Source organism: Esox lucius, chromosome 6, assembly GCF_011004845.1.
Source record: "Esox lucius isolate fEsoLuc1 chromosome 6, fEsoLuc1.pri, whole genome shotgun sequence".
NCBI classification, from domain to species: Eukaryota; Metazoa; Chordata; class Actinopteri; order Esociformes; family Esocidae; genus Esox; species Esox lucius.
The window spans coordinates 20,709,504-20,770,451 of record NC_047574.1 but is presented as its reverse complement, the minus strand read 5'-3'; the positions used below and the strand labels follow the sequence as shown (position 1 = coordinate 20,770,451).

Genomic DNA, 60,948 nt, shown 5'->3' with positions numbered 1-60,948 from the left:
TACTGAGTAAGCTGAGTGTATGCTGTGGTGATAACGATAGCAGAGGAAAACACTTACAGCTCAACTTGTTGATATAAAAGTAATTTCTCACACAAAGCAACGTGGCCTACAAAAACCCAACAGAGGCTTACTCAAATGCTTTTCCGATATGAGAGGCCAGTGTGATGGTTTACGGTAGAACAAACATTTGGAATACTAAAACAACAATATAGAATAGTTTAGAAGGCTAGGGCTCCATCATGTCAACACCATTCATTATAATATAATAATGCGTTGCGTGGTGAAGTATTCCCTATTGCAATTCTGACCGCATGGCTTTCCCAGATCGGGTGTTGTGTCCGCACGGGGGCGTAGTTACTGCGAGTTGCGCAAAACCAACAAGGGCCGGAGGAGGTACCCTGCATGAGAGTTTGTAGTGAGCTCGTAAGTTGAGCACGGTCCTCGGGCGCGCGGAGCAAGGAAGCCTCGTCCGTCTTTTCTTTCGAGGCAAACGCGTAGAGAGAGAAAGAGAGAAAGGAGAGAGAGGGGGACACTGAGATTTGATTGGGAGAGGAAGGTTGAGCCAAAAACACTGTGGCCAGGAAACGGCTCGAATTTCAGGGGGAGTGAAACCCGCTGGAGTGAGGGAGGAGGGGGTTGTGTGTTGGGACGTAAGGAGAAAATTCTAGTAAACCTGACAAAGCGTCTGAGTACTAGGATTGTTGGGGAAGAAGACGCTCTGCGTTGTGGGATCATATTGATGGATTCACATATTTATTTTGGAGAGTTTATATTATTTTTTTTACTCTCTAGTTCCTCATAAGTTGCAATTCTTCGTTGGATGAAGTGCGCTCGCTCTGTCTGGAACAGTGACATGTTTTGAGTTGAAGAAACTACAAACTTGGTGAAGAAGAAAAGTTTCGGGGACGCAGCGATGTTTTTAAGCTCTTTTTTAAGGATATGCCTTTCAAATCAGATTTTTTCAGTTGCAGTGGAACACCGATGTTTTCAGGATTTAAGAATACCTTTTCAGTGATTTAAGTGGTTGCTCCTCGGAGTGGGGATAGTAAAAAAAATCGCTGCTTGGCATTTTTGGTGCAGTGGGGAGAATTCGGTCCGTCGGGACTACGCTACACATTCCTCTCGATTCGACCCATGCACTAGCCTTCTGCCTCTTTCGTGCATGCGAATCGTAGGTCTTCCGGAATTTAGGTAGAAATTCGTGGTAAGTATTTTGTAATATCTGCATATTATCACCATGAATCTCATATAGTTATTGCTGTGTTTATTATTGAATAATAGAACATTAAATACTCTTCATGTTGGCTTTACGCATCTTTCACGACCAATGGTGGGAAGTAGCTGAGCTAGCATAGGTGGTTCCAAATGTTGGTAGCCTACTGTAAGACCGGTTTCTAACTTTTTATAATGTTTTGTGGGTTTTGAGAGAACATAGAACGAGTTTGCTACAAAAATTATCACTAGGCGCTTGCATCGTGATTTATGGTCAATAACCTTTTATATCCGCCAGATGAAGCCTAATTTTGCCAACTAAGAGTTGTGAAATTACAAATATATTTCAAATGCAAACCTGTCAAATACATGATTAATCTGACATTATGTAATATTGCAAATTGTATTTTTGCGCAAAGAGCTTGTTGAGCTTGTAGTAAAATATTGTTTTGCATTTAGCAATACTCTATATGGCAATTGGCTATGTTTACCATGTTTTCCCATTAGTTGATAAATAAAATGTGGGAAATGGCTGTCACACCCATGTAGGTTAATTAAGACCACTGTTTTGCTTATTTATTACTTCGCTTCATTTTCTACATTGCATTTATGGTGCCAATTATCCCGTGACCGCACTTTGTGTTTTTTTTTTACTGCTTTAAGATGGAACCCTAAATCACTGAGCGTTCTAAATAAGTCGTCCAATACTGCTTCATTGTGTAAAAGCCAAATGATTTGAATATCAATAGGAATTCAATCAGCGCCAAGAAATTTCATTCAGAAGCCCCGGTTTAAATGGGGGCCAGGGAAACCTGTGGATATGCATATGGAGAAAAGCCCTCAAGTGTCCGAACTTGTTGTTGGACGATTTTGTTGACAGCAGCAAATCAAAGGGCTTTTTGGACTACAGTCTCTAGGCTTAACATAGAAATAAGAAAGTTGCCACAGCAAAATTACCCAAAATTAGGGTGTACGCAGAAGAATATTGTTGGGGCTACATTTCTCCCGGTGAATTCTAGGTTAAATCTGCAGTGCTAGCGACCGCTATTAACAGTTGTTAAGGGGTCCGTTTTCATTTACCTTGTAAACCGGTTCTCCTTGCAATAGACTATAGAGAAACAAAGTACATTTATTTTAATTGGTAAAATTCGCTAAAACATGAGTAATCAAGGTTTCTTGCACACTCCATTCTCGTTTCGTTGCACGTGCGGGATGCGTCAAGGCGGCATCCCGTGATTGTCGGGTGCGGACGACGCGCGTCCTTTACACGTTTGCGGTGCGCGCACTCTCTCGCCTCTAGGGTAGTTACAGATGAACCAGCATCTCCCGACACCTTTCAAGTTGCTGTGTACATGTCAAATTACATGCATCTTCCTGGGTAAACCAATCAATACATCCCAGCTGGAGCAGAAGGCGCTCGCAGAAGCGTGACTAGGGGGCTCGATGCAGCCGCTTCCAAGCCTCCAGAGACTTTTAAATCTGATTGCACCGCAGATGTCTGGCCAATGGATTGCTGTGTCCTTGTGAATTGCGTTTCAATTATGTAACTCATAATTGTTGGGCTAGAATTAAGTGAATTGCTTTTTTTTCAACGGAAAAGTATGCATAATTACTGATCATCCGAACTCAAATGGAAAGCAACAGGTTTGGTTCATCTGTTGCACACAAGGATAAAACGCGTAGGTCAGGATAATTTGGATATTGATTGTTGCCTTTTCTCGGAGAAGAAGAGGGTGATGTTTGGTGGAATGTAATATTCTACAGCTGAGTTATTTCAATAATAATTACTATAATAATATGAACACTAATTGCTTTATTGAAATGGTCATAACAATAATGAACTACATGGTAATATTAAAGAAGTAAAGTAACCTAGTAATAAAGTTAGATTTTTCATAACTGACACAGAGTAAACATTTCAAAATTGTACACTGGACAGGGTTGATGTCAGCCCATAGGTGCAAACATCAAGTCCACGCAATAGAACTGTTGAACAGGCTATGGCAGCGTTCATTGTAATAGTGAACAGAAGGATTTGTTAAAACTGGAAACAAAGATAGAGGTGTTGTGTGGTTGTGTGCTACGCTGAATCAGAGCTTCGGTATTTCTGTGGCAAGGCTTGTTTGACAGCATTTTGTGAAACACACTCTCTCCCATTAACACACACCCACTCTTTCTACATGTGCCCTTGTAACTGAAATAAAATAAATCGTCAAGAAATTAGCACTTTTCAGCAGTGCTCGGCAGAGTACTGCGCAGTGTCAATGTAAAAAATTGCTTAATTTTCTACATCAAGCCAATGTTTTTTTTCTCTCCCTTCTTTCTTTCATCCTTACCCTTGTTTTCCACTGACGTACCACCCCTTTTCCACCTTGCCCCGACCCACTTGCCTATCCTTAGCCCAGGTGATTGGGGGTAATTTACGTTGAGTGACAGGCCAGACAGCCTGCAGTTGATGGTTGGGTGGAGCCCCTCAGATGGGATCAGTGTCCAGGGGGAGAAGGAGCCTAAGGAGGTGGGAATGGGGGGGGGGATTCGACCTCCTCTAACGGGATGGCCTCACGGGCCTGGCTCCTCGCTGCCGTCCTGCTGTCCCTAGCGACAGCTACCTTGGCCAGGCCACCGTTCACAGCCGCCGAGGAGGAGGCCACGCTCGAACCCGAAGGTACGTCCCAGGCTCATTACTGTCTGCGTTGTTTATTTCGTTGCCCCTAGATACTGATTCATGGTCAGTGAAGAGGTTTGACTTCTGTGACAAAGCAGAAAAAATACCACCACAAAAACGTATTTGGGGTTATTTGTTTCGTTAGTTCCTTTTTGATACTCTTTGAAGATGCTTTCAATGTCAGCAACCAATTTTTTCAAGATAAAGAACTTTGGAAAGACAGAAAGTATCCCAAGTTTGTAAGTGGTAAGACTGGCCTTTGGGATAGGTAAGTTGACCCTAGATCTGTGCCTAGGGGCAATGTGCAACCCGAGCGTGTTATAAAATGCTGATGCGTGAAAAAGTTAATGTGGCTGTAAGACTGTTCTTGGATCCATTAGTTGTATTGTATCCCTCATTGAACATCGTAAGGGAAGTAGTTGTGGTTAGGATGGGGGAGGAATGGCTTTTTACTCTCCATTTTCCCTTAACCGTGCCCTCACCCACACTAAACCACATCTCCACGCAATTAACAGATTTATTCAAAATGAAATGCGTCAAATTGAGAAATAAGCTTATGTAGTGAGCAAAACGGTGAAAGGTGGAAACTAGCCACAGGATGTGTGATGTTTTTTTACACCATGAAATAGTCAACACGTAGCTTCCTTTTTCACAGTCACTTTTTCCATGCCCCTAGCTGGGATTTTCTCTCAACACTGTTTTTGATTCACTTAAGAAAAACGATGTCAGGTTTGTCAGTTGGTGAGGTTTGAATATTCCACAGGCAAGTGTAGGTGTCAGCAACTTGGGACCTGGAGGGCCAAATTTCCGCTGGTATTTCTTTGTACCTGGTAGTTAATTGCACTCGCCTGGTTTCCCAGGTCCGAACGAGTCCCTGTTTAGACGGAGGGGATGAAACCAAGGAGTGTTTCAGCCCTCCAGAACCTGAGTAGCCTTGTTATCTAGCGTGTGAAATAACAGTCCCTAGTCCTGGAAGGGAGGATGAAGGAGTGTAAAGATGAGTGCCCTGCTTCCCCACAGAGAGAGTGACAGAGAGAAGAAAATAGAGAGAGCTCTTTTCTCATATTCAGTTGCACTGCAGTAGGTTGCTTCCCGACATACACAACACTGGGAGATGTTGCTGAGGGAAGCTACTTTTCAACTGCATTTTTCTTTGCATTTTCTCTCTCGCTCTCTTTCTCTCATACTGATTTGAAGTGAGGAGTGAGGACCACACACTATATGTCTGTATATTTTTCTTTTGGTTTGGGGTGGGGGGGTGGGGGTGGGTACGGTGTGAATGTGAAAAGGACACTTTCAAGTTCTGGGGGATTACTTCGACCAGGGGATGTGGTTTGCCTTTAAAAACAGTCCTATATCCAAATACCCTCTCCTCCTTTGGCTTGTACTTGGCCAAATAACCTTCCTTGGCCATTTTGAAAACATACATAGTTCTGGGCTACTAAAATGGTGGCAGAGATTGTAGGATTTCTTTGAGAAACTGTAACTTTTTGAAAGATTGTTTGTGTTGGTGTTTTATAGTACCTTGTGTTTTGCGTCTTCAATTATAAGACTGGTCATTCTGAGAAGTAACCCCAATTAGAGTTGTTTTGGTGGCTAGTCTGTCAGTAAGTCAAATGTAAAGGCTTTTGTTTGTAGACTCTAAACAGCTTGCTAATTGGATGTTGGGCCAACAGTGCATCCCTTTCCAAGCCCTCTTCACTGTTCACAAACACTTAGCCCACCCTCTTTTGTCCTCTGGCCTACAGGTCAGGGGTGGCCCACACTTGTCCGGACAAGGGTTAAGCTCACTACCTCCGATTGTCGAAGTTTCATATTATAGCAGATTTGGTCGCTTATTGTAGTTAAAATGTTTGTGTAGTTAACTCCCTAACTATGCAGTTTGTTGCAAAAAGTAACTCAAATATAAACAGAAAGAGAGAGAATACACTTAATTTTTTCTTACGTTTTAGCTCAGAACAGCTTGATTGGAGAGACAGATTTCTTGGACATGTGAGAGACGGTGGTATAGTTTCCCATGTAATACAATACACATAGATAGGATTTTTTCCCTCCGTTTATTTAGGATGTGTACATGCATTTCCGGACTTTTCCTTCAGATTTGGTGGGGGGAGATGTTGCATTCAAGAGAAACTCATGTGATGAGGGATTAAGCTTGCCGAAGTTGGGGGGGGGGTCACATGATGAGGGATCAACGTGGCAGGGGTCAGGGGCTTATTAAGAAAAATCTGAGTTTTTGTTAGCTGGTACGTGAGTATGTGAGGACCAGCACATACGTGAACTTTGTTTGTCTCTCTGTGTGTGTGTGTGTGTGTGAATTATGTGAACCAGTATGTTAATGAGTTGCTGTTTTTGGCCCATCACATGCATGGACAGAAAATGAGGGACAATGGGGAGAGAGTCTGTCTGTCTGTCTGTCCCCACTCCCATCTAATTACCTCCCAGGGTGTCTCATGGCCCCACCTCCTGTCTTAATGCCAGAGTGCCCCAGGCAGACAAGCGCATGCACTGTGGGTCTGCCTCTGGCAGGGGAGCGGTAATTGTCACAGATTGCGTATCTGCTTGCTTTGAACAGAGAGTTAAGCTCAGATAGTTCTGCTTCTGGTGTGTTGACCTGGCCACGAAAGGCAGTTCAACTGAATCACCTTTGTCATCCGTTAGTGTGCAGTTACAGTAGCCATTCATAGTCTAACCTTGATATACAGTATCTCACCAAAGTGAGTACACCCCTCACATTTCTGTAAATATTTGATTATATATTTTCATGTGACAACACTGAAGAAATGAGTAGTAAAGTAGTGAGTGTACAGCTTCTATAACAGTGTAAATTTGCTGTCCCCTCAAAATAACACAACATACAGCCATTAATGTCTAAATCGCTGGCAACAAGAGTGAGTACACCCCTAAGTGAAAATGTCCAAATTGGGCCCAAAGTGTCAATATTTTGTGTGGCCACCATCCTTTTCCAGCACTGCCTTAATCCTCTTGGGCATGGAGTTCACCATAGCATCACAGGTTGCCACTGGAGTCCTCTTCCTCTCCTCCATGACAACATCACAGAGCTGGTGGATGTTAGAGACCTTGCGCTCCTCCACCTTCCGTATGAGGATGCCCCACAGATGCTCAATAGGGTTTAGGTCTGGAGACATGCTTGGCCAGTCCATCAGCTTTACCCCTTGCTTCTTTAGCAAGGCAGTGGTCGTCTTGGAGCTGTGTTTGGGGTCGTTATCATGTTGGAATACTGCCCTGCGGCCCAGTTTCCGAAGGGAAGGGATCATGCTCTGCTTCAGTATGTCACAGTACATGTTGGCATTCATTGTTCCCTCAATGAACTGTAGCTCCCCAGTGCCGGCAGCACTCATGCAGCCCCAGACCATGACACTCCCACCACCATGCTTGACTGTAGGCAAGACACAGTTGTCTTTGTACTCCTCACCTGGTTGCCGCCACACAAGCTTGACACCATCTGAACCAAATACGTTTATCTTGGTCTCATCATAGCACAGGACATGGTTCCAGTAATTCATGTCCTTAGGCTGCTTGTCTTCAGCAAACTGTTTGCAGGCTTTCTTGTGCATCATCTTTAGAAGAGGCTTCCTTCTGGGACGATAGCCAAGCAGACCAATTTAATACAGTGTGCGGTGTATGGTCTGAGCACTGACAGGCTGACCCCCCACCCCTTCAACCTCTGCAGCAATGCTGGCAGCACTCATACGTCTATTTCCCAAAGACAACCTCGGGATATGATGCTGAGCACGTGCACTCAACTTCTTTGGTCGACCATAGCAAGGCCTGTTCTGAGAGGAACCTGTCCTGTTAAACCGCTGTATGGTCTTGGCCACAGTGCTGCAGCTCAGTTTCCAGGTCTTGGCAATCTTTATATAGAGCAACAATTATTCTTTTTTAGATCCTCAGAGAGTTCTTTGCCATGATGTGCCATGTTGAACTTCCAGTGACCAGTATGAGGGAGTGTGAGAGCGATGACACCAAATTTAACACACCTGCTCCCCATTCACACCTGAGACCTTGTAACACTAACAAGTCACATGACACCGGGGAGGGAAAATTGCTAATTGGGCCCAATTTGCACATTTTCACTTAGGGGTGTACTCACTTTTGTTGCCAGCGGTTTAGACATTAATGTATGTGTGTTGAGTTATTTTGAGGGGACAACAAATGTACACTGTTATACAAGCTGTACACTCAGTACTTTACATTGTAGCAAAGTGTAATTTCTTCAGTGTTGTCACATGAAAAGATATACTCAAATATTTACAGAAATGTGAGGGATGTACTCACTTTTGTGAGATACTGTACATTTTATTTTCTTCATCTGTAAAGCTTACAGATAAGGAGATCAATAGAAACCAGATTCTATCTACTTCAGACTTATTTCCCTGTTGTTGCACAGAGATGTATAGAGACTGCAATGCTGTATCTGTCTCTGTGACGCTGCCTCTTGCCCATACCACGTCGTACGTGACGCATGACCATTCTTCTCATGTAGTTTGTTTACCTCTGCATGTGGAACCTGAAGAAGCAGCTTGAAGCTCACGTAGTGAAAAATCTATATAGTTCAGTGATTGTCATGGTCTATACCCCGTTGTTTGATATCTTCACAATGGGTTTCAATGAATTTGCTGAGCAGAAAAGCAATAGTGTGTGTGTGCAGTGTGTAAATCTTTGGGACATGCGGATTGATTAAATAAATCAGAAGTGTTCTGATCCAGGTGGTGGACAAAGACGTTGTCGCAATAGCAATATAATCTTTTTGTTGTTGTTGATTTCTATGGTCTTTTACATCTCTAGGGTCTGTTACATCTCTGTGGTCTGTTACTTCTCTGTGGTCTGTTACATCTCTATTGTTTGTTACATCTCTATGGTCTTTTACATCTCTATGTTCTGTTACATCTTTGTGGTCTGTTACATCTCTGTGGTCTGTTACATCTCTATGGTTTGTTACATCTCTATAGTCTGTTACATCTTTATGTTCTGTTACATCTCTGTGGTCTGTTAAATCTTTATGCTCTGTACCATCTCTATGGTCTGTTACATCTCTGTGGCCTGTTACTTCTCTATGGTCTGTTACATCTCTATAGTCTGTAGGTGTGTATTTACTGGACAAATAAAGCCTATTCTGATTTTGATCCTCTTGATACCCCAGCGGCACCAGTTTAAGTGGGCTGAGGAATAGTCAGAATAAATCAATGTCAATATTCAATAGCATGGTGGCCCATAGTAATGGAACACCACTGAGATTCCTAATTACTGCTACTTGATGATGATGTCAAAGAAACCCGTCTATTATTGATCCTGGTAGGACAGCGTAAGATATGTTGATTAACATGCCGCTCTTGTCAGGAAGGGACCACCACTACTGCTAATGAAATACAATCTAGTACTTATATATGTATTTGTTTTTGTCTTTTCTTGGTTCAGGTATGGGCAATTCATAACCACTCATGCGTAGCACCAGCCAGTTTGTGTAAGAAGCACCAGATTATATTGCGTGTGTGTGTGTGTGTGTGTGTGTGTGTGCGTGTGGGGCTGGTATGACATGATAGTAGGACCTATCTCAAACAGTGATATCTGATCAACAACAGGATCCAGGCTGTAAACGTATAAAAGTGTCAGCCTACAACCGAGCCTGTTAATGACGTCTTATGTGTGCGTTTGGGTATTCATGTGGTGTGTGTATGTTTTTGTTGTATTGTGTGTGTGTGTGTGTGTGTGTGTGCGTGCGTGTGCGTGTGGCAGTGGAGCTGAACTCTCTCACTAAACAAACTGTCCTGAGTTGTTGCGCCAGTCAGGTAAGGAAGTAAGCCTGATCGGTCCTTCAGTACCATAAACTTCCAAGGCCCATGTCTGCCGTTACGGCCAGTTACTGTTGAAGTCTACAGGCATTCAGTGGTACGTTGTTTGTTTAGGCCGGAGCTGCAGAAAACGCCCGGTCGTCACCTCTCTGTGACCTCGCACCTGGCTGATAAGAGGGTGATAGAACTGAGTTAGATCCAATATGTGACCTAGTGACGCCACAACTTGACCGCAAGGCTCAGGATGGAACACCAAAAATGATGGACCCTGAGTGCTGCGCGGGCCTTTCGCTTATATCGTTCATTACAATGACTAGCCTGTGTCAGAGATGTTTGATATGAAATACATTCGCTAATAGGGGGGATGGTCAATGGGACAACTGATGGCATACAAAGAAACATTGGCACACATTGATTTCATATATTAGCATCGTTACCCGTGACAATTCAGACAGTTTATCACGATATGGAGATATGTCCTTATCGCCTAGTCCTAGTCTGGTTCCAGATTGGTTTGGACAGTCGTGCCAGTTCCTGTGGAGTGTGCAGTTTGAGCCTCCCTGAGGGGCTGAGTGCTAGGGCGGATTCTGGCCTCAGACGGTCCTGCTCTGCTTTGATGTCATTAGGGTTGAACTCTAGGTCCCACCAGAAGTGGTGTGTGTGCGCGCGTGTGTGTGTCTGACAGGACCTGAATGCTTGGCCGGAGGGCCGTTGCCATGGACGCGACCGGGAGGCAGTTGGCGCAGCACTGCATTGTGATGACAATAAAGCTTAATGGAATTTGAATTTGAAAGGAAAGAACGAAGAATTGGAAAGCAGGGGGAAAGGAATAGTCGGTTCTCACCGTGTGAGGAGTAGGGAAGGCTGAGAATACGAAGAAAAGGACAGAGTATGCAACCTATATTATGGCTTATGAAGTCAGGCTGTCACTGTGGGTCTGCTTTTTGTCTCTGTCAAATGAAAACCTTGTAACTCAGTGTTTATTTTTTTTTTGCATTGAAATCATAAAATGTCCTGAATGTGCTTTGAACATTTCTTGACTCCCAAGTTTCACAGTAAATAATAATTGTACCACTTGTTCGCTGTGACTGTCGGTCCACCTATCTGATTATCCACAACAGGGGAGAAAAATTAAAGAGAAAAGGCTGAGGTGAAATGGTCTCCATCGGCTGGGTCCATGCTCACTCCTCTTGTAGAACCTGACACTTCCCTCAGTGTTTCCAGTGCCTTGGATTTCTGTGGCGTTTCGTTCTCTCTCAGACACAGAGTTAGTAGGATGGAGACAGGTAGATAGATGGGTGTATCCCGGCGTGTCAATGGCCTTCCTCTGCTCGCTCACTCAGGGACCACTGCCGCTGCTTGCCAGGATGGTGTAAATGAAGTGAGGGAGGGTGAGGAGAGAGAGGTGAGAGACTGTCTACCACGCCTGATAGACACCATGGTAATTACTGTCAGAGAGAGAAAGAGGGAGGCAGAAAGGGGGTCGGAGACAGAGAGAGATGGAGTGAGAGGGACATAGATGGACAGAGGTGAAGAGAAAGGGAGAGGGGAAAAGGTGGGGGAGACAGAGTACCGCTGCGAGATTTGAGGCAGAGGGATACAGAGAGATGCTGTGAGGGGAAAGAGGCAGGTTGTCTAGTAGCGAAATGACATCATATCAGGACTCTTTGTCCTGCGGTTCTACTGTCTTTAGCCAGGGTTTCTTTGTTTCCACATGGACTGTAAGTATACATTTGTTCTGGCACGATAGAAAGCTATTATCATCATTTATTAGTAATTGAGGAAATACATTTTTACAGTTCTTGGGGTTAGGGGTAAGGAATCCGTAGTTGGTGTTTGTTTTCACAGTGTGAGATGGGGTTGTTGTCATGGTTCCCATGAACAATTAGGAATTCTGAGTGCCAACCTGTTTAGGGACGGGTCAGGGTCAGGTCAAAGGTGTCACGGGGAGAGGGAGCCGAGAGGGAAAGGTTACACCGAAGAAAGAGGGAGCAGAGGTATTGACAGACAGGCACAGATGTATAATCAGTGCCACCATTTTAGAGCCCCCCAGGATAGTCCTGTTTTCCCACCATTTCTCCTTTTGTTTTGCCAGCATGACTTCCTTTAACATGCCCCGCGCGTCAACCATTGCAGGTGTGTGCTATGCGTGGTGCCCGTCACAGCTTACGTCTGGCCCTCTTTGGTTTTGTGCGTATCACCTTTCTGTCAGTGCATTTCGTTTTTCTCGCTTGCGTTGACAGACAGATGGGCCAAACGGGGAGGCCTAGAACGTCAATAATGATTGAAGATTAAAGGGTGAAACCACTTCCCCCGTGCGCTATGGTAACCCGTGTAAGAAAAGGGTGGTGAAAATAGCCCCCTGTTAATCAAGAACAACACACCTACCTCCGCGGCCACCCACTGGCTGGTGGTGGGCAGAGAGGGAGGGGTTAATTATTTCCGGAGTGAAGAAAGGAGAAATATATGACGGTGCCGGAACTGTACCTGTGTGGGGCACTGTGCCCCGGGGGAGTGTTTACAGCCTTGCACACGTTCTAGCCCAGCCAGCTGCCTCCCAGGGGAATGAACTTTCTCTTCCTGCCGAGGGGTGGGGGTTAATGCAACACACACAAGGAGTGCGGAATGTACGCTACTTAGGGAAGGCGCGCTGAGGTACAGGAAAAGCTGCGACTGCATCTTGTGCCCCTAATTATGTGTGTGGAGTCAGCCAAGTGCAGGCTGTCTTGTCGGAGTCCAGAACGCGCACGGCAGGGTTTTACAGTATCGGACTTGTTGCTTTTCGTGCGTTTTTCCCCCCAGCACACCTAAAGTCAACACGTTGAAATGACGAGAGGATACGTATGCGATTTGTCAGCAAGGTGCACGACCATCTCTGGGACCCTCTCTGTGGACCATTCTCTGGGACCCTCTCTGAGAACATCTCTGGGACCCTCTCTGTGGACCATCTCTAGGACCCTCCCTGGGACCATCTCTGGGACCCTCTCTGGGACCCTCTCTGTGGACCATTCTCTTGGACCATCTCTAGGACCCTCTCTGGGACCATCTCAGGGACCCTCTCTGTGACCATCTCTGTGGACCATTGATGTGGACCATCTCTGGGACCATCTCTGTGGACCATTCTCTGGGACCTTCTATGTGGACCGTCGCTGAGACCATCTCTGTGGACCATCTCTGGGACCATCTCTGTGGACCATCTCTGGGACCATCTCTGTGGACCATCGATGTGGACTGTGATCAAGGATTGAGATGTGTTTTTGACACAAACACAACAGAATGTTTCCACACATCTCCATTGTTGTCGGGAGTTTATTTTCCATCAAATGGAAATGAATAACTAAACAGAGTGTGTGGGAGCTCTACAGTCCACAATGAGGCTAATTCCTATGTAATACGCAACTTTTTGACCTACTCTTGTCCCACAAAATGGTGCAATATATTTAAAATAAATGAACGCCACTGTGTGGGCTTCAGAGTTGGCTTATTGGATGTATTCACCTCAAGTGGACCTAAACACGATTCTGCACGGTAACTTACAAGGCAGAGAACACTTTTTACACAGAACTGCTTACTGCAGGAGTTGGAGCACCTCCCAGAAACCTCTGGGTTTTTATGTTTTTTGCCTTCCTTGGCTTAGTGAATTGCGTGCTGTTGGAGACCCAAGTTAACATGGTTCTGAAGAGAGAAATACTAGGATATAAAACAGAGTACTTAGGCCCACAAAAAAAAAATGCTTTCACTCTTTAACCCTTTCCTATCTGGTCTTGCTTCCTGTTGGGGGCTTATGAAATATATATAGTCATTTTGGGGGGGGGGGTATCTGCTTTTTCACATTGGCTGCCTGGTGTTTCTGCTGAAAGCGGGGGGAGGGGGTCTGTGCCGTGTGTTGGGTCACAGTGGTTGGTCGTCATTCTCACAGGCTCCACCTCCATGCTGCTGTCCACTCACCGCTGCTTCGGGCCATAGCTGCATGCTTCACACAAGGAAACGCAACCTAGCACCATGGATAATGTCCAGGGTGTGGCTGACTGAGGGATCCACAACAGGTGTTGCTCTCCTAATTCAAGGTTTTAGGATTCAAGAATTTGGGCCCTTCTCCCTCTCTGTCTCTCTGTTTCGCTCCTCTTGGCATAACGTTGATTCAAGTGCATCCATGGGAGTTATGTGGTGTTTTTTTTTTTTTTTTTAAATTTTTTTTAGTCCTTACACTATTGCTTGTGTCTTCCTCTCCCTCTTTTCTCCCTTTCCTTCCTCCCTCGCTTCTGTGCACACCCCTCCTCGCCCTCCCCCCTCCTTCCTTCGCTCTCGCAGAGCCTCCGACCAAATACCAAATCTCTAAGCCCATCGTGTGCTCGGTGCACCCGGGGGAACTGCTCAAGCTCAGCTGCCCTCTGCCCGACGAGGCGGGCGCCATCACCTGGACTAAGGACGGTTCCTTTCTGGGGGCCAACAACCGTACGCTGATAGAACAGGACGGGCTGCAGATCCGAGACGCCACGCCCAAGGACTCGGGCCTGTACGCGTGCAGCGCCGCGGGCCCTCAGGGCAGCGACACTCTCTGCTTCATAGTGAACGTTACAGGTGAGTCAGTCAGGACAGTTAACGATCAGCCTGTCAGAGCAGGGAGCTCCCAATGAACCTTCGGGGGCGGGACATAAACAGGAAGTGCTTAGTCACAGTGTTGAAACTGGAAGTTTAGACAGACTACGACGTGTCTTCAGTAACACCTTTAATCACAAAGCAAACGTACGTACTCTCGGGATGTGAAGTTGCTAGTGGTAGGCGACGTTTAGAGACCGGACACACAAAGTCAATTCAAAGTTGTTATAGCATTATACACACTGAGTGATGCACATCGAAGGTAATGGTTTCGGTAGCTCATTTCTAGGGTTAAAGAAACCGCATCTTTGTCACGTTTCAAAACACAGCAAACAAACATGGAAATGATTACTTCACGTACAAGGATGTTGCACCTATACATTTCTGTCCATTGCCTTCGTAGTAGTAGTGCTGTTGGCGTTGATTGGCCGTGGAAGGCCTGAGGACTGGGTAGGTGTTTTGGTTTATGCAGCTGTAGATTCTTTCCTACATTCCCAAGACAGTCACTCTCAGATGACTATTAGTTACACGGAAGAGCGAGAACGTCAGCATGGCGTCACCCAATGGCGCCGCCCCACCTCAGCGTGCTACGGCCTGCGTGAGAGCACAAGTGCAATGCACGCTCTGGACTTGTGCGTTTCGGGCCATGTGTGGGGTGTGCGTGGGGTGCGTGTGGGGTGCGTGTGGGGTGCGTGTGGGGTGTGTGTGGGGTGCGTGTGGGGTGCGTTTGGGGTGCGTGTGGGGTGCGTGTGGGGTGCGTGTGGGGTGCGTGTGGGGTGTGTGTGGGGTGCGTGTGGGGTGTGTGTGGGGTGTGTGTGGGGTGTTGGTGAAACTGACTGCATGGCTGGAGCTATCCGGTGAGGTGGCAGAGATGCCAATGAGTAACCGTGGTGATCTCTACAGATGCCATCTCGTCGGGGGACGACGAGGACGACACCGAGCGATCGGAGGATGTGGGGGCCGACGGCGAGCAGATAAGTGAGTACGGGCAGAGCATTGTGGGAAAAGTGTATGAATAGGCCATGACGGTGTTTTTTTCCCCAGTGTGGCAATGGGGGAAATAAATGTAAATACCCGTTTTCATTTTGGGTGGGTTCGGGTTGGTTGCATGGTTAGACCAATGGCATCATAAATGATCCTTTTTTGTGATCAACATTTTTTTTTATTTAATGAATCTGACAAGATGGTCACTAACACCAGATACTGTAAAACGGTCGACCCCCAAGACTATACGAATAAATTACCCACCTAAGCAGCATTATAAATTATCCTTAATGATATTTTATTCTTAAATTTTTTTCTGCCTGGAAAGGAAAAAGACCCTTGTGAGCAGTTTGTTATTAAATTTCATCAGTTCAAATCATTGGTGAGGTCTCAGCTGTAGTGTGTGTGTGTGTTTTGAGTCTAAGAGTGTGTGGGTGTACTGGGAACGTGTGTCTTGAGAAGGGGGTGTTTTTGGGCAGCTGAGGCAGGATCTCCTCCGGGCCTTCTGGGAGCTCCAGGGAAGAGGAATTCCTAAAATTCTTGCTGGTGTCTCTCAGGTAGTCTGTCTCCCAAGTAGTGAATCAGCTGGACTCATCCATTATGCAGGTCCCCATCTGGACCAGTTTAGGTACCTGGTGGGAAATGGATTCTGCGTGTGTGTGTGTGTCTGGGTGTGTGTGTGTGCGTTCTAAAGGAAGATGAGGGTTTCCACATATTGTTAAAATTCTCCACACGCACCACGACTCACTGCAGGCTGAAGTCCCCCCCACATTGGGATGACTGTAATTGCTTGAAATCCATTATGGTAGTGAAGAACACAGCAAAGAGGGTAACGCAGAAAGAAACGGAGAAGAAAAAATTGTTTCTGGCGGCAGAAAGCTGTTTGGAAATAAAGTAAAAGCTGTTCTGGCATCTCTGCCTCAATTTCTCCTGGGTGTTTTTCTGTTGAAGAATTCAAAAGCCAGAATATTAAAAAACGAAATGGGGACGAAAGAAAGTGTAAAACAGAGGCCTTTTATCTAGAGCGTTCTGGTTTGGATCAGCACCAGCTCTGTGTGTATGCTGTGGAGATTTGTCCACAGACCCACTTCTGGTGGTGGGGGGTGTGGTGTTCTGAGCATTGCACTTGGGGCTGTTTTAAGGTTTCTGAGCTTGCCTTAGGTGTTTCTCAGAACTATTTTATTCCACAAAATCTCCCCTCCAGAAAAAGAACAAAAACGCTGTCACAAACTGCATGGCCAGTCGAAGTTACTTTTGATTGGTTTGGTGGCTCCAACTTGTTCTCTGACCTGTCAAGGACATAAATCGTAACTGTTCCACAATATACTTTGACCAATCGGTACCAGCGTTTGCCACTTAGATTTGTGCATCATGCTGAACATACAGCCAATTCTATATGTGAATCTGGAGTTAACATAGATCAGAGGATGGAGTTGTCTTGTCCCCAAGGGGGTCACCCAGGGTCTTAGGGGTCACAGTTGGTCAGTGGGAGTTCAACCTCATCTGGGCAGGGGTTGGGTGTCACACCCTTTGAAGTCTCCACCTCCACACCAGGGGAGTAAGGGAGCATGGGAAACGGAGCTCGTCGCCATTTCCCATCATGTCCCGTGCTCACCCTCAGACGCAGCTGCTGCCAGTCCGGGGTCAGAGTTTAACCCAGGAGAGATGAGCTCCCAACGGGGGCAGTCGCCACCTTAATCTGCCTGTCTATACAGAAATTGCTTAAGAGAGCCTAACCAGCCCAACATTCAGTTGTTGCCCACCCCAAATAATGAACATGGTTTACTCTTCTATGTCAAAACTATGTGCAAACTGTCCGGTCTGCTGGCGAGGGAATATGATAGGCCGGTTGTCTGATAGTACTGCCATCCGGAGGGCGGAAATGACAAGAGAGAGGATCTGAAAAAGAGAGTTTGGGAGAGAAATAAAGCGACAGAGGTGAAAATGGAAGGGCAGAGGCCTGAGAACAAGAAGGAGCTAAAGATTGGCTCGAGGCTAGAGTGACCCCGGAATGTTCCCTCTGTTCTAGAGATACAGGAAGGGATGGACGCCGATTGCGTCGTGGTTTTGCTCACGATTTCCCTTCCTGTTCGAGTCCATCTGCTTATGCAATCACTCTCCCAGGTGCTACAAGAGCGGGAGAGAAAAGGGGGGCTGGAGTTTCTGTGTGTGAGAGAGAGAAAGCGGAGGCTGCCGGTAACTACAGATGGCCGAAAGACAGTCAGAGAGGGGTAGTGGAACTGGAAGGATGGGTGGTGGTGTAGAGGAAGGAGGGGTGGTGGTGTAGAGGAAGGAGGGGTGGTGGTGTGGAACTGGAAGGATGGGTGGTGGTGTAGTGGAACTGGAAGGAGGGGTGGTGGTGGGGTAGAGAAACTGGAAGGATGGGTGGTGGTGGGGTAGAGGAACTGGAAGGATGGGTGGTGGTGGGGTAGAGGAACTGGAAGGATGGGTGGTGGTGGGGTAGAGAAACTGGAAGGATGGGTGGTGGTGGGGTAGAGGAACTGGAAGGATGGGTGGTGGTGTGGTGGAACTGGAAGGAGGGGTGGTGGGGTAGTGGAACTGGAAGGAGGGGTGGTGGTGTGGTGGAACTGGAAGGAGGGGTGGTGGTGTGGTGGAACTGGAAGGAGGGGTGGTGGGGTAGTGGAACTGGAAGGAGGGGTGGTGGTGGGGTAGAGAAACTGGAAGGATGGGTGGTGGTGGGGTAGAGGAACTGGAAGGATGGGTGGTGGTGGGGTAGAGGAACTGAAAGGATGGGTGGTGGTAGGGTAGAGGAACTGGAAGGATGGGTGGTGGTGGGGTAGAGGAACTGGAAGGAGGGGTGGTGGTGTGGTGGAACTGGAAGGAGGGGTGGTGGTGGGGTAGAGGAAGGGGTGGTGGTGTGGAACTGGAAGGATGGGTGGTGGTGTAGTGGAACTGGAAGGAGGGGTGGTGGTGGGGTAGAGGAACTGGAAGGATGGGTGGTGGTGTGGTGGAACTGGAAGGAGGGGTGGTGGTGTGGTGGAACTGGAAGGAGGGGTGGTGGTGTGGTGGAACTGGAAGGAGGGGTGGTGGTGTGGTAGAGGAAGGGGTGGTGGGGTAGAGGAAGGAGGGGTGGTGGTGTGGTGGAACTGGAAGGAGGGGTGGTGGTGTGGTGGAACTGGAAGGAGGGGTGGTGGTGGGATAGAGGAAGGGGTGGTGGACAGACAGGGTGAATGAGCTGCAGTTATTTAGGCCATGGTTTAAATGAGGAAGGGTGCACAGTGTGTGGCAAAACCTGCCGAAAGACAGTCAGAGAGGGGTAGTGGAACTGGAAGGATGGGTGGTGGTGTAGAGGAAGGAGGGGTGGTGGTGTAGAGGAAGGAGGGGTGGTGGTGTGGAACTGGAAGGATGGGTGGTGGTGTAGTGGAACTGGAAGGAGGGGTGGTGGTGGGGTAGAGAAACTGGAAGGATGGGTGGTGGTGGGGTAGAGGAACTGGAAGGATGGGTGGTGGTGGGGTAGAGGAACTGGAAGGATGGGTGGTGGTGGGGTAGAGAAACTGGAAGGATGGGTGGTGGTGGGGTAGAGGAACTGGAAGGATGGGTGGTGGTGTGGTGGAACTGGAAGGAGGGGTGGTGGGGTAGTGGAACTGGAAGGAGGGGTGGTGGTGTGGTGGAACTGGAAGGAGGGGTGGTGGTGTGGTGGAACTGGAAGGAGGGGTGGTGGGGTAGTGGAACTGGAAGGAGGGGTGGTGGTGGGGTAGAGAAACTGGAAGGATGGGTGGTGGTGGGGTAGAGGAACTGGAAGGATGGGTGGTGGTGGGGTAGAGGAACTGAAAGGATGGGTGGTGGTAGGGTAGAGGAACTGGAAGGATGGGTGGTGGTGGGGTAGAGGAACTGGAAGGAGGGGTGGTGGTGTGGTGGAACTGGAAGGAGGGGTGGTGGTGGGGTAGAGGAAGGGGTGGTGGTGTGGAACTGGAAGGATGGGTGGTGGTGTAGTGGAACTGGAAGGAGGGGTGGTGGTGGGGTAGAGGAACTGGAAGGATGGGTGGTGGTGTGGTGGAACTGGAAGGAGGGGTGGTGGTGTGGTGGAACTGGAAGGAGGGGTGGTGGTGTGGTGGAACTGGAAGGAGGGGTGGTGGTGTGGTAGAGGAAGGGGTGGTGGGGTAGAGGAAGGAGGGGTGGTGGTGTGGTGGAACTGGAAGGAGGGGTGGTGGTGTGGTGGAACTGGAAGGAGGGGTGGTGGTGGGATAGAGGAAGGGGTGGTGGACAGACAGGGTGAATGAGCTGCAGTTATTTAGGCCATGGTTTAAATGAGGAAGGGTGCACAGTGTGTGGCAAAACCTGCCCTACACAACACAAACATCTCTTGCTCGCTTCCAACGCCACATTATTTTTCTTCAAGAACATAATTATTGTTTAAATGTGATACACACCTCCCCCCCCCCCCCCCACACACACACACACTCACACACACCATCCATATCTTTTGTGCTGACAGGAGGATAAATATTGTAATTTGAGGAAGTAGTTAACAAAACGCTTGAAAAAAATACCCGGCAACTTCAGATAGATGAAATGGAATGTGATGGTCTAGTTACCCTCTTGGCAACGCCCTGTACATTCTCCCCGGAGAGCTCGTGTTTTTTTTCCCCCCTCTACGTCCTGTAACGCTTAAAAGAGCCCAAAAACGATTTGAATTTTACATGTTTTCAAGTGTGAACTGTGGGCATGTCCCAATTGGCAGCCTATTCACATTTTATTTTGCACTCCTTTTGACCAATTCACATATAGCTTGAGTCAGAAGTAGTGAAATGTGTAGGGTATAGGGTGCCATTGAGATTCAGCCTTGGAAACCATGGCTGGATTGTATTATCCTGACAGTTCAGTGTTGTGAAGGGTGCGAGGGGAGCGTGAATAACAGTTTGGGCCTGGCCACTCCCCCGGTCATGCCTTCCTCACTCTCTCGCAACTCCACAACTTTAGCTAGTGCTGAAGCTAGCCGTGTTATGTTATTTCCAGGTTTTATACTGAATTTTACCCAAAGGAGCTACGATGCTCGGCAGTGTTTCTCGCACAGGTCTGTTGTGAGTAGAGATCAAATGAATCTCGCTGTATCATATCTGATATTTCAATCAAAGATGTTGGTAGGAGCAAGAAGATGTGGCTATTCAAAGAAGTGAATGACGCATATTAGAGATTCTTATAAATTAATTCCACTTTAATATTAACATAAAATAGTTGTAAGATAAAGAAAAATGTATTCTTTGTAAGATAAGAGAAAAGAGCCTTTTGGCTCCACTGTGTCTAAGCAGTCTGTCTCTCTTTCCCACCCTTTCTGTGGCCCCCACACCATGCCCCCAACCCCCGTAGCACATTCCTCACACCGTCGCTTCTTCCGGTTGAAAGAGGAATGGACTCAATTTGCCAGGATTTTAGTTGGCAAAATAAACATTTGTGATATTGATGTATCTTTGGTGATTGGAAGAGCTGTTATCTCTTCACTGATTGTTTTGAGCACACCCAATATCAGTTCAATGTAGACATATAGACTAGAGCAATCATGAAGTATTTTTACTTTGGATTCGAGCGTAGGTGACAGTATGCATTATTCTGTGTTTAGTCCGAGTTTTCTCTTCTGTTTATTTGCCCCCCCCCCCCCCCCCCCCCGGTGCCTTCTGTTGGGCTGAAGTGCGTTTGAAAATTCCTGTTTGGCTCCAACAAATAAACCCTGAATGTGTTGTTTTTCAGGAGCACCCTTTTGGACCATGCTGGAGAAGATGGAGAAGAGGCTGCATGCAGTGCCCGCTGCAAACACCGTCAAGTTCCGCTGCGCTGCTGGGGGAAACCCACGGCCTAAGATGCGTTGGCTGAAGAACAGCCGGCCATTCCGACAGGAAGACCGCATGGGCGGGTACAAGGTACGACCCCTCTTCTGCTTCTTCACTGGCCAGGTCTTGATGCAGACTGTTGTCCTTCCGTTTGGTTCGATCCGTACGTCCATCACCAAAGCCATCGATGGAGGCAGAGGAGTGACAAACAAGGCTGCTGATGCCAAATTGGATTCAGTCACCTGTTTGTGTGGTCTTGAAGTGACACTTAACTTCTCTCTCTCTTAGGTTTTAACACCAGTTAGAAAGCCCTGTGGTTTTCTAACTTTTTGTGGAGACACCCAGGCATTTCTGCTTGGTGATGGAGAAAGTGTTTGAGCTGGATTTGAACCCATGCTATAGCTGTATATTTGCAGAGGCAGCTGCTTAGACTGCTTGACCTCCCTAGGCCAATCTTTTAAACTTATACCACAAATCCCTTAAACAAAATCTTGTACGAGTCCCCAGTCCTCAGTTTGAGAACCACTGACACCGACAATACAATACTGGAATGCGGACCAAATTAAAAGAACAATTGGTATATGGAATTGCTATAAGCAATTGATATTCATGGAAAACAGGTCACACTGATAGAGAGTACTGTGCCTATCCATTGTTATAAGTTGTGTTTGAAGCTATGCATTGATTTACATTAATACTTCTACTACCATTCAACAGCCCAACCTAGTTAAAGTTTAACAGAAGGGGCCGGTCTATGTTCTGCTAACCCATGCACCTCGCCCAACTGCTGTTTGCACATTCTGCAAATTCAGACGATGAACACACCAAGAAGTGACCTCAGATTCAACTTCCAACCAAAAACACATACTTTGCCTGGGAAAGTAGTCCACATGTTACAAACTACAAAAAAAAGAAAGATACAGGAATTTTTGGAAAACTCTTAATGTACAATTGGATGTTTTTTTAATACTTTAAATTTATATTTTCTTTTCCAACATTTGGGCTGGGTATCGGCACTGATATCCCGATTCGATTGCGATTCACACTGTCCCGATTCTACTCCGATTCAGTCTTGATTTCATTTGGGTATAGTGATCATTTCAATACCATTATTTCTTACAAGAGAGTCTTTGAGAATGACGGCTATGAACTGCGCAGGGAACCCTCTAGCATGACGACCAAGCCCGAAACATTACATTGAATGGATTTAAAAAAAATTTTTTTTAAGAAAAACATAAACAATCAAAATCAATTGCTTTTTTTTGTTACTCGATACTCCTGAGTCAGTTCAGATTCCTTCAAAAAGAAGGAATTGTTTGCGAACTGCAGAGCTACGGAGATTGCTGGCTGCTGCTCCAGGAACCTTTATATGATCTCCAGTGTACTGTTCCACTGGGTCACCACGTCAATCAGCAGCTTGTGTAACGGCACGTCCAGTAAATTCTGCTTCTCTTTTAACTCATGACTGACCATAGCGCTACGGTGATAAAAGGTAGCAATGTGCCTCCCCCAACCAAGCAAGCTTACGATTGCTGGAAGTTTGAGAGCTGCCTGAGTGGCTAAGTTTAGTGTGCGAAACGGCCGACGCAAAGCAGCTCCATCAATGACAAAACTTGTATTATATTGGCAGAATTGTCCGTCACAATAGCTGGTTCTTTCTCTCCAACCTCTCACTCATGTAACACCTCCAAATGTTAAAATGCATAGATTTATAAAATCGATTTTCTTAAGAATCGATTTCAGATTGTCCAAACAGGAATCCTGATGAATCTGAACATTTCTTTTTTTACTCAGCACTATCCAACACAGGATGTCTGCAGAGAGGGTTTCAGAAGTATTTCAATATCAGTATCTATTTATTTATCTTGAAAATACCTGAGGTCACACATCGTGGGAAATAGTAGTCAAACTAGCCAGTAATGTTTTATTTTCTCTCAGCATTGAAGGGTTGTTGAGAGCAACATTTGTCTTAACAACCTGAATTCCTCCACACTGACATAGTCTATTTGGATTGGAGTCAAACATGGCGCTCGGGTCAAAAAGAATGCACTTCACATATATAAAGATACGTCTGCTGATTAAAATCATATTGAACCTTATTAAAATCACAACACTTTCCAGTCAATTAATTTGTAGTTTGAATATCAAGAGTTTGAATATGTACACACACACACACACCTGCTGACCAACGTATGCTACAATAGAGGAGTATTGTGGTCAGAGGAGTGGTCTGAGGTGTGGTAATGTTTTCATGGTTTTGCCTACTGGGGGAGATGTAGTGTAGTCACGACTGTTTGAAGTTGGGAAAAGTGTAATATTTAGTGTCAACAGGGTTTTTGCTATTGTTCTGAGCCATGGAAAAGGTAGCTCTGGGAGAAAGCTTCCCTCCACTGTGCAAAACGGTCAAATTCCTTGGGTGGGGGTGCCAGCTCGCCGTAGGACCAGTCTGTCACCGTCCGCAATATTGTTTTTCATCACGATGCTGTGGTGGGAACAGAACTGGCTGACAGTCCCTCACCAAGCCTCCTCACTCACTCTCTCATTCCCATAAAGTACTCCACAATCGTCTCTTTTTCCCATCCATCAGCAGTGTTTCTGAACAAAGAAACAAACAAAAAACGGTCTAAGACATCCTATGGACTCGGCATTCCCGCGGGACACCAATGCGATCGCTGGCTGGCTCAGGTCTACTTGCCTTATTGAGTTCTGTTGAAACAGATGAGATGAGTTTGTAGAAGTAGTAGAAATGAGTGGAACCAAAGTGGGAGGCCTCTCTTCCTTTTCCCGACTCAGTTTTTTGACATTCATGCCTTTTCCCCCGTACTTCACAGGTGCGACATCAGCACTGGACACTGATCATGGAGAGTGTGGTGCCGTCAGACAAGGGCAACTACACCTGCCTGGTGGAGAACGCATACGGCTCCATCAATCACACCTACACCCTGGATGTTGTCGGTGAGTACTGTACTGGGCTTTCCCGGGAAGGGTTTCCACCACATTCCAAAGCCGCAGGGTCATATTTCGCAGGCGCGGAAATGGAAAACTGGCATCATTTATTCTTAAAAACAAACATAGCAGAAATAGGGTTCATGCGTAAGCTATGACGACCGTCAGTGTCTTGCTGTCCCTGAGGCATAAGGGCTTACTTGCCTTGCTCAAGGGCACAACAACCGATATGTGACCTCGTCAGATCTGGGATTTAAACCTGGTGTCACCCCCCCGAGTTAATATTACCATTTCAAGAAGGCGGAAGGGCTTCTCACGGAGGGGGTTGGGTGTGTTTGGGTGAAAGGTTATCGCTGGCTAATTTCATCCCACAGGTGTTGTGGACTAAACCCTATTCAGGTGCAGAGAAGGAATGCTCCCTAAGTGTGCCAGGTTTTTCTCTATGGTCGGTATTGATGCATGCGCTTTGTGTAATGGGTCACAAAAGCCTTCGAGACAAGCTGAGCTGGACTGGGACTTTTCTTGTTAAATATCAGTTCTAGCTGTGTGGCGGTGGCGCTAGGTTCAGATGGTTGGATTGGCATGCTGCCGTTGGGAGCAAACAGAACCAGATCAGCACTTTTACAAGGGGACACAGTGAGTTTAAATCCAACTCACTCAACTCCTTTACTTTGACCTTTGGAGCAAACATGAGTGTGTGTCTTTGTGCGTGTGCGTGCGTGCGTGTGTGTGTGTGTTTATGGTGACCATTAATCATTGGTTTAATGGGTATCTGGCTCCCTATTGGCTTTCCTGTGCCATATGACAAACAGCCAATGGCATGGAAACACATTTCCGGCCTTTAGGGTTCATCAATTTCTGGGGATTCTGGGGCAGTTTCCATCAGGTACAGATCTGTGTTTAGCTTCCTTTTCCCAAACCTAATCGTAAATATTAGCCGGAGGAAATAGACACCAGACCAGCCTCTACGATATTTGGTCAGTAGTTAGGGGTGGAATTCCCAGAGATAACTGCTATTACAAATGTCAGCTTTTCCTCCCCGGAGAGATGACCACCTGTGTTCATTTGCACCAGCCTTCCGTCAAGGACATTCTTGATAAATGGCAGCTGGATCTGTCAGAGTGTCTATGTGTGTGCCCTGGAATACCCGCCATGCTGCTGTAGCCTCCAGACGCCCGCGCAGCCCTGTGATCTCTCCCTCCATCAGTCCCCTGCCTCCCTGGCTGAAGCTTTCCTTCAGATTCTCTTTAGTGTGTTTTCTTTCTGTTTTTATTGCTCAGCAGTAAACCAGTTTTTTTTTTGTCTGGCTCCAGACAAACTTACCTCCAGAATGGCCTGTTTCTTCATTCTGCTCCATTTTCCTGTTTGAGAGAGGCACGCAGGGGGCGGAGACAGTGTGAGAGGGAGCGGTGTGAGAGTCTGGAAGGAAGTTGTTATCGTGCTTTTGGGCCAAAATGATCAGCCTTTATAAACAGCTACAACAGCCTGTAACTGGCCACAGGATGGGGAGGGGCCCCCCCGGACCAACGGACAGTCTGACTGCAGCGTACGCACACAAATGCGGCTCGACCCGTGTGTCTTCAGCCCTCCGACCGCCCTGCCAACCCGACGGGCACCGAAACCAAACACCCGATGGCTGAGTTCGTTCATACTCAACCACCGCCACCTTTTCGTCCCCCCTCCCTCTCCTCACCCCCGGTCCCGGGCCTGGCCTGACCCTATCCCCCCTCCTATCAGCGACCCTTCCCTGATCCCCAGGGACCAGCGTGCCAAGCCAATGGGTTACCCAGAGTTCAGCGGTCCCGCTTGGGACGTCGCTGAAATTTTCGTCCCTCTCCCCTGACTGCCGACCACCAGCTACCCGCCAACGGGAAATACTTCACTAATGACTTCATTGATAGATTGATTTGGATTTTATTCGGATGAGTGGACCGGGATAATGAAAGGGTAAGACGCGGGTGTGTTTTTACGGGATTGTAGTGTTTTGTGGGGTCGTGTGTAACACAGTAGTTATATCCATGCGTTTAGGTAGAGACCTGACCCGTTCTTTGAGAACAGTTGTCTCCAGTATCCATCTGGTAAGTCAGCAATTGCAACCCAGTTAGCGCTTATGGATGGAACCTAAATTTGCGTGTGCGTGCTCCTGTTGACTTATTTACCAGACGGACTGCTGACCACACTGTTTGAATGCGGAATGTAGCCGTTGCGGCTGTCTTTTAAGTGCATGGCGTGCGCGGGCGTGTGTGTATGCGTATGTGGCAATCTGAACTCCCAGTGTTCTGACTGGTTGCCTCCGCGGGCCTTTCAAAAGCAGCGTCGGAAAAGGGATCTGAGCTTTTTACACGCTTCTGGCCCCCCTCTCATTTCTCATCTTTTTCTCCCTCTTTTTTCTCCCTCGTTCCCTTTCTCTCTGTCTGTGTCACTGTTCATTCAGAGCCTGTAGGTCAGCGTCTGTTGATGGCCAATTGGCCTTTGGGATTCCATTTTGTATTTAAAATGCATGTGGATTTACGCCCAGATGCGTTTTAATGAATTTTGCCGCGTTCACTAGCGGTGAAGGAATGCATTGTGTAGCATTGTCTTTCTCAAGCGCCTGTCCTGCTCGTGTCTGAAGAGAGACACAGAGAGGCCCACTCAGATACCTCTCACATCCACTTTAGGGGGCTCTGTTTTTTGAAAGGCAGCCCGAGTGACGTCACAGTGTGCATTTGTGTGTGTGTGTGTGTGTGTGTGGGGGGGGGGGGGGGTACTAGTGTGTGAAAGGGGGGCATTGTTTGTCAGGTTTTGCTCTGTTCAGATTCGACGTCCAAATGTTTGCCTGCAAAATAATGTTTTTTAAGAGGAAATATAGGTGTTTTTTTTCACTCAAGACATTTGCAACTTTTGCAGGCGCTATAAATTGACCTTCTCATGTTTAGTTACTTCAGATAGTTAAGTTGCATGCACCGAATTTTGCAGAAGTGCTGAGTTCCTGGCTTCTTCTCATATTACCAGTTTGTTTAGCGCTTATCAGTTAGAGATAACTTGCCTCTTTGTTTTGTGGGTAGAATTGAAGCAGAGTGTTGATAAGAGGTTATCATTATTCGTCTCCTGCTCATCTCCCAGTTCTGGAATATTCTCCCATGCGTATCCACTATTTCCCCTAATGCCCAGAGCTGGCCACCCACAGAACCTCAAAATGTTCAAACACAAGCATATAGTTAAAAACTGTTTTGTTTTTTGACATAATATTTCGAGGCCTGTGCTTCAGGCTTTTGGCTAGTATTATGTGCTTGTTTTATATTATTTGCATATGAAGTAGGTTAGACCCTGCTAAGGAGCTCAGTGGTGGTCTTAAGGAACTCGGAGGCTGGATACAGGCTGGATGCAATCAATAAAGGACAGTTTTAAATCACTGCGGATAGGAGCATCTGCTAAATCACTCAAATGCGGGTGTGACCTGTTGCCTGATGTTTAAAATTGTGTTTTCTGGACAAAAATATCACGACACACCTTTTCTCTCCAACTCAGAACGGTCCCCCCATCGGCCCATTCTCCAGGCAGGGTTGCCTGCCAACACCAGTGTCCATGTGGGCGAAGATGCACGTTTTGTGTGTAAGGTGTACAGCGACGCTCAGCCCCACATCCAGTGGCTGCAGCACATCCAGAAAAATGGTAGTCGCACTGGTCCAGATGGACACCCCCACGTCCGCGTCTTGAAGGTACGTTCCGGCCCGGCCCCTCGTTGTCTGTTTTAAGCCTGCTCCGTGAATATGTTTGGTTCCTTCTTCCCTAGAAACATGACTGCCGCTGTTTCTTCACCTTAAGTGTAGGCTAATCATTCTATTGTTGTCAAGTTTCTTTTCAGCAATTTATAACAGAAGCCGTTTTGCTAGTATGCAGTCACATTTTTCATGTCACTTATTTTTTCCTTTTGAGGCATAGATCAACTTCATCATTGATGAAGCTTTTAGTTTCGATTTTTTTTTTCTCATACTCCCCATAAAAATTAACATCTAACCTGTCCCTCTATAAGAGCGAGAAACCAATAAAATATATATTTCTTCTCCCTCCTTTCAAAGAGTGATAAATGAGCCCTTTATTATTAGTGCTGGGATGCGCCAGCTGTTCCTGTCTGAGTGGCGGCTTCTCTTTCCTCCCTGCGCCAAGGTTGCAGATGTGATAGTTAACAGGCTTCCCTGTGTTTTGTTTTGTCCCCTTTTGCTGCCGTGTGTGTGTGGTGTTTGTTTGTGTGTGTGTGTGTATGGGTGTGTGTTTGTGTGGCTCAACACCCCAGCGCTCGGGCATCAATAGCTCGGACGTGGAGGTGCTCACGTTAACCAACGTGACGGAGGAAGACGCCGGGCAGTACACCTGTAAAGTCTCCAATTATATAGGGGAGGTCAACCAGTCGGGCTGGCTGACGGTCGTCCCAGGTAACCCCTGACCTCTGCCGGCCCCGTGCGGTGTCTTTGGGCCGGTCACTGAGCCGGGTTCCTTGTGGTGGTGTGGTGGTTCCTGCGGGGGTCGTATGGACTAAATGGAGTGTCTTCGACTGCCCTCCTGTCTGTACGGACGACCATGGAAAAGCCCTGTGAACCTGCGCTCCCACTCACTAACCTGGCCTGGCCATCACACGATTTCTCATCAAACCCCCCCCCCCCCCCCCCAATCCCCCCACATCCACCCTCCCCACACCCTTTCTCGCTCTGCCAGTTGATGAGGTGTGATGGCCATACGCCGGTGCTGGGTGCTGCAGTGGGTTGATCTCCATGTCATCCTCTTCTGTGGTTCTGTGGTTCTGTGGACTGTGCATGCCCATGATGTGGACTTACAACTGGGTTCTGGTGTTGTGGGTGAAGGGTCCTTTTTTTTTTTTTTTAAACGTGTTGTTGTATTTTTTTTTATTATTTTGTTTACCTATTTCCTCTGGTGCAAGGTGTTCTCCCTGTTTGTTTTGAAGCTCCTGCCTCCTGGGAAGCCCCTCCCCTTTCACGGAAGCTCCTCCTATCTAGGAAGTTTCTTAGATGGGGCGATAGTTTTCCTGCTAGCAATGGGACGCCATCAGGCTCCGGGTGTTCTGGGTCTAACTGTTTCCTTTTATTCCTTTTCTTCCTCCTTTACCTCCTTCTTCCCTTCTTCAATTTTTTCAACTTCCTGTCTCCTCGAATGTCCCGCCATCCTCTCCCCTCTCCCCCTCTTCATTGTCCCTCCTCCTCCTGCTCCTCCTCACCCAGACCGCAGGTGTTAACACCACAGACAAGGAGATCGAAGTCCTCTACCTCCCCAATGTCACTTTCGAGGACGCGGGGGAGTATACGTGCTTGGCGGGTAATTCTATTGGGATCTCGTTTCACACTGCTTGGTTGACGGTGCTTCCAGGTATAAACACCACTCTACTGCCCTCCCCTTCCTTCTGTTGTTCACTTATGGTTCAATGTTCGCTCAGTGAAGTTATTTCCATGATTTTAACGGGAGGAGAATGGGAGTGGTGAAAAGCCCCTCCGGAGGGAAGAATACCCACACTCGACCAAATAGCAAACTCTCCGATAACTGTGACGAACTCACACAGTAAATTGACATAATACTGTAGTGGAAATATGTATTCCAAATATTTCGTTATCTCGATTGGTGACGTGTTGAAAGGCTACGGACTGATAAAGGACCATTTGCTTGAGGCTCATTATAACGCCGTAGCGGAAGTCGACTTCCCAGAAGAGGCTCGAGTGTTGCTCCTTACTCAGGAGGGCTTTCACCCCCCCAGCTCCTCCCTGGTTCGTTCTCTATTTCACATCGGATCTGTCTCTCCTGGTTCTCTGGGAAAGTCTGTCGGTGCTACGTCCATTTTAGATTGGACTGCATGTTTTTACTTTTATAGGGTGTCTGTCTAGATGATAATGTCTTTCTGTCTGTCGGTGTAACCGGCTTCATTATCATCGGTCGAGAGTGGGAGAAACCCCCTGCATGGCTCAACCTCTGGCCGGGCCCTGATAATTGATATTTTTTTTGTTATTTCTCCGCAAATTACAAAAAAAGAATGTTACAGCTTGAATACTCAAAGCTTAACTTTCTCAATTATCAGGGTCAGTTATTTTCAATGTGTTCACCGTGTTTCATTCAGGGTGTGATTGTGTCTGTGTGTTAAATGTGTGTGTCTATGCGTGTCTCTTACTATAATATTTGTAGCACACTCATTCCATGGATAGACATACACTCAAGGCAACCTCTGGGTACATTTACACAGGAAGACCAGTTGTGATCTTTGGACCAATCGCGTTAGTTTCACATCTGAGCTTTATCAAAGCTGACATGGTTGTTAAAAAGTCTATTTTGTGAGTAGGATAACTGATCAGAATTGAGTTGTAAAACCCGCCATATTCATCCAACATTATTCAATCTGCACCCATGTTGGGTGAACAGGATATCTGGATATCTGGACATTAAATGAGATGGATGATAGGTCTCGTTCACTTTTATTCCACTGCCTAAACGGACGGCCGATTAAACAAAACCCCCATCAACATCGTCCCAGATAATAGCCTTGTTTTGTCTCTAAACAGCATAAAACTATCACAGGCAGTCAAATAGTTTTTCCTTGGGGGATAATATCTTTAATTTATTGCCCGTTCCGTGTATCTGTTCCAGTGGCGCCTGCCTGGCTCTGCCGTCTGGGTTGCTGCTGTGGTTTTTGGACCACAGGATACAAATCTGACGGGACAAAGGTTTCTACGTGTGATTATTTCCCCTCTGGATGAACATTACGAGGACTGTTTGTGGCTGTGGGTGGATGGCATGCATTATGGAACAGGCTGTGGTCCGAAAGCAGCTCAGAGAAAGCCCCAGACCAGTCAGCTTCAGATGTGCCCCCTCAAGTTTGAAGTGACGCATGCAGCTTTGTGTGAAGGCGGGAGAATGTCTTTTTTCTCGCGCTGTGTGTGTACGCACCTCGCGATGGTTGTGTTTGTTTCGTAGCCGTGAATGTAGCGACATCTGCCGTACTTTCATTTGAACTAGTTTGCTACAGCAATTGTTTATTGGGGGCCGATTTGTTGTTCTTAGGGGGCAAAATCGAGTCAGGGAGGGATAAACGCAGTGTCTTTTCCTCATGACGTCTTGTTTATCTACCCAAAAGTCGCGCGGGCGTCTCAGCAGCTCCGGATGTCCACGTCTTAACCAGCGCGTGTCCTGCTCCTGTGTTCGTCCGTCTGTCCCCGTGTCTGTGTGCGCACGTGTCAAGAAGAGGGTGTTCACCTCTGCGTCTTGTCACTCCCCGATCCCCCCCACCCCACACTCCCCAATCAGCCAATAAGGAAGAGACAGTGACGGGCATGACGTCACCCGACTACGTGGAGATCGCCATCTACTGCGTGGGGGTGTTCCTGATTGCCTGTATGGTGGTCATCGTGGTGGTGTGCCGGATGAGGAACACGGCGAAGAAGCCCGACTTCGGGAACCAGCCGGCGGTTCACAAGCTCAGCAAGCAGATCCCTCTGCGCCGCCAGGTAACAGAAAGTAGATAAGGGGTTTCCAAGGCATTTAACACCCATAGAAAGACAGACTTCACACACACGCGCATCCCTGCACAACGCTTTTCACACTATCGAGCCGACTCCAACCAAACTGCACTGGGTTCAGCAACTGCGCCGGGTGTGTGAAACCGGTCCAATTCAGTACAGCCGGGTTCGGCTCGACTCGGTTCGGGTTCAGCAGTGTGAAAAGCCTATAACACAATAAGATTATTGTAAAACAGAATCATCTAGGTTAACCTACCAAGAACGGACGACGAACGCAGGTCTTATTCAACTGGTGTACTTCCACATTCATTTGAGAGCCTAGCAAACGTAGGTGTTCAGGTAAAGGCGGTTTCCATAACAGCCCTGTAACTAACACGTCGCACTGCTTGAAGCTGCTGAGCCAACTTAACTACTCAGAAGGACAGCTAGTGTGGCGTCTGAGCATGTCAGAACTGCTCTCCAGTGTTTTTAGCTCCTCTGTGTTTCTGTGAGTAAGGCATCTCCCTCAAGGGGGAGAACACAAAAGGCCCCAAAAAAGTGTTGGGTTACGGCTGGTTCCAGTGTCAAGGTAAGGTTAGGGTGGAAAGGAGAGACGAGCCCCTAAGGACAGTGACGACAGCATCATAAACCAACACATTCATCAGACTGAACGTTGCTCTCCGCTGAGCTCCGGCTCAGCCAGTGACTTGCATTCACTCAGAAATCATTCAGAAAGGGGAAAGCGAAGACGCCGATTTGCTGATCGATATCGTACAAAAGTCCCTTTCTGTGAGATTTTTGTACCAGATTTCTCTCCACCCCACACACTCCTTGGTCCTCACACCCATAGTCTTCCAAAAAACAAACACAAATAAATGCCTAGCCCCAGCCTTTTTTTGTAATTAGGCGTGTGAGTGACAAGGTGATCAGCCAATCCGTCCGCTCCTACAGGTCTCCAATGACTCGAGCTCCTCGATGAACTCCAGCACGCCGTTGGTGCGCATCACTACGCGACGCAGCTCGGCTGGCCACGACGACCCCATCCCGGAATATGACCTCCCCGAGGACCCCCGCTGGGAGTTCTCCCGAGACAGGTGAGGAGTCGTCCTTAACCACACCACAGTCTTACTCAGTGTTAGACAGGACCTCAGGAAATGTATCTTTCAGTCATTGCTTGATTTGGGTCAAGCAACGGTCGCAAGGCATGCCGCAGCCACCCAGTTTTTTCCTCTGGAATGTGTTTTTGCTTAACTTCAAACGACGCCCGGAAAGAATCCAGTCCAGAGTCCCGTTTCTAAGTGGCCTTTAGCGATTTGACATTGGGGAAGTGTAAATTGTTGCTAATTACTTCACTGTCTTCTCAAGTAGCAGATCACTTCCTCATCGCGGTAGAACAATGAGGTTAGTCAGCGCTAAGCTAACGGATTGCATCTGCAGGCTCTAACATGAGGCGCTGTTGTTGTCCGGGGGGTTTGTACTGTTACGCACCAATGAACATGGTCTTTGAGCTGTAATGATAAACCTATGAGGAATGACTGTGAATGGGATGAAGAACGCTACCGGGCACCGTTCATTAGGGTCTGAACAACAGAAACGGGACTGAAACAACAGGGAGAGGACAATTTGGATGTGTCCAATAAGAAATGCTTGTTTTTGTTTTTCATTGTCCGAGTTACTGTTTTGAGACAGGATTAAAACTGCGGAATGGATATCTTAAAATAGGTTGATAAAGTGGTAAAAATGTCACCTTATGAACCGGACAGAAATTAAACAAACTAAAAGTTATCATATGTTTAAATAAAAACATTTGTAGACTAACATTGAAATGCTTCCTAATGGGCCCATTTCCAAAAATCCAGATTTGACTGAAGAAAGCATATTCTAGATAGACAATAGTAACACAGGGAATGTATGGACAGCGATAAGATAACTTTGTGTTTGTGTGCATGTGAGTCAAAGCATGCCTCATACTACACAAGACAAACCTTTGGCCTGGGTCAGCTTCAGTGGAAAGTGTCAGGCCACCTCAACACAGTAATACATAGTGATTTAGCTGCGGTAAAGGCTCTTGCTGTTAAACAATGGGGACAACCCAGACAGTTGAACACACCGTGCCTCTCAGCATACCTTCCCCTTTGTTGTTTTGCCACGCCGTGTTTGTGTGAAGATTTAGCAGTAGGGGATCAAAAGCATTCCCGAAAAGCACCAGGAAAACATTCCCAAGAGAATTCCACCCGCATTTCTGAAAATTATTAGTGATGTTTTTTTCTTCTCTCAAATAGGGATCTTTATGTTTGGGGCAAGACAGAATTACTTATTTATTTAATGTGCCCATGAAAGGAATTGTGTTGTGTGAGTTGAATAGATTCTTGAAGTATAAGAACTGACTAAATGGTCTCCTTTTCTCAATTGAGCTGTCTGTCTGTCTCTTTCTCTCTTTTATACATTTTCCCCCCTATTTTTCACACTCTTTCTCCCTTGTTCTTTTTTTCTCTCATATATATATGTCCCCTCTCTCTTCTCCATCACTCCTCATCTGTCATACGCAAGTGCCTCAGGGGCCCGGGTGGGAAAGCGGAACATTCTGGAATGCTAACGTTTGTGGTGGCGTGAAAGACAAAAAATAACATTGATTATGTGTGGTGGGCTGGGGCAGAAAGGCTGCCATTGAGTTAGGGTTGGTGGGGTGTGCGAGCAAACAAGCGCGTGTATGGACAGACCAGGGATTGTGTTTCTGTGACAGCTTGCTGGCCTCAGGCCCCAGAACCAGTGTGAATGTTTACACAGCCCCGAGACTAGGCAGCAAGGGCGGGGGTGCCACATGCCAATCAAACTATGACCAGAGGGTCAATCTACGACCAAAGGTCAAAGAAGTGTCAATGATCATAATTGATAATAATGTGGGTTATGTATGATTCTAGTTGTGTGTGTGTGTATGTGTGTGTATGCAGATCCCTATGGGAGTGTATATGGACAACATTATGTGTGTAGCAATAAAGACGTTTCCGTTACAAAGGGTGTCAGAATACACTTAGGGATGGACTCACTTTGGTTGCCTGCGGTTTAGACATTAATGGATGTGTTGTGTAATTTTGAGGGGACAGCAAATTTACACTGTTATACAAGTGGTACACTCAGTACTTTACATTTTTGCAAAGTGTCATTTCTTCAGTGTTGTCACATGAAAAGATATACTCAAATATTTACTAAAATGTGAGGGCTGTACTCACTTTTGTGAGATAATGTAGAAGCAATTCAATGTGCTTTCAAAAGAAAAAGTGAAATATATAATATATAATAAAACATTATGGAATAAAAACAATAAACCACACTAAAACATAATAATAATAATAAAACATTGAATAAGCTATAAAAGCTGTAAGGCTAAACAGTGTGGTTAAGTTGAAGCGCTCAGGCATAGGCGCATGAAAAGAGAAGTGTTTGTAACCTGGATTTAAAAATGTATACTTTTGGGGCACATCTAAGATCTTCTGGTAGTTTATTCCAGTTGTGTGCAGCATAACTGCTAAATGCAGCTTCGCCATGTTTAGTTTGGACTCTGGGCTCTTCTAGCTGACCTGAGTTCATGGATCTAAGAAACCTGCTCGGTTTATACTCTTCAAACATATCAGAAATGTATTTGGGGGCCTAAACCATTGAGTAATTTATAAACTATAAGCACCACATTAAAATCTATTCTGTAACTGACTGGAAGCCAGTGCAAAGATTTAAGAACTGGATTGATGTGCTCTGTTCTCTTGGTCCTGGTTAACGTTCTAGCAGCAGGATTCTGAATGAGCTGCAGCTGTTTAACAGTCTTTTTGGGGAGTCCTGTTAAGAGCCCATTACAGTAGTCAACCCTGCTAGATATAAAAGCATGTATAAGCTTCTCTTGGTCTTTTTGGGACACCAAGCTCTTGATTCTGGCTACATTTTCCAGATGATAGAATGTTGTTTTGGTGACCGCTTTGATATGACTGAGGTCAGAGACAATCAGAACACCAAGATTACCCTATTGGTCCCTGGTTTCTAGGGCCCGAGAATCCAACTCTTTACTAATACTAGTTATCTTATTAGAGCACGTGTTGACCAACATCTTCAGAAGTGATTTCATAGACTTATGTCTGCCCTAATAACTATTATACCTATATAACTGTCATACACAATACCTTATCTAATGTAGCATACTCTGCTGAGTTGAAAGTTAAGTTTTAAGGCAAATATGTGTTGCAACATTTCTGTTGAGTAATAACCCTAAAAAGGGATTTTTTAGGCCTTTGCCTGCCATAATAACAGTTGTTAAGAGAAAATAATAAACAAAAACATTGTTAAAGTTAACTAAGTTCAATTATGAAAACGGTGTTGCATGGAATATAAATATACATAAATATAAGATGCAAGTTAACAGAGTTAGCTTTGTTGTGTGTTTTTTAGGCATGTTGGTTAAAAAAGTAATCTGGCCCACGATGCTCTCTGGCATTTTCAGTGCGGCCCCCCAGTGAAAAATATTGCACACCCCTGGTCTAGAGTATAGGGTGACATTTGGGCCGCATTGGAGCTGTTAGTATCGGGCCATTATCATCCCTGCCCCCCGGCACTGACCACAGGCACAACACCGGCAGCAGTCAAGCACTCCCACACTATCTGACAGAAACACTGAGAAAGTGGTGGAGAGAGCGTGGGAAATGTTGGCATGATACATGTTCACACTAACTCTATCATTATCTCTCAATTCAGTTTGAAGGGACTAATTGGCATGGCACTGATTTACAGAGTAACAGGAAATGAATAAAGATTTGAACATAAATATTAGTATTTAATACTATTGAAAATATAGACAACATTACCGGATGACATTGATAAGCCAAGCGGGTCCTGAACTGACGTTTGTATTCCGATTGCTAACTGCTGCACCCAATCGGTGTAGTCTGTCACATGGACCCATTGAAAGAAGACAAACACCGAGAGGGGGTTACCTGAACCACATTCGATACGAAACACCCTCTCTAATGCTTCCTTCCCGTCATCTGCAGGTTGACCCTGGGCAAACCGCTGGGCGAAGGCTGCTTTGGCCAGGTGGTCATGGCTGAAGCTCTGGGCATCGATAAAGACAAGCCCAAGGACGCCGTCACGGTGGCCGTGAAGATGCTGAAAGGTACATGTGAGTGTGTCCCTCTGTTAGCATGCGTCGATGTGTGAGCGGTGTGTGTGTGTATTTCTCAGCCGCCTGCGGGATACTAGTGTCTTAGTAACGTTAGACCTGCCTGGCTAGCTGTAAGCCCGGGACTGATCCTCCGTCCCATTTTAAATATAGGCCACTGCCGCCGGCCCAGGATTGTGCCTGTCTGTGCGTTGGTGTCCCTGGGCTTGTTTAGATGTGTCCGGCTTATGTTCACCAGATAGGCTGCACATCTCACGTGTCGTGTGCGTGTGTGAGCCGCTATACCTCTGTCAGAATCTGCCGTGTGGGGTTCGACAGGTTGCGGCAGGCGGGATCTGGGGGCTGATGTGTTTCCCTGACGCTGATCGGCGGCTGTAGGGGTGGGGTCAAATTCCTGCCCCCCCCACCTCCACCGAAGCACCAGATGCCCAGGTTGCCCAGGTTGCTCCTGACTGAGCCATCCAAACTCAGAGATGGCTCAGTCACAGGATGGAGCGCCCGCTATTAACCTTCCCCTAATAACGTGCCTGGAGATAATGGTTCCAGATTGACCGAAATGGCTTTTAATTCCCCGGCAGAAAGACAAGTGGTCTGTTTTTAGTCTGTTTATCGGCTGTCACCGTGAAGCTTGTCAGTGGCACAGCTATGCTTCAGAGAGACACTTCTGACTGCACCGTCGGACAGACAGACGGTGGCGAGAGCAGGGGAACTGTGTGTGTGTGTTTGTTAAGCATGGACGTGTATGTGGCATTTCTTAAATGTGTGTCTCTGCTTTATCTTCCAGATGACGCTACGGAGAAGGACCTGTCTGACCTGGTGTCAGAGATGGAGATGATGAAGATGATCGGGAAACACAAGAACATCATCAACCTACTAGGGGCCTGCACGCAAGAAGGTGAGAAGTTCTTTCCCACTCCTCTACCAGGAAGTGTGGTCTTGGACATCACACATTCATTTAATCCAGTTTAAACTAGTTTTATTGACATTTAAAATCATATCTGTGAAATAAAACAGTATGGTATGGAGGGGTGGGTTGTATGTCCAATATACTATTGCTAAGAGTTGTTCATAAGCATGACACAACTCAGAGTGCCTTTGCTGTGGTGTATTGACCATATACCAAAAACCTCCCATGGTGCCTTATTGCTACTAAATCAGTTACCAATCCAATCAGTAATTCAGCCAATTAGCATTCAGAATGAGAACCATCCGGTTTATAATTGCTTTCAGACAAAATGTGTCTACTTTTATTTATTTTAAACATTTTCTTCATGTCATTCTTTCCTTCTTTCTTTCTTCCTTTCTGTCTCTCTCTACCCTTTTTCTGTGGCAGGGCCTCTGTATGTGATAGTGGAGTATGCCTCTAAAGGGAACCTGAGGGAGTACCTACGAGCCCGCCGTCCCCCTGGCATGGAGTACTCTTATGACATTGCCCGCTGCTCCGACGAACAGCTCACCTTCAAGGACTTGGTGTCCTGTACCTACCAGGTGGCCCGGGGCATGGAGTATCTGGCCTCTCAGAAGGTACACCCAAAATACATACTTCAGGAATCTATATACTTCTGCGGACAGAAAAAAGTAATCCTCATTTAAAATCTTGCTGCCTTTAACCGTAACCCCAAAAATCTAACCCTAATCCTAATCCCAATTAGAACTTTTACCGTAAACATTAACCTGAAGCCGGGAATAGAAGCGTTCCCAGTGGGAACTGGCAAGATGATCGCAAGAATGAATGTTTCTTGTTTTTACTAGCCTTGAAAGGGTTTTGGTCCCCACCAGGATAGTAAAATCTGTGTTTACACACACATAGACACACACGCCATGCTTTCTCACCATTGTGCTAAATAGAAACACTTCTGTGTCATTGCACTGGGTCTTGGTGATTAGGGTGGCTGTGTAGAACGTGTGTGTTTATCGTTGTGGGAATATCGTCTGCTAAAATCCCATCCCCAGCCCACTGTCCAGAGATCTGCATTGTCTTTCTCCATCGCACAAAGCCTCTCTGTGCGAGAAAACCAAAGAATTGCTTTTTTGCAACGCATTCACAACGGGGAGAATGGGCACGTTAGCCAAACACTCACGCTCCCTATCACCAAAGGAATGTGATTGACACTAGAGAACACAAGCGCACAATATGCTAACACGCACACAACACACACTCAATCACACCGACATGTGGGAATAAAACACCTTAGAAACAGAAACAAGTTGAATTGAATGAATTAGAAAAAATGAATTTGACAAAGTATGTCAGGAATCTTATTCAAATTCAGACTTGTTTCATGTTTCTGAGTCTTAAAGATGTATTGGGTAGTGTTACTTCAGTTCCATTTCTGGGCCATTACACTTGGTAGAAACAGTAAGCCTTTATTAGCATAGCTTGAACCTGTTTGGGTATTTCTCTCTGTATTTATTTTCACAATGTTGAAACTCTATCACGCTTTCTCACCTTTCCTCTCAATCTTAGCACTGTTTTTTGCTCTCTTTTCAGTGCATCCACAGAGATCTGGCAGCGAGGAACGTCCTGGTCACAGAGAGCAACTTCATGAAGATCGCAGACTTCGGACTGGCCCGGGACGTCCACAACATCGATTACTATAAGAAGACCACCAACGTGAGTGAAGCATATCCTGCCGTGTCCAGGCTTCGGGCTCGGTTCCATTTCAATTCAGATACCTCTGGCTGTATACCGAGCGATAGTTAAGGCTTGACTAAATTGAGATGGAATTGGACCTGACCATTATGCATGGCGTGGTGTGAGATTACTCCCTCCCTCCCTGCATTGGCAGAGGCAGAAGGTTCCCATGCCACTGGTGAATGCTGCGCTTCCAGAAAATCTCTGCTGGTTTGGTTCCTTTCTGTTTTTATTCCATCACGTCCCTAGTCCAAACGCACCGGGAGAGAGCGTAGCGGAGGGCTTGACATCTCCATAGCGGACCCCCAGTAGCATTCATCCCACTCCCCGTGTGGAGCGTAGAGCAGCTTGCCCGACCTCGTTTAGTATGCATGGCTGCCTTTCCATTACACGCACCATCACCCTGAGAAGCTAGCTCAGTCCAGGACAAAAACAACAACAAAATGACATGGACAATGGTTGACGGTGATGACGAGGAAGGTCCAATCCAAGACAATGGCAACTTCTGTTTAAGTTCTTCTTTCTCATCATCGTCATCGTCATAACCACCTTTTTAATTTCCGTTTCTGAAATGAAGGAGCATTTCGGCTGTACCTCTTCTGTATGAATTGGTGCCATGGGTCTTGTCTTGGTGCTAAGCTTTTAAGTGGTTTGTGGAGATATAATTTGCCTATATTTATTAGCCTGTTCATCTACTTAGTCTTCTAAACTGCTTATAGTTCCTCCGGGAATTCCAACTGATTTTACTTGCCCAATTCCCTGTTGGATTTTCCAGATTTAATGATATTCTGTGGACTGCCGGGAACCTGAAAGAGTCCATGTTAAAAGATGCCCACTGGCCATGGGATATATTGATGATGAAATCCCGTTGGGAGGTGACTGTGTGTCGATGGTTCACTGTAACCATGGGACCTATTGACCTCTGATCTGTGTGTCTGTCCTCTTCAGGGTCGTCTCCCAGTGAAGTGGATGGCTCCAGAGGCGCTGTTTGACCGCGTGTATACTCACCAGAGCGATGTGTAAGTACATACATACCCACATAGGCATAAAATACACACACACACACACGGAACTCTTTTACTCTTTTGGAGTCAGGAACTCAAGGTTCATTAGGTACCAAACTGAACACATCCCACTAAAGCAGGGAGTTGGACTCTTATGATAACAAACTCTGGGTTCATTTGTTAGAAAAAACGCTTTAAAATATTTACCATTGTGCACCCTAATGAACATGACCCGGGCCTTTCCAATGGCTGAAATTCAGTGACGCTAATTGTTTTGCAGCAAGAGGGATGGGGGCAGGGAATGAGTACAAGAGGTCAGTGAGGTGTTTTGGCGGCGGTGGAGTTCGGGGCTACTTTTCGGGTGTTGGGTGTGGACTGGCCGGTCTGCGGAGAAAGTGAATGTTTCACGCTAGACTTGTAGTCAATGCCCTGTTACTAATCTGCCCGTCTTCAAAGCCTGAGTCCACCTCCCCCTGCCCTGTGCGGAAGTCTCCCATCGGCCTCCTTCAAGTCCTTCACACATGTCTGAACGCAACAATACCAACGTGCCCCAAACCCCTCCAAATTGCCCTCACCCCCCCAATTCTGCACACTCTTCGTTCAAGTCATGAGTTTTCATCCAGTTCTTAGCTCTGTACACTAGGCTCATCTTTTCAGTTGGTAATCCCTTATATTCTTTCTTTTATTTTCTTCGCATTTGTTTTGCACGTGACAGAAGAGTCGCTCCTCCTTATACAAGTACATTGTGAATTAAAAATAGAAACATCGAGGTACCTTTCTTATTTTGGGTCTTTCAGGCATTCCAACCAAGCCTTTTGAAGTTACCGTGGGTTTGGCAGCCAAACGTTGGATGAGCAGCTTGCGTGCTGACCCCTGGGAAAATGTGTTTCTCGTGTGCGCCCGTGAGGCATGGCGGACACGCAGCACACTCGTGATGTATATTGTGGGAGCGTCTCAGTGTTCAGTGTACCGTGTTGTTTGTATCCCTGTGCGTGTGGTTTGGGTGTGTGTTTCCGCGAGTTACCGAATGTGTGTACGCGTCACCTAGCCAAGCCCCGCGATCAATACTCGCGTGGGGTGGAGGGGGGGCGGGTGTCAGGCGGCTGTCCTGGTCTTTTGTGTTCCTCTCATCAGTGATTACGTTGCGTCACTCACTTCCAGTAATTGGCCTTGTTGCGTTGGTACAGGGGAGAGTAGGTTGGGGGAAGGGCAGTAAGAAACCAATCGGTGACATGACATCAGATTACATGAATAAATGAATTCTAATGAAATCCGGCCCGTGTTGTTTTGACGGACGGGACCTTTATATATAGCATGTTTTTGTAGGCTGAGGTAGACGGAACAAGGAACCAGTTGGTCCAGAACAGAGTGGTCTCCCCGGCCCGGGTCACACCGTGGACAGGCACGGTGTGGGGTCGGATTCACCAGAGCGGAGCTGGAGATGTTTGCATGCGTGTGCGTGTGTGTGTGTGTGTGTGTGTGTGTGTGCAGGGGGGGGGTTCCCCCGCTCCATTTCTCCTCCAGACTCCATTTCACCTCCAGACTCCATCCTTCTTCTACTGACTGGAGTTATTTAGATTCATGGGCCGATTAGATATTGATCTCCTTTTTAAAATGATTGGTTTCATTAGTATGCATGCACTAAATGCTTAGTATATGTTTAATTTGAATCTGATCAACATTCGAACAAGAATGTTAAGGTGGAAAATGCTAGAGATCTGGTGAATCATTTATATATAGCTAATGGTGAATCATTTATATATCTATACCGCCCTCTTTTAACCAGAGTGAATGCAGACCTTTTAAAATATGTTTTTAGATTGCGGACCTCACTCTGCTTCAAACTTCCATCCCTGATAATATACAAGCATGCTGTTTCCAACTGACCCACACACCCGCAGTGGAGTGTCAACCCTCATTCCCCTACTCTTGTTTGTATACAACAAAAAAATCGTTTGGATTCGTTTTCGCTTTTAACTACGATGCAAGCTTTGTATAAACAGCAGTTACGGCTTAGTTGGATCCCAGGTTGCTTGCTGTGACCATTCCAAGAGAGTGTTTGTTTGTCTTCGTGTGCTCCTGTGTATCTGTCTGGGCCATTGGAATGATACTGCATACAGTGTCTGCATGGGCCAGTGGAATGACGATAGGTGGACACAAAGGGCCATTGAGTGGAGCGGAGGAGTGTGTAAACGAACGGGAGCGATACGGACAGAGAGATAGAAGGAGAGAACAAACGTAAGGCCCTGTCATGTAAACAGATGAATGCAGTGATAACCACTGGAGTGTATGAATGAAGAGTTTCTTGTGCCTCGGCCTCTTTTAGGTTGCAGATGTAGGCGTTTACCTATGTGTTTGTGTGCATGTCAAAACACTGAATAAATGACACTGCTACAGTGTAAAGTAATGAGTGTACAGCTTGTATAACAGTGTACATTTGCTGTCCCTGCAAAATTACTCAACGCACAGCCATTCATTTCGAAACCGCTGGCAACGAAAGTGAGTACACCCCTCAGTGAAAATATCCAAATTGGGCCCAGTTAGCCATTTTCATGTGACTCATTAGTGTTACAAGGTCTCAGGTGTGAATGGGGAGCAGGTGTGTTAAATTTGGTGTCATTGCTCTCACACTCCCTCATACTGGTCACTGGATGTTCAACATGGCACCTCATGGCAAAGAACTCTCTGAGGATCTGAAAAAAAGAATTGTTGCTCTACATAAAAATGGCCAAGGCTATAAGAAGATTGCCAAGACCCTGAAACTGAGCTGCAGCACTGTGGCCAAGACCATACAGCAGTGTAACAGGACAGGTTCCCCTCAGAACAGGCCTCGCCATGGTCAACCAAAGAAGTTGAGTGCACATGCTCAGCGTCCTATCCAGAGGTTGTATTTGGGAAATAGACGTATGAGTGCTGCCAGCATTGCTGCAGAGGTTGAAGGGGTGGGGGGTCAGCCTGTCAGTGCTCAGACCATACGCTGCACACTGCATCAAATTGATCGTCCCAGAAGGAAGCCACTTCTAAAGATGATGCACAAGAAAGCCCACAAACAGTTTGCTGAAGACAAGCAGACTAAGGACATGGATTACTAGAACTATGTCCTGTGCTCTGATTAGACCAAGATAAACTTATTTGGTTCAGATGGTGTCAAGCATGTGGCGGCAACCAGGTGAGGAGTACAAAGACAAGTGTGTCTTGCCTACAGTCAAGCATGGTGGTGGGAGTGTCATGGTCTGGGGCTGCATGAGTGCTGCCGGCACTGGGGAGCTACAGTTCATTGAGGGAACCATGAATGCCAACATGTACAGTGACATACTGAAGCAGAGCATGATCCCCTCCTTTCGGATACTGGGCCGCAGGGCAGTATTCCAACATGATAACGACCCCAAACACACCTCCAAGACGACCACTGCCTTGCTAAAGAAGCAAGGGGTAAAGCTGATGGTCTGGCCAAGCATGTCTCCAGACCTAAACCCTATTGAGCATCTGTGGGGCATCCTCATACGGAAGGTGGAGGAGTGCAAGGTCTCTAACAGCCACCAGCTCCATGATGTCGTCATGGAGGAGAGGAAGAGGACTCCAGTGGCAACCTGTGAAGTTCTGGTGAACTCCATGCCCAAGAGGGTTAAGGCAGTGCTGGAAAATAATGGTGGACACACAAAATATTGACACTTTCGGCCCAATTTTGACATGTTCACATAGGGATGTACTCACTTTTGTTGCTAGCGATTTTGACATTAGTATGTTGAGTTATTTTGAGGGGACAGCAAATTCACACTGTTATACAAGCTGTACACTCACTACTTTACATTGTAGCAAGTGTCATTTCTTCAGTGTTGTCACATGAAAAGATATAATCAAATATTTACAAAAATGTGAGGGCTGTATACCCATACTAGCCATCTGTCCCTTTACACCATTTGTTGCGGCAAACACATACGCCCATACGCAAGCCAGACGACGTTGTTATCTTTCTGTTATTGACACACAGTACCAGTCAAAAGTTTGGACACAGCCATTCACCTAAATGGTTAAGTGTGACTCAACGTTTGACTGGTACTGTTTGTTTTGGCTATTTTCAGTGTAGACGGAACATGCCATTGGTGAATATGCGGTGCTGGTTTGTGTTTTAAAAGAAATTGAGCCAGCCATTTACCAATTTTTTTTATGATTTAGCAGACACCCGGAGAGAACACTTTTTTAAAAATGTTACCCACAACCTTGGAGCTGCACGCACCACACTCTACCGCCTGGGCCAGTGCAGGACAGTCATCCGTCACATAAACAGTCATTTATACTGAAGTCATTGTCATCTCTGGGTGGTCCAGTCCACTGTTTGTTTTGGTGTGTCACTCTTGACAACTGACTGGACAATGGGGGCCAGTGTGGCTCGTCCTGTCCGGTGCCGGGACAAAGGGCGTCTTTGATGCCAGCGGGATCACCGTGGCACTGCCCACCAGCTGTGAGAGCAGAACGGTGCCTCGTGGTGGCCAGATTAGAAAGAGGCTATTGATAGTGACACCCTGCCATAGTCCACTCGTTGTTCCACGCTAAAAAATCGATTTGTCAAACCGAGTGGATCTAAATGAACATTAGGGTCAGGGGTGTTTGAGGGATGTCTTGTTACTTACCGGAAGGAACAGTGGCTATGGGGTCTTCAAACAGTCTGCTTTCAATCCTTTGGTTTTTAAATAGTGTTTAACACTTTTCCTGGAGAGCTACCAGGTTTCCTCTCCAACCCCAGTTGTGAATAACCCTGATTTAGCTTTTCATCCAGCTAATTACTAGAATCAGGTGTGCTAAATTAGGGTTGGGGAGGAAACCTAACCTACAGGTACAGCTCTCCAGGAACAGGGTTGGGCATAAAACTCTCTGATTCTGATTTAAAAGAAAAAGAAAATAGAATACCATAACTGGAGTCAATGACATATTATACAGTAATAATAACAGAATAAATTATATTAATGTGATGGCCCCATTCATTTTGCTATGTGTGTGCGTTTTCACAGCTGGTCATTTGGGGTGTTGATGTGGGAGATCTTCACTCTGGGGGGTTCTCCATACCCTGGTATCCCTGTCGAGGAGCTCTTCAAGCTGCTGAAAGAGGGCCACCGCATGGACAAGCCTGGCAACTGCACCAACGAGCTGTAAGATACCGTCCTTATCTCGTCATCTCGCATACCCACGCACACACACGCACAAACACACACACCATGTTCATCATATCCATGGCCCTGCACAGCTGGCTTGTGCCTGTGTCAATGTCCATATTCACAATGGGCCCTCCACATTCCCTCCGCACACGGAGCCAAGGCCCGGACAGCTACTGTGGAGACCCACTGTTCTCCTACTACACTGTAATGTGAAGCCCAGTGTGAAGGGAGACTGACAGACAGAAAGACTAGCAGACAGACAGACAGACCGGCAGGCAGGCAGACAAAAGAGCAGACAACTCATCTTAATCATCTCAGCCCCTTTTGACAGGAGATTGGACGATGAATTATAGTGCAGTAGAGAATTGAATGGGTGACAGGGCGTATGTTTTGGAAAAGAAAAGCAATTTCGGTTTGGCTGACCATTATTTCTCCCTCTCTCTGTTTATTTTCCTGTCCAGGTACATGATGATGAAAGATTGTTGGCATGCTATCTCCTCCCATCGGCCCACATTCAAACAGTTGGTGGAGGATCTGGACCGCATCCTCACCCTGGCCACCAACGAGGTGAGGCCCACAAACCAGATTTATTCCACTTCACACTGGTTCACACTGGTTCACACTGGTTCACACTGCCTATATGATTGGGGTAAATTCCATTTCAATTCACAAAGTAAACACTTTTTTTCTCTCAATTGGAATTCCAAAATTGACCAACTGACTTGAGAGAAGTATTGACCCCAGCATGGGTAATCCTGCATTGTTGGGAGTTTCAGTCAACCGGAAAAAACAACATAAAGGCATGTCTATAAAAGGTTTATAAAAGGTGAGCTTAATACGGGCTTATGGACGCTCCAGTCTGGACGGTTCTTGATGGAGATGTTGAAATGTTCAAAGAAATCAATATACCAAAATTCATGGAGGGGGAGGAAATCAGACACCATTTACACCAATCGTGCTTTGAGACCTAATAGCCAATTCTCTGAGAATAATCTTTTTGCAGTCAAAACTCCCAAGCTCCCGACTAGCTGGGGACAAGTGAGGTTTTACAACCACGTTTTTGAATTTTTTACAAGAATATTAAAATACCATTGAATGAACCTGTGTTGGATGACATGTGAGCTCAACGGTGACCAGAAAATGGCTGCTTGATTGAAACCAGGTGCCAGCTGTGGCCATTGGCCACTGACGTTGCCCAATCATTGAGTGCTACTCCAAGCTGTTCCTTGCCTCTGAATAATGGCTTGTTTTTTTTCCTTCTTCTTCGTTCCCCTCCTGTCATTGGTGATATCCGTAGGCGGGCCTGAACTGGGGTTGTGGATGGAAATCTGTCAGAGCTCGTGTGGCCTCAGACTGGGTCTGCACAGATTATGCCAAAAAGACCAACTTTAGTTTCAGAGTTTGAACTTTTAAAATGTAATAAAGCTCCCCCTTTTTTCCCCCTTTTTCGCCTTCCCAAACCGCTGGCAGATGTGTAGCTCTTTAGTAATGTGAGCCGCCTTGTGTTGAGCGGAGAAAATGGGAGCCAGCACTCATTTTGAGAAAAACGCTCAACCCCATAGAACGCTTCTCTTCTTCCCCCCTCACTCAGCTATTCCAATAACTGCCACAAAAAAAAGAAAACAAGAGAGAAGTTCAGGGACAAAGATGAAAAGGGCCAAAATGACCAGTTAATGCTTGTTCAAGACAAAAATCTGCCAAATATGTATGTATGGCTGTTTGTATGTATGGGTATATGTATGTATGGGTATGTGTATACATGGGTATATGTATGTATGGGTAATATGGGTATATATATATAAGTATGTTTGGGTATATGTATACATGGGTATATGTGTATGTATGGGTAATATGGGTATATATGTATGTTTGGGTATATGAACATTTGGGTATATGTATACATGGGTATATGTATACATGGGTATATGTATGTATGGGTAAATGTATGTATGGGTAAATGTATGTATGGGTAAATGTATGTATGGGTAAATGTACGTATGGGTACATGTATGTGTATATATATATATATATATATATATATATATACTTTTGTACATATTTTTTTCCCTCTGTTGTGGCTGAGCACTGAATGTTGCCAGGGTTCTGGTGTATGTTTTTGTCCAGTCATTTCCCTACCGCGTTCAAATCCATGTTCCCATTTCAGATTGCAGGTTTGTTTAGATTGTACTTTGGAGTGACAGGTATCGGAGCAGCTTAGATTGGGCCAAGAGTTAGGTGACCCTCTGTTTTAATTTGAAGATTCTCCCTTTTCCTTGTTCTCTTCCTCCTTCTCTTCTCTCGACCTCCCAATACCTCTCTTCTCTCAGCCTCCCTCACTCTGTCTTCGTCCGCTTCTCTCTCGTTCTCTCTTGCCAGTCCAGACACATTGAACCACTTTGTAGTGAGGCTAAGAGGAACTAGGTCAACGTTGCTCTATGTGACCTCTCTCTAGCCCAGGCACCATTCACCAGGTCTTCTTTTCGTGCAAATATTTTTGATATGGATCCGCCAATGTTTTTCTTAGGTCTGTCCAACTTGAGTTGGGATTCGCTTAGTTTACTGAAATGAAATAAATACAATAATAAAGAGGATACTCCAGTCCACATACTCATCCCTGTTGAGCTATTTTCCATTTGTTTTGCCGGGCCTCTACGCTTTCTGTGTCTTCTGTTTTCTCTCTCTCCTTCAAAACTGTGACTGTGTAATATGTCTTACCCCTTTCTTCTTTCCTCCCTCTCTTCCTGTGTAGGAGTATCTGGACCTGTGTGCCCCAGCAGAGCAGTATTCCCCCAGCTTCCAGGACACACGCAGCTCCTGTTCCTCCGGTGACGACTCGGTGTTCTCCCACGACCCCCTACCGGACGAGCCCTGCCTCCCCAAGTACCAGCACATCAACGGGGGTGTCAAAACATGAGGCCTCCCCTCCTCAACTCTCCCCGGGCCTTGACATGGCCCTAACCCTTTAAAATCCACCCTCACAAAAAACACTTCAGCAAAGATAAACTGAGATATCTCCGCGTCTACCCCACCCCTCGACCCCCTCCACCACCATTCCTTTGGCTCCTAACCGAACCGGATGGGACTGGGCTGGTGGCAGCGCTGCTGTTAGAACTGAACACACACACATGCACACGCTCTCATACACATTTTGAAGGTCCTTAAGGAGAGGACAGGGACCCTTGGTGAAGGCTCCACTGGACTGACTGAATGAATAGCTGTTCCCAGCGCCTCTTTCAGTTTTTTGATTCCCGTTGTTTTCCACAAGGAGTATACACTTTTTGCGTTCCGGGATTCCATTCCATTGGCTTGCATTCCAAAAATGTTGTTTGTTCCCAGAGGGAACAATATGGACCATAATGAAGTGAGGACGAAAAAAACAAGGGACCTAAAAGGAGGAATCAGAAAGGACTGAAATAAATCATTGACTAACAAAAAGAAATGAATAGGAGAGCGCATACTTGTTATATCTTGTACAATTTTCTTTAACTTTTCACCTTCTCTTGATAAAGCCCACACACTTATAATTATTATGGAGAGGAAAAAAAAAAATACTCAGTCTATTGTGCTGGGTATATTTGTAAATATATTCAAATATGTATAAATATATATTATATATTTACAGTGAATTATTTTTTGTATTGTCCCCTTCTACTCCGGCTCCTCCCTCATTTGGTTTGAGACAGGTGTGTCCCCAAGGTCGTTATTCTGTCTACTTGTTCTCTTTGAAACACATACATCAACACAGGCATGCATAGGTGTACTCACACCTGTCTCGCTCTCACTCAATGACACATTAAAGTATTGGCTTTCAGGGAAAGAGGGTAGCATGTTATTTATTGACTTACGTTTTTTTTTTTTTTTTATGAAATCAAAAGGTAAAAAACAGAACAAAAATAGTAAGAAAGAAGAATGCTATTAATGATGCTGATAATAAAGTATAAATAATCCATTGTGTTTATTATCATAATTTAAAATGATCTTTCAGAGGTACAGTAACAGAAGCAAAGCTATTTTTAGTAGTGGGTGTTTGAAAGATCCAGGTTTCGTATGTTTTATATATAAATGTGAATATTAAGTTAAAATTGAAATACTGTACATTTTATAGTCTGCTAATAACTTTCTTATGTAGATGAGGCATTTTTATCCAGTAATTGTATTCTTTCTTAGTTTTGAATTTGAAAGGAGATTATTTCTGGATATTTGTATATGATTGAAAAGGAAAACTACCCGCTAGCAATCTGTTGCTTCATCTAGACTTAAAGAATAGATTCCAAATTCACATCAGCGCATTACATCTGAAAAACTAAAGTATTAAATCATTCAAGTGTTTTTTTTTTTTTACCGGACCAATAAGATGTTCTTTGCAATTGTTTGTGTCACATTTGCAAAATAAAAGATGAAAAAAGAAGTGGTTGTGTTGATTTAAAATATGTACCTATGACTATTCAGTCAAAATGTACTGGTTTCTGATATTTTATCATTTTCATAAGAGAGAGATCTAAAAAGGGCTTTAATACCAGCCAATTTGAACGTTTTAATTGGTGTTGTCTGTCAATTAATTTACTTGATAAGATTTCATTTAGTAAATGAATGATCAACTGATTGATAATAGCTCTATTGATAAAGTTTTGCTTTATTCATATAAGGAAAACATTAAAAAATGTACAAGACAATGGCATTTCATTGAAACAGTTAGCGAGAGAGGAGCAATTATACCATGGCTTATAGCTTTAATTAAAGCTGTTGTGTTTTCCAGCCAAGAAGTAATCTAGTTCTAGGGCCTGTATATGAATTCCCTATTCTAAAATAGGAACCATAAACAATAAGGGGTCTACTGAATATGGCAGAATATCTGTTAGAGCGATTTCAATTTAAAGGCAATTTTCCCACGTTCACGGTTCAGTTAACCTCTGCTTATGCCTAGTAGACTGGAAATTTCTTTTACATTTCAATAGCTCAGATCTGTGCTATGGACTGAAAATTCATAAAGTCAAGTTGGAAATGAGGTTAAGACCTAGACCTACTTTTAGGTCTAGCAGCCTAAGCCACTGCTTCCAGTGCAAATATACTACTGGTTCTATTGGTAAGTGTCCCTGGCCAGGCCCACTGAAGACAGCTTGTTCTGTAAGACTGAGATCAATTGTGTCCAATCAATAGGTCAACAAAGGGAGCAGCATATTTACACTGCTCCAAAAAATGAAGGGAACACAATCATCACAGTATAATACTAAGTCAATTAAACAGGGATATCAATCTGTCAAGTCAGGAAGCATAAGCGATTGTGAATCAGTGTCACCTGTTTTGGTACAAATGAAAGTGACAACAGGAGCACTGTAGAGGCAACAGCAAGACAACCCACAAAAAGTGAATGGTTTTGCAGGTGGTGGCCACAGACAATCACACTCTCCTTATCCTTCCTGACTGTTTCTTCTCTAGTTTTATGTTTTGCTTGTGTCCTTGTCACTACTGGTAGCAAGAGGCGGTACCTGCACCTTATTCAGGTTGCACAGGCAGTCCAGCTCCTCCAGGATGGCAAACCAATATCTGCCGTTGCAAGAAGGTTTGCTCTGTCCCAGTACAGTCTCAAGAGCATGGAGGGAATACCAGGAGATGGGCCGTTACACGAGGAGAGCTGTCAGGGCCGTAGATGGGCATCCACCCAGCAGCAGGACCGGTACCTGCTCCTTTGTGCAAGGAGGAACAGGAGATGCACTGCCAGAGCCCTACAAAATGACTTCCAGCAGGCTACTGGTGTGCATGTTTCTTACCAAACTGTCAGAAATAGACTCCATGAGGGTGGCATGAGGGCCTGACATCCTCTAGTGGGACCTGTGCTCACAGCCCAGCAATGTGCAGATTGATTGGCATTCACCAGAAAATACCAGAATGGGCTCTCTCTTCACAGATGAGAGCAGTATCACACTGAGCATGTGACAGACGTGAACAAGTCTGGAGATGCCGTGGTGAACGTTATGTTGCCTGCAACATCAACCAGCATGACCGGATTGGCGGTGGGGCAATGATTGTCTGGGGAGGCATATCTTTGCAGGGTTGCACAGACCTCCACATTCTAGCCAACGGTACTCTGACTGCTGTTATGTACCAGGATGAAATCCTCAGACCCATCGTCAGATCTTACGCTGGTGCAGTGAGCCCTGGTTTCCTCCTGGTGCAGGACAATGTCCGGTCTCCTGTAGCCAGAGTATGTAGGCAGTTCCTGGATGATGAAGGCATTGATGCCATTGACTGGCCCTCACATTCCCCAGAACTGAATCCAATTGACAACCTCTGGGACGTAATGTATCGGTGCATCCAATGCTGCCAAGTAGTGCCACAGACTGTCCAGGAGCTCACTGATGCCCTGATCCAGGTCTGGGAGGAGATCCCCCAGGACACCATCCGCCATCTCATCAGGAGCATGCCCAGACGTTGTCAGGAGATCATACAGGCACGTGGGGCCCATACTGAGTCACATTATGATTTGCTGTGATGCAAGTTTGGAACTGCCTGTGATTTCAATTCTTCACTTAGATTTTTGGTGTGAGTTTGAATCCAGCCCTCTATCAGTTGGTGATTTATGTTTCCATTGACCCTTGTGAAGTCATTTTTTCCTCAACAAATTACATAATGTACATTAAAGACTAGGATCTTCACTATATTTCATTCATCGAGACCCGATGTGTGATTAAAGCGTTCCGTAAATGTTTTCTCTGCAGTGTATTTTGAGAGTATAATTCACAACCAGTATGTTTGCTGTAATAGTACTGTGCCCAGGCCTGAACTAGATTGAGATAGGGCAATAATTATAGGCAGAAATGACATCCAAAATTAATCTTAGATTAACATTAATATATTTCATTTCTCATTTTCCACTGTGCTCACCCCTCCCCCCTTTCCAGTGAAAACACAGGGCGTCGGTCCATGATACTCTTAGCTACAGAGCAGAAAGAAGGTACTGCTGCACATTTTTACTTAATATACGACACAAAATGTGATCTTGTGAATTAATCCTATATTAGCGGCAGCCATTTATTATAGTTAAAATATGTCTGATATTGTCTACTAGCTAATGTAAGGCAATTGTCAATATTATTGGTAAAGTTTGCTAACTAGTTGTAAAATGTAAAAACGATGCCTTTTCTTATCTAAGAATGTTAACATTGTTTGATTTCGTTGGGTTAAAAGGCATTAGAAAGTTGTGGGAAGCAAAAATAATATGCACTAGAATTTACAATTAAAAATAATTGAGGATATACATAAAGGGATGTACAATAAAGTTTACTTGCAATATCAATATCCCAAATAGAATGTTAATCGTTCAAATCCCCAGCTGTATTTGTGGTCAAATTTTGCTCAAGTAATTAACACTTTTCAAAAATGTCAGTTCAAGACGAAAATGTTTACTGTTGTTGGACGTGCATTGAACCAGACCATGTTGCTGTTGGAAAACACACTTGCCCCCCACTTACAACCGCAGTTGTCAGGATTGTCTGCTAAATATATTCATGTTGAATTTTATTGAATAGTTATTATTTTATCTGAGTCCCCCCTTCCCCGTAAAATGGTTGAGTCCCAGTGTCCGCCTACTCCTGTCCGCTCCCTTCCAGTGAAAACACCTGGCGTCTGTCCATGATAGTCATAGCAACTGAGCAGTCAGGATCGCACTAGATTAGCCTAGCAGTAATGAAAGAAGGTAGTGCTGCACATGTTTACTAAATACAAAATGTAATATTTATAATCTTACATTAGCAGAAGACATTTATTATAGTTTAGATGTCTGATATCGTCTGCTAGCTAATGTACTGCAATTGTCAATAATATTGGTAAAGTTTGCGAGCTAGCATATTTGCAGATGATGTAGCTTGCCATCATTGCTATTCAATGATTGTCCTGATAGCTAGCAAAGGGACATTAAACAATGTTGATGTAGCCTGCTATGGATAATTAAATGTTTAATTTACAATAATTCTAAATTAGACATATCTGGAAATTTCTAACATCAGCAAAATGGGCTGTGTGGTCATATGTGATTAACAGTCGTAATTTAAATTTTGTTAGTATATTAAATTGCTACTTTATAACCTCAGTAGCCTATATTTAGTGTTTGTGTATTATTTCAAGCAATGTAATGCATTCATTTTCAGGATGCATTGATGTATGCTTCTGCACAGAATAATATAAACAATGTGTCAAAGTAAAATACTGCATCTTTTCCCTCAATTGGTAAGTTGCACATATAATACTTAGAGATTTTGCACACTCGAAAGACTCGTACCAAACTTTTAACACATACACATCAAAGTGTAGAACATGTATTGTATTTTTTAACCGGACATTACACTGTACATTACCAACAATAGAATGATATGTCACCCTTAAATTTCAACTTGCCAACCCATGTGAAATTTTCTAGAAACGCCACTGCATATGGAACTCTTTCAGGCACCATGTCATATGTCAGGCACCATGTCATATGCATATAGCTCATTCAGGCACCATATCATATGCATATAGCTCATTCAGGCACCATGTCATATGTCAGGCTCCATGTCATATGCATATAGCTCATTCAGGCACCATGTCATATGTCAGGGACCATGTCATATGTCAGGCACCATGTCATATGCATATAGCTCATCCAGGCACCATGTCATATGCCTACGATTCAGGAGTGGCTTCTATCTTGCCAATATACTATAATGGCCTGATTGATGAAGTGTTGTCACTTCCTGACCAAGACCCTTCTTGCCCGATAACTTAGTTTGGCCAAATGGCCAGCTCTAGGATGAATCTCAGGGGTTCCAAATTTCTTCCATTTCAAAATGATGGAGCCCACTATGCTCTTGGGAACTTTCAATGCTTTGTCCTTGGACTTGGCTTGGATTTTGTTCTGACATGCACTGTGAAGTTTGGGACTTCATATAGACAGTTTTGTGCCTTTCTAGATCATGTCTAAACTATGGAATTTGTCACAGGTGGCCTTTGATCAAGTTCTAGAAACATCTCAAGAATGATTTAAGATGCATCTGTATTCTATACTTCAAAGAAAGCACCCTTTGATGACAGCTTTGCACACTCTTGGCATTCCCTCAACCATTTTCACGAGGTAGTAACCTGAAAGGCTTTTCCAACAGTCTTGAAGGATTTCTCACATTTGCTGAACAATTGTTGGCTGCTTTTCCTTCACTCTGATGCAGCACTTCATCACTGTCCTTTTTGTTCAAATAGCCCTTACATAGCCTGGAGGTGTGTTTTGGGTCATTGTCCTGTTGAAAAACAAATAATAGTTCCAGTAAGCGCAAACCAGATGGGGTGGCGTATCGCTGCAGAATGCTGTAGTAGCCATGCAGGTTTAGGTTGAATTCTAAATAAATCAAGAACAATGTCAATAGCAAAGCACCCCCACACCCTCACACTTCTTCCTCCATTCTTTCCGTTGAGAACCACACATGCATAGACCATCCATTCACCCACTGTATCTCACAAAGACTTGGCGGTTGGAATCAAAAATGTACCAAAGGACAGAATTTTATTGGTCGAATGTCAATTTCTCGTGTTTCTTGGCCTAAGCATGTCGCTTCTTCTTATTGGTGTCCTTGAGTAGTGGTGTCTTTGCAGCAATTCAGCAACGAAAGCCAGATTCACACAGTCTCCGCTGACCAGTTGTTGTTGAGATGTGTCTGATACTTGAACTCTGTGAAGCATTCATTTAGGCTGTAATCTGAGATGCAGTTAATTGCTCATTTCTGATGCTGGTAACTCTAACGAAATAATGACCTACATGTCATAAAGCAGTGTTCTTCGTTGCAGGGCCTTTGGGCTGCTGGCAACCCCTAGTGGCCTTCCATGTGGCCTGGGAGGTACCTCATGACAGTACAAAATACACTCACCTAAAGGATTATTAGGAACACCTGTTCAATTTCTCATTAATGCAATTATCTAATCAACCAATCACATGGCAGTTGCTTCAATGCATTTAGGGGTGTGGTCCTGGTCAAGACAATCTCCTGAACTCCAAACTGAATGTCAAAATGGGAAAGCAATTTTGAGCGTGGCATGGTTGTTGGTGCCAGACGGGCCGGTCTGAGTATTTCCCAATCTGCTCAATTACTGGGATTTTCACGCACAACCATTTCTAGGATTTACAAAGAATGGTGTGAAAAGGGAAAAACATCCATTATGCGGCAGTCCTGTGGGCAAAAATGCCTTGTTGATGCTAGAGGTCAGAGCAGAATGGGCCAACTGATTCAAGCTGATAGAAGAGCAACTTTGACTAAAATAACCACTCGTTACAACCGAGGTATGCAGCAAAGCATTTGTGAAGCCACAACACGCACAACCTTGAGGCAGATGGGCTACAACAGCAGAAGACCCCACTGGGTACCACTCATCTCCACTACAAATAGGAAAAAGAGGCTACAATTTGCACAAGCTCACCAAAATTGGACAGTTGAAGACTGGAAGAATGTTGCCTGGTCTGATGAGTCTCGATTTCTGTTGAGACATTCAGATGGTAGAGTCAGAATTTGGCGTAAACAGAATGAGAACATGGATCCATCATGCCTTGTTACCACTGTGCAGGCTGGTGGTGGTGGTGTAATGGTGTGGGGGATGTTTTCTTGGCACACTATAGGCCCCTTAGTGCCAATTGGGCATCATTTAAATGCCACAGCCTACCTGAGCATTGTTTCTGAACATGTCCATCCCTTTATGACCACCATGTACACATCCTCTAATGGCTACTTCCAGCAGGATAATGCATCATGTCACAAAGCTCGAATCATTTCAAATTGGTTTCTTGAACGTGACAATGAGTTCACTGTACTGAAATGGCCCCCACAGTCACCAGATCTCAACCCAATAGAGCATCTTTGGGATGTGGTGGAACGGGAGCTTCGTGCCCTGGATGTGCATTCCACAAATCTCCATCAACTGCAAGATGCTATCCTATCAATATGGGCCAACATTTCTAAAGAATGCTTTAAGCACCTTGTTGAATCAATGCCACGTAGAATTAAGGCAGTTCTGAAAGCGAAAGGGGGTCAAAGTATTAGTATGGTGATCCTAATAATCCTTTAGGTGAGTGTAAATTGCATTCAGTTTTTTTGTTGATCATGTGGCAGCACTAACACTAATGTCTTACTGCCCCCTTTGGAAAATAACCGAAGAACACTGTCTTAAAATAATGATGGATTATTGTTTCTCTTTGCTTTTTTGAGCTGTTTTTGCCTTAATATGGACTACTACAGTACAGACATCCTGACGGTTTTCTTTATACCAAAAATAGCCATGTCAAAACACAATGTATTGGCTCAAACAAATAAAGTAGGAATTAATTCCTCAAATTACCTTCTAATAAGGCACACCTGTTAATTGAAATTAATTCTTGGGTGACTACCTCATGAACCTGGTTGAGAGAATGCAATGTGCAAAGCTGTCATCGTTTACAATTCCATTCTGAATAGATACCTGTAATGATTCTTTCAAACAACCGATATCAACATTTACACAGTGTTTTCAAATGTTAATCTTGCACACACAACACTTTCTGTTCTGATTAGGGATGGTATACCTGTCAGTGTGTTCACACTAGTATTCTTATTTTGCAACGGAGCCCAAAACAGTTTGTGAGTTAATTTGACCACTGAAAAAAAGTTACTGCATGAATACAGCAGCACAGTTTTGATTGAAATAGTTTCCCTAAAACTCCCTCACCCTCAATTATCAGGCTTTAACTTGTCTTGCTTTGAGAATCCCCAGAATGCCATGCACCCCCACCACTGTTCCTCCATGGCGCTTCTTCCACTCAGCGTGTTCACTCATGCCCCAGAAATCTGAGAGGACTTGGAGGGAAATCTATAACAACAAAAAAATAACCTCTCTTTTTCCACCAAATAGAGAGGGGAAAAAGGGCCAGGATGTGCCTTGGAGGATAGAAAGAGTAGCATAGTTTAGGTACAGAGGCTTACACCCATGATTATAGAGTTATAGAAGGAGAGAAAAGGCAAGGGTAGTGGTCGGATATCCACCCTGGCTATAGCACTGTTATCAAACCCACGACCCAGCCACTCTCCATTGTCCTGTGGGCTGGCCATATATACTTCAGGCACATACACTTGCATATTGACATTGAAAGGAGGGTTACATCTTGAGCCATAGGCTCTAATTCTCTCTAACAGTGATACAAGTAAATTCAGTTTCACAGGTTCACACAGTAAACCCTAATGCATTTAACATTTTCCAAGAAAGAGGGAGGGAGATATAATTTATTTTTTTGGATTTGTTGTTGATCAATTGTTTCTTCTTTTCTTCAATTGATGTCCAGTTCACAATAATTGTCTTGCCTCGCCACTTTATCACCACATCTCACCTTGCCACTTTATCTTCTTATCACACTGCTTGCTCAATCAGAAAGTTTAGCCCACATTTGCACTGGAGGAGAGCACATTCCATGGCCAACCACCTTGAAGGAGCTTGCAGGCACCCAAACTAGCACAATAATAGAGTGAGGAATTATACAATTACAAAAGCCTTCTGTGAGCCTTCTGAAAATTGAGCTATTTGGCTACACACACCATAGGATAGAGAAAATTAAGCATATCTGAAAATAATAAACATATACCTACTTTAAAATAGGATAGTGGATCTCTAATTTTGAGGGGCTATTTTGCTTCTACTCATCCTGAGGTCCTTGTTAAAATCAATGGCATGATGACATGTACCTGGTAATTCTTTCCAAAACCTTGTTTGCCTCTATATATTCAAGCAGGACAATAACCAAAAGAATACACCAAAAACCTCAAATAAATGGTAAACTTAAAACCCACTGAAGACCTACAGTTTAAATTAAAATGGGAGGTTGCTAAAATGAAGTATTTCATCTTTCCCTGGGCAATTGTATTACTATATCAAATCACATAATCTCCAAATATTGTAAGTGTAAATTATAGCTCAGTATTAGTATAATTTATATTATAGTCTTTCGCACTTCATCAAGGGTGCCAATAAATTTGGACTTGACTAGACATGACGAGTATATTCTTCTTCATTACCTTGAGATTTTCTTGAAACGTTTAAGCTAAAAAGCTCAAAACAAATTCTTACATTCATTCAGTAAATTTATAGATATCATGTATTATATTGCTGAAGTATTCATGTATCGTATTATTAAACTGCACCCCAGGGATGATGGGAAGATAAGTCTTTTCCCGGCTTAAAGATACTGTCAATCTTCTTAAACTCAGACTACACCCAGACAAAGTGTTGGCTTTCCCATAGAGAGGGTTTACTTTTAGGTTTCCAAAACATTCTCAGGCTTAACCCCTAAGACCTGCAATATTAGCCTTGGCTAACGTCTACGGAGAGAGGGCGGCAGCCTTTGGCGACCTATAAAGAACAAGAAACTATACCTCTAAAAATCCTTTGTTCAGCAAAACGACAGTAGCATTTAGGACAGGAACATGTTGTTTATGCAACTGGCACCATTAGGCTCCAAAAACAATTAAGTAAACCGAAAATAACGACCTGTTCAAAGTTCATTTTCATCAAATCTTCATCAAATTGTGTAAAATGTTAGCACTAGTGTGCCCACAATCCATAATCTGTTATTGAGACCCCTGGCTGAGCCCCGCACACACAAAACCCATCCAGCCTAGCCATCTGCGGGGTGTGGGGAGCTGCTTCGCCCGGTGTGTTTGCACAAGGATTGGTCCTCTGGAATGTCAACATGGGCTTTGTGTGAAGCCAGTGGAGACCATATTCATCGGGCTCTGGGGACATAAGATAAGACCCTACCAACCTAACGCTGGGGAGGGAGGCTAGGAGGGTGACCGACTCAAGGTAGTTGGGGATAAGGCTTATTATTTCATTTTTGTACCACTCTTCCCTGTACACAGCATGCAATTGCAGTTCCCATTACGAAGCAATCATGTTAGATATAATAGAGTTAAATACATCTTTCCCTCTGGGCTTTATCATCGTTTCATTCGGTGAAAGTGATGCTATGTATTTCAGTTGACTGTGCAGGGACCGTTGTTTGTCCTGTCATGCCTGCCTGCTCAAACGTACCATTTGTATTGGAGAGAAGATAATGAACGGTTCAATGCTGGGTCAATGGCGGGGGGGGGGGGGGATGGATCGACTTGTGTTTGATTAAGGGTTTGCAAGGCACCATGTCTGGTCCTTCTTGGAATGATAAACAAACGAGTGTGTTTGTGTGTGTTTGTGTTCGTGGTTGAGTGAGTGAGTTTATGAGTGTGGCTTGTTGCACAATGACGTTCTCCAAACATTTTTTCTTATGATGCAGTTATTTAAGTTACTTTCTGCTTGCAATGCATTGGGTCACACGGTTTCAATTCATGAATTTGTATGAAGGTAATGATGCTAACTCATGGCTGAGAGAAACCTTCAAAATATGCCTTACTGTGAAAAATGACAACATGGGCTTTTAGACACACCACCAAGGGAGGGGAATTTCACAAAAATATGATTTTAGGACAAACTATCCCTTTAACACATACTCATCAATAATCTGAACTGCTTTGAGATTTCTGGTACAGTTAGCATGTTGTTGAATATGTGAAATGTGTCCAAAATGAACATTTTATATTTCAGAGACTTCTATTGCAGTTGTTTAGTTGATGTTAAAGTTATCAGCGATTGGTTAATCTCTAACCAGTAAGAGGTTTAACGCCAATGACAACTATTATGGAACTGTTACTTTACCCACAGGTGGTCAGGCTCTTGCCCAACCCATTGGTTTCTGGCTTCGGTGTTTAAGGCCGCAGTCCTCGACGTGTTCAGATCCAACTGACGTCCATTGGCTTTGATTATCATTTAGCGGGAGCAAGACTTTCGGGTAGCCAGGCAAATAAAACATGTTACACGGTACCATGCCTGCTGATGCCAATCACTTCACCAACAGCTTATTCCCCTGTCTCCTGTCACTCAATGATGATGTCAGAAATGACATCACAGGTGGCTGATATTTGTCTTATACTTGAGAAACCCTTTTTGCACCAGTTCATAAAATGCAAGTAATATATGGTAAGAAAAATATCATGAAATGTCAAGTGTGGAAGTTTGTATGACAGCTACCTTTTTTCTACAGAAAAAATAACCTCATAAAGACTTGAAGATGAAATGTGTTATTGAATCGGTTTTCCATTGCCTTTTCCAAAGAAATGTATTTAATAGTGAGTATTTTGAATTGACTCATTCAAAGGTAATCAAACTCCCATGTTTTTTTGACAGGGGAAGAGAGAAATAGTGGTGAATAGTTTCATTTCACTTTCTTATCACTCATTCCAGAACGATATCTTGTGACTAGGCAGTTCAATTTCACATTTTATAGAGAAAAGAACACATTTAACACAATTATTCCTAAAAAGCTACTTATCACATGAAGTTGCTCTTAAGGGGATCCTTCACATGAGATGTATCAGATCTTTGAAAAGGTAGATCAACAATGTAAAAATAGTAAAAGTAGTAACATACACAAGGTCCTGGTGACAGTGGCA

The 60,948-nt window shown here is 45.0% G+C and overlaps 1 protein-coding gene across 6 annotated transcripts; it reads left to right on the top strand.

Annotated features, from left to right (window-relative positions):
• Window positions 1-481: 481 nt before the first annotated feature.
• On the top strand, window positions 482-49,819 carry fgfr2 (fibroblast growth factor receptor 2). Of its 6 annotated transcripts, none has more exons than XM_010870063.4 (18): window positions 482-1,204; window positions 3,613-3,877; window positions 14,002-14,271; window positions 15,193-15,267; window positions 20,980-21,149; window positions 23,891-24,014; window positions 27,516-27,706; window positions 28,282-28,420; window positions 31,287-31,492; window positions 32,429-32,571; window positions 36,511-36,638; window positions 37,423-37,533; window positions 37,972-38,162; window positions 39,130-39,252; window positions 40,222-40,292; window positions 45,287-45,424; window positions 45,892-45,997; window positions 48,180-49,819. In XM_010870063.4, exons 2-18 carry the CDS (start codon window positions 3,766-3,768, stop codon window positions 48,342-48,344), a joined length of 2,463 nt encoding a protein of 820 aa, XP_010868365.2. In that variant the 5' UTR covers window positions 482-1,204; window positions 3,613-3,765; the 3' UTR covers window positions 48,345-49,819. The 6 variants fall into 6 exon arrangements, with proteins under 6 accessions (XP_010868365.2, XP_010868368.2, XP_010868363.2 ...); XM_010870066.4 differs by having other exon boundaries at window positions 483-1,204; window positions 36,511-36,632; window positions 48,180-49,818; XM_010870061.5 differs by lacking the exon at window positions 28,282-28,420 and adding an exon at window positions 29,222-29,366 and having other exon boundaries at window positions 484-1,204; window positions 48,180-49,818.
• Window positions 49,820-60,948: the final 11,129 nt, after the last annotated feature.

What these genes read in the sequence shown, in the direction of transcription:
- fgfr2 (XM_010870061.5), top strand. Translation starts at nt 3,766, where the DNA reads ATGGCCTCACGGGCCTGGCTCCTCGCTGCCGTCCTGCTGTCCCTAGCG. An exon ending in TGGGAGTTCTCCCGAGACAG is followed by an intron (nt 32,572 to 36,510) that starts GTGAGGAGTCGT and finishes CGTCATCTGCAG; the next exon opens with GTTGACCCTGGGCAAACCGC. An exon ending in TCACCCTGGCCACCAACGAG is followed by an intron (nt 45,998 to 48,179) that starts GTGAGGCCCACA and finishes CTTCCTGTGTAG; the next exon opens with GAGTATCTGGACCTGTGTGC.